A 72089-nucleotide genomic window follows, 5' to 3' on the forward strand; every position below is an offset into this window, starting at 1 on the left:
ACATGTCAACTTTCATGTGCCTTAATAACAAACTTGTATTCCATCCATAAACATGAATAAAAATGTTAAAATTACAAGCCTAGTTGGTTTAGCCATGGAAAAAGGCAGGAACCTTCCCACTAGCCATGATTGGCTGAGATAATGTATGGGCTGGACATGCCGGGAGATGAGTTGTAGCGCGCTTCTGTAGCGCCATGTAGCGCGCTTCTGTCTATAATGTGATCTGTTCAATATGTGTTGACAGTCCTTTCTACAGCAATGTTTTTGAAAGATTTAACATTAGTCATCGAGAACTACAAAAGTTTTGCTACTTTTATGCGACTGGCCCGAATTTAGCAGGCACTATGGACAGACCAGTAAGAAAAAGTGATGGGCTACTTTCTGCACACACATTGTCAGTGTGAACCGGAGATACTTGAAACAAAGCTGGCCAAACAAGTAGCTACAAACAAAACTGAGTTAAATGGGGTAACCTAGGTAACCACAGGTTGTTTACCCCCACATGCGGGCGGGGCCGGGACGTTCTATTCTAATACCGACTGGGGCTATTGAGAAGGCTGATGAGGACCAGGATTGGGAAACACTGCTCTAAAGTGATTTTATCAGGCTCAGAACAGGTGGTGTTCACATGTTCCTGGCAACCTGCACACGTGGCTAAACAGGGTTACAGGATTGCAGCTATCTGATGGGAGTCATTACTTAGATGTTACTGTTAATCTATATTAGGCTACTGTATATCTATTCTGTCAATGAGACCTAACTGTCATGGTCAGTACAGACAATAGCAGTAGAAGCCTCCCACAGGTCTCAGAGCAGAACAGACAGGACAAAACACAGCCAGTAATGATAGTACTGCATGGTATTAATATACTAATAGTATTCCTCACCCCCATTACATGCTTGCAAACTGCAATACAAGCACACATCTAATTACTTATTAAATTCATGTTCCATCATCTCTATAAATATTTTGAAAGGCGAGGAAGCCAGCTTGGAGAGAGAAAATCAGGACCGGGTGATATAAGAAGTGATGCGGGGGGGGGGGGGGGGGGGGGGGGGGGGGGGGGGGGGGGGTGGATCTCTCTCCTTTAATGTTTAAATCAACATTGGAACCCAATTCCCCTTCCTATATAAAAAGCTAACATCGCAGCAAACAAGTTTTTCAACATCCTTTAGTTAAAATTAATTTAATTGACATTTGCTGTGATACTCAGCATGGGAGAACAGAGGAAAGTGATTCCCAGCTGGCATATGTGGGAGGCAGATAAGACGTCTTATCTAACCATTAATGACGCCCTAAAAGGAAAATCGTGTTTGTCATTTTGGAGAAATATGTAGCTATCGAACCACTGATATAATTGTTGTTACTGGGAGAAAAGCATTAAGAATCAGCATAGAGATGTTGCCAGTCTGAAAGGATGTCTATTACTTTGTTCTGTTCACACAAAAATGGCGGCATGTAGCCTAGCAGTTGAGAGTGTTGGGCCAGTAATCAAAAGCTTGCTGGTTCAAATCCCTGAGCCGACTAGGTGGAAAAAATATATTTATAAATAAATAAATAATTAAAATTGGACAATGTGTCCTTGAGCAAGGCACTTAACCTTAATTGCTCCTGTAAGCAGAGCGTCTGCTAAATTACTAAAATGTGACATCGAAGCATCTTTTAAGCATTGTACTGATAATGCACTTACAAAACACACACACACACAGGCGCATTAGGTTATTCTCCTGTCTCTCCAGCCGGCTGGCTAGCAGTCCCAGCAGGGACCTCTTATTAAATTCACATGAAGGTGCTTCACTACTGACATAATAATATAATATAGCATCTTTAATTACTTAATATAGCATCTGGTCCCTTATTGGACCTGGCAGGTATTCCCTTGGTGCTATATGCACTATGCATGCATATCCTGCAGAGGTGCACAGACTCGTCCTTTAGATCCTGCAAGTACACAGACTTCCTATAAAGGAACTCAATGTACATCTGTGCATTATTCTCAGGAATCCCTATACCTATAAGAGTTAGAGGCTGGGCTGACAATCAATGCAGTTGTACAATGTATTGATTTAGCATATTTCAATCTGTGGAGATGCAATGTTTTCTGGCTATTTGAATGAGAAAATATATGATCCTCATTCCCAGTAGCTTTACAGGAGTAGGATCTTAATTTGAGCCAGTTTGCTACAGCAGGAAAATAATCCTGTAGCAACAGGAAATTATTATATTTTATATATATATATATATATATATATATATATATATATTAATTAATTACATGGGTTGGTACATGTTTCATAAGGGAAAATCAAGCCTAAAATTTCTAAATGGAAATTACAAACTTCAGAAGCCTTTTTAAACCTCAAATACACTACAAGTTTAAAATGTCCTGCATTACAGGAAAGTTCTCCTGCAACAGGTTGATCAAATTAAGATCCTACATTTGTACTGTGCTCCATCTTCTTTTTAATCTGAAGATATAGGTGAGGGAAAATAGCATGGTCCCAGATCTGTTTGTGTACCATAACTCCTATCAATCTCACACAAATGATCAATGAACCTACCAGGTACAGCCCCAAATCCGTAAACACGCGCACAGGTATCATCCTAACCAACCTGCCCTCCAAATACACCTCTGCTATTTTCAACCAAGATCTCAGCGATCACTGCCTGCGTCCGTGATTGGTCTTCGGTCAAACGAACACCCCTCATCACTGCCAAACGCTCCCTAAAGCACTTCAGCGAGTAGGCCTTTCCAATCGACCTGGCCCGGGTATCCTGGAAGTTCCTAGGAAACTATGCAGTATTTTGTTTTTTTATGGTTTTATTTCTTACATTGTTACCCCTGGAAATCTTAGGTTTTATTACATACAGTCGGGAGGAACTATTGGATATAAGAGCAACGTCAACTCACCAACATTACGACCAGGAATACGACTTTCCCGAAGCGGATCCACTGTATTGTCCACCACCCAGGACAATGGATCGGATCCCAGCCGGCGACCCAAAACAACGGCGCTGCAGAAGCGGCAGACGGAGCGGTCTTCTGGTCAGTGGTGGTGTGATCATAACAACATACAGGAACTCAAGTCCTTTTGTTCACCTGAATTCCTAGAATTACTTACAACCTAGAATTCCTTACAATCAAATGCTGACTGCATTATCTACCAAGAGAATTCTCTTCGATCATAATTAGTTGTGTATATCCCCCCCAAGCAGACACATTAACGGCCCTGAAAGAACTTCATTTGACTCTGTGTAAACGGGAAACCACATATCCTGAGGCTGCATTTATTGTAGCTGGGGATTTTAACAAGGCTAATCTGAAAACAAGGCTCCCTAAATTTTATCAGCATATCGAATGTGCGACCCGGGCTGGCAAAACCCTGGATCATTGTTATTCTAACTTCCGCAACGCATATAAAGCCCTCCCCCGCCCTCCTTTCGGAAAATCTGACCACGACTCCATTTTGCTGCTCCCAGCCTATAGACAGACACTAAAACAGGAACCGCCCATGTTCAGGTCTGTTCAACGCTGGTTAGACCAATCGGATTCCACACTTCAAGATTGCTTCGATCACGTGGACTGGGATATTGATTAATACGCTGATTCGGTGAGCGAGTTTATTAGCAAGTGCATCGGTGATGTTGTACCCACAGCATCTATTAAAACATTCCCCAACCAGAAACCGTGGATTGATGGCAGCATTCGCGCAAAACTGAAAGTGCGAACCACTGCTTTTAACCAGGGCAAGGTGACCGGAAACATGACCGAATACAAACAGTGTAGCTATTCCCTCCGCAAGGCAATCAAACAAGCTAAGCATCAGTATAGAGACAAAGTAGAGTCGCAATTCAACGGCTCAGACACGAGAGGTATGTGGCAGGGTCTACAGTCAATCACAAACTACAAAAGGAAAACCAGCCCGGTCGCGGACCATGTCTTGCTCCTAGTCAAACTAAACAACTTCTTCAATGCTTTCAGGACACTACAGTGCCACTGACACAGCCCGCTAACAAAACCTGCGGGCTCTCCTTCACTGCAGCCAACATGAGTAAAACATTTAAACGTGTTAATCCTCACAAGGTTGCCGGCTCAGACTGCATCCCCAGCCGCGTCCTCAGAGCATGCACAGATCAGCTGGCTGGTGTGTTTACGGACATATTCAATCAATCCTTTTCCCAGTCTGCTGTTCCCACATGCTGCAAGAGGGCCACCATTGTTCCTGTTCCCAAGAAAGCGAAAGTAACTGAGATAAATGACTATCGCCCTGTAGCACTCACTTCCGTCATCATGAAGTGCTTTGAGAGACTAGTCAAGGACCATATCACCTCCACCCTACCTGACACCCATGACCCACTCCAATTTGCTTACCGCCCCAATAGGTCCACAGACGACGCAATCACACTGCACACTGCCCTAACCCATCTGGACAAGAGGAATACCTATGTAAGAATGCTGTTCAACAACTACAGCTCAGCATTTAACACCATAGTACCGTCCAAACTCCAAACTCCAGACCCTGGGTGTCGACCCCGCCCTGTGCAACTGGGTACTGGACTTCCTGACAGGCCGCCCCCAGGTGGTGAGGGTAGGTAACAACAACATCTCCACCCCGCTGATCCTCAACACTGGGGCCCCATAAGGGTGCGTTCTCAGCCCTCTCCTGTACTCCCTGTTCACCCATGACTGCGTGGCCATGCACGCCTCCAACTCAATCATCAAGTTTGCAGATGACACTTCAGTGGTAGACTTGATTACCAACAACGACGAGATGGCCTACAGGGAGGAGGTGAGGGCCCTCGGTGTGTGGTGTCAGGAAAATAACCTCACACTCAAAGTCAACAAAACAAAGGAGATGATTGTGTACTTCAGGAAACAGCAGAGGGAGCAGCCCCCTATCCACATCGACGGGACAGTAATGGAGCAGGTGGAACATTTTAAGTTCCTCGGCGTACACATCACGGATAAATTGAAATGGTTCACCCACACAGACAGCGTGGTGAAGAAGGCGCAGCAGCGCCTTCTTTGTGTCTGTGTTTTTGGCTTGTCACCAAAAACACACACAAACTTTTACAGGTGCACAATCGAGAGCATCCTGTCGGGCTGTATCACCACCTGGTACGGCAACTGCTCCGCCAACAATTTGCAAGGCTCTCCAGAGGGTAGCGAGGTCTGCACAACGCATCACCGGGGGCAAACTACCTGCCCTCCAGGACACTGACACCACCCGATGTCATAGGAAGGCCAAAAAGATAATCAAGGACAACAACCACCCTAGCCACTGCCTGTTCAACCCGCTATCATCCAGGAGGCGAGGTCAGGACAGGTGCATCAAAGCAGGGACTGAGAGACTGAAAAACAACTTCTATCTCAAGGCCATCAGACTGTTAAACAGCCATCACTAGTTTTGAGTGGCTGCTGCCAACATACTGACTCATCTCTAGCCACTTTAATAATGAAAAATGTATGTAATAAATGTATCACTAGCCACTTTAAACAATGCCACTTTATATAATGTTTACATACCCTGCATTACTCATCTCATATGTACCGTATATACTCCTCCCATTTGCCCACTGCACTGAGGCTAGGAAACACTGTCACCACCGATAAATCCGTGATTATTGAGAATTTCAATAAGCATTTTTCTACGGCTGGTCTAGCTTTCCACCTTGCTACCCCTACCCCGGTCAACAGCCCTGCACCCCCCACTGCAACTTGCCCAAGCCTCCCCCATTTCTCATTCACCCAAATCCAGATAGCGGATGTTCTGAAAGAGCTGCAAAATTTGGACCCCTACAAATCAGCCAAGCTAGACAATCTGGACCCTCTCTTTCTAAAATTATCCGCCAAAATTGTTGTATCCCCCATTACTAGCCTGTTCAACCTCTATTTCGTATCGTCTGAGATCCCCAAAGATTGGAAAGCTGCCACGGTCATCCCCCTCTTCAAAGGGGGAGACACTCTAGACCCAAACTGCGACAAACTTATATCTATCCTACCCTGCCCTTCTAAGGTCTTCGAAAGCCAAGTTAACTTCTTATGTGCAGGTGGGACGGTAGCGAAATTCAAACTACAGTATTATAAATATTTAACTTTCATAGAATCACAAGTGTAATTCATCAAAATAAAGCGTAACTTCTTGTTAATCCAGCCGCTGTGGCAGATTTCAAAAAGGCTTTACGGTGAAAGCAAACCATGCGATTATCTGAGGACAGCGCACCGCATACAAACACACAAAAAACATATTTCAACCAGGCAGGTGTGACACGAAAGTCAGAAATAGCGATATAAAAACGCCTTACCTTTGATGATCTTCTGCTGGCACTCCTAACGGTCCCAGTTACATCACAAATGGTCCTTTTGTTCGATAATGTCCTTCTTTATATCCATAAAAACTCAGTTTAGCTGGCGAGCTTCAGTCAATAATCCACCCAGTTTCCCTCCATCAAAATGCATACAAAATGAATCCCAAACGTTACTAAAAAACCTTTCCAAACAAGTCAAACAACGTTTATAATCAAACCATAGGTACCCTAATACCTAAATGAACGATCATATTTAAGACGGAGAATCGTTATTGTCTTTACCGGAGAAAAATATCAAAGAGCGCGCTCTCGGAAACACTACAGCCAAAATGGGAGCCACCTAGAAAAACTACAATTTCTGGCTCATTTTCCCAAAAAGCAGCCTGGAACTCTTTCTAAAAACTGTTGTCATCTAGTGGAAACCCTAGGAACTGCATTCTGGGAGGACTTGGCCTTATAATAAAAGTGATAGCCATTGAAAATAGGGGTAGGCCAAAACATTTTTGGGGTGGGTTGTCCTCGGGGTTTTGCCTGCCTTATCAGTTCTATTATACTCACAGACATAATTTAGACAGTTTCTATCTAAATATATCAATTATATGCATATCCTAGCTTCTGGGCCTCAGTAACAGGCAGTTTACTTTGGGCATGCTTTTCATCCGGACGTCAAAATACTGCCCCCTACCCAAGAGAGGTTAACAAACAGATTACCGACCATTTCGAATCCCACCGTACCTTCTCCGCTAAGCAATCTGGTTTCCGAGCTGGTCATGGGTGCAACTCAGCCACGCTCAAGGTCATAAACGATGTCATAACTGCCATCGATAAGAGACAATACTGTGCAGCTGTATTCATTGACCTGGCCAAGGCTTTCGACTCTGTCAATCACCACATTCCTATCGGCAGACTGAATAGCCTTGGTTTCTCAAATGACTGCCTCGCCTGGTTCACCAACTACTTTCAGATAGAGTTCAGTGTGTCAAATTGGAGTGCCTGTTGTCCGGCCTCTGGAAGTCTCTATGGGGGTGCCACAGGGTTCAATTCTCGGGCAGACTCTTTTCTCTGTATACATCAATGATGTCGCTCTTGCTGCTGGTGATTCTCTGATCCACCTCTACGCAGACGACACCATTCTATATACATCTGGCCCTTCTTTGGACACTGTGTTAACTAACCTCCAGACGAGCTTCAATGCCATACAACTCTCCTTCCATAGCCTCCAACTGCTCTTAAATTAAGTAAAACTACATGCATGCTCTTCAACCGATCGCTGCCCACACCTGCCCGCCCGTCCAGCATCACTACTCTGGACGGTTCTGACTTCGAATACGTGGACAACTACAAATACCTAGGTGTCTGGTTAGACTGTAAACTCTCCTTCCAGACACACATTAAGCATCTCCAATCCAAAATTAAATCTAGAATCGGCTTCCTATTTCGCAACAAAGCATCCTTCACTCATGTTGCCAAACATACCCTCGTAAAACTGACTATCCTACCGATTCTAGACTTCGGCGATGTCATTTATAAAATAGCCTCCAACACTCTACTCAGCTAATTGGATGTTGTCTATCACAGTGCCAAAGCCCCATATACTACCCACCACTGCGACCTGTATGCTCTCGTTGGCTGGCCCTCGCTTCATATTCGTCGCCAAACCCACTGGCTCCAGGTCATCTATAAGTCTTTGCTAGGTAAAGCCTGCCTTATCTCAGCTCACTGGTCACCATTGCTGCACCCACCCATAGCACGCGCTCCAACAGGTATATTTCACTGGTCACCCTCAAAGCCAATTCCTCTTTTGGCCACCTTTCCTTACAGTTCTCTGCTGCCAATGACTGGAACGAACTGCAGAAATCACTGAAGCTGGAGACTCATATCTCCCTCACTAACTTTAAGCACCAGCTGTCAGAGCAGCTGACAGATCACTGCACCTGTAAAAAAATATATGGTCAGATGGCAAAGACAACACAAGCAGATCTGGGATCAGGCTAAAAGGGAACCTCCTGAGAGAGAACAACTCTCTTCCTCTCTAGAACAATGCAATGAGAGAGGCCGTTTTCTATAAAAGCTTGTTTTTCATGCTGTACATGGTTCCCGCTGTGAGGAATGAGATCTGTTAAGGGGGGCTCTGTTCAGTAAGCCGCAGTGACAACTTCATCTGTCCCACCATCAGTATGGGCCTATTACATTGTCATTCATCTTTGCTAAGCAGTTACATTACAGCTCATCAGGACAGTGTACATTCCACATCGTAGACCAACAGTGACACTCCATGCTCCATCCTACACTGTCACAGTCAACCACAGGTGCCATTGCAGTAAGCACTGTTGCTCTATGTCCCTGACCTATAGAGGAAAGGAGAGTAAGAGAGGAAACGAAGAGAGGATGAGGAGAGGAGAGGGCTGATGACTTGTGGGATCCAAAAGTTTTACTGTGACAGACATGACACACCTGAGGGTTAGTTAGGACAGAGACAACAAGCTACTGTGTTATGTGGTTGGGATTAGGAGGAACTCATGGCACAGCATGATGCAATGCACCAAAGTAGCTGTGACACTATGTGCAAATGGGGTCAAAGACGATGCTCTCAAATGAAATGATTACAAAAAGGATGAAGCGAAAACAACATCATTAACCTGTCTCTCCTTTCTGGGGAGGTTCCCATCACTAGTGTAACCGGTGCTGTACTGCACCGCTGTAACTCTACGTTGTGTGTGGGGTTGATTGAGACTATAGACGTGGGCTTTGGAGATCAGGTAGTTTTAATTAAGCAGCATTCACTCTGCATCCTGCATCCAAAAGGAAATAAAACATTTGTAGAGCACATATGTTCTGTGAATCGTCGCCTCTTTCTCTCATAGTGCATCAAAATGATTTTAGAATACAAAAATTTGTACAACCTCTCCTTATTATGCATCAACACATAACATATATTTTATATAGATAAAACCACATACCTGCATCCAAAAGGAAATAAAACATTTGTAGAGCACATATGTTCTGAGAATCGTCGCCTCTTTCTACAACAGATGCACAATAGGAGGGACTGAGATCATTCGAGGAGCAAGCCATGTTCACACATACAATAGCCTGCTAATACCTTAGCTAGCTATTAACCACATGTTGAATTCAGAATGTTGATATCATCCCAAAGAGTACAGTTACAAGTGCATCTTAACAATACCATCCACTTATGAGTAACCTCTAAATATACATAATTATTCATGAACAAAACACTGTGTGTATGACTTTGTACTTAAAATAATCAAACTTTTCTGAAGACAGAAAAAGCGTGCCTACCTCTCTCAGTGCATCAAAATGATTTGAGCACGAGCACGCAGGGCAAAACGTAAGTTCACACTCCCCTTCTCCCAGGATGCAGGCATGCATAATAACAAATCAACATGACATATTAATATATGAACCTGGTGAAATTTACACAGTACTTTAACAACTGTTACACTTGGAAGGTAGCCACAGTTTGTCCTCTGTTTCTATTTTGCCCTGTTTACCAAAAGTGTTGGAAAAACTTGTCAATAATCAACTGACTGGATTTCTTGATGTCTATAGTATTCTCTCAGGTATGCAATCTGGTTTCCACTTCTTTTATGGATGTGTCACTGCAACCTTAAAGGTCCTCAATGATGTCACCATTGCCCTTGATTCTAAGCAATATTGTGCTGCTATTTTTATTGACTTGGCCAAAGCTTTTGATACAGTAGACCATTCCATTCTTGTGGGCTGGCTAAGGAGTATTGGTGTCTCTGAGGGGTCTTTGGCCTGGTTTGCTAACCACCTCTCTAAAAGAGTGCAGTGTATAAAGTCAGAAAATCTGCTGTCTCAGCCACTGCTTGTCACCAAGGGAGTACCCCAAGGTCAATCGTAGGCCCCACGCTCTTCTCAATTTACATCAACAACATAGCTCAGGCAGTACGAAGCTCACTCATCCATTTACAGTTGAAGTCGGAAGTTTACATACACCTTAGCCAAATACATTTAAACTCAGTTTTTCACAATTCCTGACATTTAATCACGGTAACAATTCCCTGTTTTAGGTCAGTTAGGATCACCACTTAATTGTAAGAATGTGAAATGTCAGAATAATAGTAGAGAGAATGATTTATTTCAGCTTTTATTTCTTTCTTCACATTCCCAGTGGGTGAGAAGTTTACATACACTCAATTAGTATTTGGTAGCATTGCCTTTAAATGGTTTAAATTGGGTGAAACGTTTTGGGTAGCCTTCCACAAGCTTCCCATAATAAGTTGGGTGAATTTTGGCCTATTACTCCTGACAAAGCTGGTGTAACTGAGTCAGGTTTGTAGGCCTCCTTGCTCACACACGCTTTTTCAGTTCTGATCCCAAATTTTCTATGGGATTGAGGTCAGGGCTTTAGGATGGCCACTCCAATACCTTGACTTAGCTGTCCTGAAGTCATTTTGCCACAACTTTGGAAGTATGCTTGGGGTCATTGTCCATTTGGAAGACCCATTTGCGACTAAGCTTTAACTTTCTGACTCATGTCTTGAGATGTTGCTTCAATATATCCACATCATTTTCCTGCCTCATGATGCCATCTATTTTGTGAAGTGCACCAGTCCTTCCTGCAGCAAAGCATCCCCACAACATGATGCTGGCACCCCCGTGCTTCACGGTTGGGATGGGGTTCTTCGGCAAGCCTCCCCCTTTTTCCTCAAAACATAACGATTGTCATTATGGCCAAACAGTTCTATATTTGTTTCATCAGACCAAAGAACATTCCTCCAAAAAGTATGATATTTGTCCCCATGTGCAGTTACAAACTGTAGTCTGGCTTTTTTTTATGGCGGTTTTGGAGCAGGGGCTTCTTCCTTGCTGAGCGTCCTTTCAGGTTATGCCAATATAGGACTCGTTTTACTGTGGATATTGATACTTTTGTACCTGGTTCCTCCAGCATCTTCACAAGGTCCTTTGCTGTTGTTCTGGGATTGATTTGCACTTTTCGCACCAAAGTACATTCATCTCTAGGAGACAGAGCGCGTCTCCTTCCTGAATGGTATGACGGCTGCGTGGTTCCATGGTGTATATACTTGGTACTATTGTTTGTACAGATGAACGTGGTACCTTCAGGCGTTGGAAATTGCTCCCACAGTCAGCTTAGTTGTATGTAAACTTCTGACCCACTGGAATTGTGATACAGTGAATTATGAGTGAAATAACCTGTCTGTAAACAATTGTTGAAAAAATGACTTGTGTCATGCACAAAGTAGATGTCCTAACCGACTTACCTAACCGACTTAACTATAGTTTGTTAACGAGAAATTTGTGGAGTGGTTGAAAAACGAGTTTTAATGACTCCAAACTAAGTGTATGTAAACTTCCAACTTCAACTGTATATGTAGATGATACAGTCTTGTACTCAGCTGGCCCCTCCCTGGATTTTGTGTTAAATGCTCTACAACAAAGCTTTCTTAGTGTCCAACAAGCTTTCTCTACGCTTAACCTTGATCCGAACACCTACAAATCAAAAGGTCATGTGGTTTGGTAAGAAGAATGCCCCTCTTCCCACAGGTGTTATTACAACCTCCAAGTGTCACCTTATACAAGTACTTGGGAGTATGGCTAGACGGTGCACTGTCCTTCTCTCAGCACATATCAAAGCTGCAGGCTAAAGTTAAATCTAGACATGGTTTCCTCTATTGTAATCTCTCCTCTTTCACCCCAGCTACCAAACTAACCCTGATTCAGATGACCATCCTACCCATGCTAGATTACAGAGACATAATTAATAGATCGGCAGGTAAGGGTGCTCTCTAACGGCTAGATGTTCTTTACCATTCGGCCATCCGATTTCCCACCAATGCTCCTTATAGGACACATCAATGCTCCTCTGTAAACTGGTAATCTCTGTATACCCATCGAAAGACCCACTGGTTGATGCTTATTTATAAAACCCTCTTAGGCCTCACTCCCACCTATCTCAGATAGAGGGGAGTGACTTGCCGAGATAAATAAAGGTTAAATAAAAAATAATTAACTGGCTGTTAGACCACATTATCAACCTAGAGCATTTTCAACTGTATTTTTCGTAGCCCTCATCCTCCACCCGTTCTGCCAATCACATTCTGTTAAAGGTCCCCAAACATACACATCCCTGGGTCGCTCCTCTTTTCAGTTCGCTGCAACTAGCGACTGGAACGAGCAGCAACAAACACTCAAACTGGACATTTCTCAATCTCAATCTCTTCATTCAATAACTCAATCATGTACACTCTTACTGACAGTTGTGGCTGCTTTGTGTGATGTATTGTTGTCTCTACCTTCTTGACCTTTGTGCTGTTGAATAATGTTTGTAACATGCCGTCATTGTAAATAAGAATGTATTCTTAACTGACTTGCCTAGTTAAATAGAGGTTAAATAGAAAATAATTCACTGGCTGTTAGTGCCTAGGTAGATAGTGTCGTCTAAGACCTCACTTGATGAGCTGTATACCCCCATAAGCAAACAGCATGGTGGTCATAATTCAAGCAGACCACCATAGTCTCTGTGCCCAAGAACACAAAGGCAACCTACCTAAATGACTACAGACCCGTAGCACTCACGCCCGTAGCCATGAAGTGCTTTGAAAGGTTGGTAATGGCTCACATCAACACCATTATCCCAGAAACCCTAGACCCACTCCAATTTGCATACCGCCCAAACAGATCCACAGATGACGCAATCTCTATTGCACTCCACACTGCCCTTTCCCACCTGGACAAAAGGAACACCTATGTGAGAATGCTGTTCATTGACTACAGCTCAGCGTTCAACACTATAGTACCCTCAAAGCTCATCACCAAGCTAAGGATCCTGGGACTAAACACCTCCCTCGAACTGGATCCTGGACTTCCTGACAGGCTGCCCCCAGGTGGTGAGGGTAGGTAAAAACACATCTGCCACACTGATCCTCAACACTGGAGCTCCACAGGGGTGCGTGCTCAGTCCCCTCCTGTTCACCCACGACTGCATGGCCAGGCACGACTCCAACACCATCATTAAGTTTGCTGACGACACAACAGTAGTAGGCCTGATCACCGACAATGACGAGACAGCCTATAGGGAGAGAGACCTGGCCGGGTGGTGCCAGAATAACAACCTATCTCTCAATGTAACCAAGACTAAGGAGATGATTGTGGACTACAGGAAAAGGAGCACCGAGCACGTCCCCATTCTCATCGACGGGGCTGTAGTGGAGCAGGTTGAGAACTTCAAATTCCTTGGTGTCCACATCAACAACAAACTAGATTGGTCCAAACACACCAAGACAGTCGTGAAGAGGGCACGACAATAGCATCCTGACCGGTTGCATCACTGCCTGGTACGGCAATTGCTCGGCCTCCGACCGCAAGGCACTTCAGAGGGTAGTGCGTACGGCCCAGTACATCACTGGGGCAAAGCTACCTGCCATCCAGGACCTCTACACTAGGCGGTGTCAGAGGAAGGCCCTACAAATTGTCAAAGACCCCAGCCACCCTCATAGACTGTTCTCTCTACTACAGCATGGCAAGCGATACCGGAGTGCCAAGTCTAGTACAAAAAGGCTTCTCAACAGTTTTTACCCCCAAAAGACTCCTGAACAGGTAATCAAATGGCTACCCGGACTATCTGCATTGTGTGCCTCCCCCAACCCCTCATTTACGCTGCTGCTACTCTCTGTTTATCTTATATGCTTAGTCACTTTAACTATACATTCATGTACATACTACCTAAATTGGCCCGACCAACCAGTGCTCACGCACATTGGCTAACCGGGCTATCTGCATTGTGTCCCACTACCCACCAACCCCTCTTTTTACGCTTCTGCTACTCTCTGTTCATCATATATGCAGTCACTTTAACGATACCCACATGTACATACTACCTCAATTGTACATACTACCTCAATAAGCCTGACTAACAGGTGTCTGTATATAGCCTTGCTACTCTTTTTTCAAATGTCTTTCTACTGTTGTTTTATTTCTTTACTTACCTACACACACACACCTTTTTTGGCACCATTGGTTAGAGCCTGTAAGTAAGTATTTCACTGTAAGGTTTACACCTGTTGTATTCGGCGCACGTGGCAAATAAAACTTTTATTTGATTTGATTTGAAAACGCTCATCCTGAGGCAGCGCTCCTAGTGGCCGGGGACTTTAATGCAGGGAAACTTAAATCGGCTTTTACCAAATGTCTACCAGCATGTTAGAAATTTGCTAATAAATGAATGTTTTTGGACAGAAAACCTGCGGCTACAGTAGAATTCTAGGCTAACCTGAGCTAGCTCCTCTGTTCCAAGATCTCCAGGAACAGTCGGAGGTGGATAGGGCCGTGGAGCCATTATACTGGTGGTGCTTGTGGGAGGGTGGGTAGGCTCTGCATGCGGAGCTAGCTGGAGCCCGGCGGCATCATCGCTCTGCGCTTGGTGGCGGCCTCGGTGGTTTGACACTGCTGCTGCTCATAGCTCTCCTTTTCCTTTGGCTTTGTTTGTATACTTTGGAAAAGCAGTGGCAGATTAGCTGGTTTGAGCTAGCTAAATAGGCTAAGGCTTATAACACTAACACTTTTTAGAGCTAGCCAAGAAGCTAACTAAACTCTGCAGTGGTGGAGCGTGATGCAGAATTGAGTGAAGCAGTTCCAACGGTAAACTTGACCCGCCCATATAAATCAATATAAAATATTACTGTTAGAGCAAATCACGTTAATTACCTAGCCTACCACAGATGAGAAGACTATTCCCCTGCTTTCTATGGAAACCCAAAGGAGTCATACATACCCCAGTGGATTTCCATAGCCCCAATACACACCGCAGCGCTCTCTGCCCATTGTGCGGATTTTGCGCCAACTTGTCACAATCATTTGAACTTTTTTGTTATTTAATATATATATATATATATATAGGGGCATAAAGCTAAAACTGAGGTGGCCCAAGTTTGAACTGAGGGCTAGGTTCACTTTTTCCCCCTCGAGGAGCCGGGGCTACTACAGTAGATCTATGTACAAAGTCATCAACATGGGCCTTCATTACATCCTCCAACACCTCAACAACCCAAGGACATACACAAGGATATTGTTTGTGGACTTTAGCTCAGCCTTCAACATAATCATTCCGGACCTGCTACAGCACAAACTCACCGAGCTGAATGTACCCCATCTTCCGGTGGATCACCAACTTCCTCACGAACAGGACAGAGCACGTTAAGATGGGAAAACATCTTTCAGACTCCCCATCTATCAGCACGGGGGCACTGCAGGGTTGTGTGCTCTTCCCCATCCTCTACTAACTCTACACCAATGACTGCACCTCCAACAACGCATCAGTCAAACTACTCAAGTTTGCTGATGAACCACCCTGGTTGGTCTCATCTCCGACTGTGACGAGTCCAAGCACAGAGGTTGACCGCTTGGTGCAGACGCAACAACCTGGAAATCAACACAGTCAAAACTGTGGAGTTGGTGGTTGACTACAGTAAATGCACCCCACTCTCTCAACCCCTCAAGATTGTTAGCTCAACCATCAGCATGGCCAAGTCATTCAAATTCCTGGGTACCATCATCTCCCACAACCTCGAGTGGGAGGACATCACAGTGGTGACTAAGAAGGCTCAACAGAGGATTACTATCTATTGACCTGAGGAAACTCAAACTCTCTTTGACATTTCTGGTTCTGTTCTACATGTCCATCATTGAGTCCATCCTCACCTCTTCTATCACAGTCTGGTTTGGGTCTGCGTCTGCCTGTTGCAAGGGTAAACTGCAGCGCATCGTCTGGTCCTCCATTAAGGAAGTGTGCAGGTAAGATCGTCGCCGACCTTGCCCACTCCGGACACCCCATATTTAAAAAACTCCGCTCTGAAAGAAGGTTTAGGGCAATCATGACCAAAACCACCCGCCACTTGAACAATATCGTCACCCATGCTGTGGCCCTCATCAACCGGACATCGGGCTCATAGGGATTGATTGACTTTGCATTGGGCCAATTACTGCAGCTTGTCATCAATGACATCAATGACTGCACAACACTGTATATGCACTTTATATATTTAACATGGCTTACATAGATATATCCACTCTGTAAATTGTATATCCCCACTGTAATCAGCCTATACTCCAAAGATTTATGTTTACTGTTCTGATATTGTATGTTCTGTATGATGTCTATGTGGACTTGTCTGTATTCTGTTTGTATATTGTCTATTGCTAAGGCAAATTCTAGGTATGTGTAAACGTACTTGGCGAAGATACACAATATTTGTTTTAGCTGAGGTTGAAGTGTTATTCATATACAACATTCAGAGAAATTAATCTATGAAATGTTATACATTGAGTTGAAAGAGAAAGGAAAACTGCAATACTGGGATCAGCATGTTCTAGTTTGAGTTAGATGAGAATTGAGAATTCTGGGATCCCATTGGTGAGGAAACCAGCCTATTCACCAGGAAGTAATACCAAATGGCACCCTATACGCCAGAGCTCTGCTCAAAAGTAGTGCACTCTATAGGGAATAGGGTGCCATTTGGGAGGCAACTGAAATGTGTAGATCTATAGCCATTGGCTGTGACATTTAGCTCGGTCTCAGCAGCTCCTGCCTTATAATGATATAGATGTCTCAGCCACAGTGTTAAACCAGAGCAATTTCCCTAATGGATGGTTCCTGATGAATTATTTTCATTTTTTTCTCCTCTCCACTGAAATTAAAAACTTGGCTCCAGCTGCAGTAGCCTACAGAGTGGTTGCAGTACAGAGACATGAGGATTTATATGTTAATTAATCATTCAAACTGTTGGAGGTAATGCCCCATCTGTGATTGGTAGGGTAGTGTTGGAGGATAAATACCTGTCTGTAATCATGTTTCCATCCAATCATTTCATGTAGATGAATTACCTAAAGCATGAAAAAAGTAATAAACTGTGCTGATTAGCCTGATCTCATAGACGTAACATACAGTAGTAAATTAGTATTATAGGTTACGTTTGGTATGGTCTAGCAACCCAAAGGTTGTGTGTTTGAATCTCATCAGAGACAACTTTAGCATTTTAGCTACTTTGCAACTACTTATGTTTCCATCCAATCATTTCATGCAGATGAATTACCTAATGTTAGCTAACACTTCCCCTAACCTTAGCTAAGGTTAGCCACAACAAATTGGAATTCGTAATATATTATACATATGGCAAATTTGTAACATTGTACCTTTTGCAAATTTGTAACATATCATATGAATTGTAATTCGTAACAAAATGCATTTATAAAGACCTTTATACATCAGCAGATGTCACAAAGTGCTTATACAGAAACCCAGCCCAAAACCCCAAAGACCAAGCAATGTAGAACATATCATAGGACATGGATGATGACATTTACAAATGAATACATACATACAAAATCGATAACGACACAGGGCGAGACCCAGATGCAGACACAGGAGGCAGATGCTTCGAGTCTCTGATATTTATTGAACAACAAGGGGGAGGCAAGAGGCAGGTGGAGGTCAGGCAAATGTTCATAAACCAGGTCAGAGTACAAACGGTACAGGGCGGCAGACCGGCTCGAGATCAGGGTAGGCTGAATGGTCAGGCAGCTGGTCTTAGTGTCAGGGCAGGCAAGAGGTCAAAACCGGGAGGACTAGAAAAGAGACTAGGAAAGACAGGGACTCGGAAAACACGCTGGTAAGCTTGACAAGACGAACTGGCAACAGACAAACAGAGAACACAGGAATAGATACCCTGGGAATAATGCTGAAGACAGGTGACACCTGGAGGTGGGTGGAGACAAAGACAGGTGAAACAGACTAAATTTAACATATCATACTAAATTGAGTGTCTCGAATTTACGTAAATAATAATATGAAATGCTCTGAGACCAGGTTGGGATGACAGAAGCATGGAATGCTGGTACAATTGTATAAATGCTGACAATTGGTTTGTTTGATATGGTGGGATCTTTTTGTGTCTGTAAAATGTATGATGTGAGAAATCATACATTTTATGATAACCATCATTTCGAAGTATGCAAAACTTGGCGTCACGCGATGACACAGTGTGTTGTGTGGTCCTCTCACTACAACTCGGGAAAGCATTCAGTTTATTAAGCTACAGATTAAATAATTTATGATGATCTTCACAAGGTGGTAAACGTGAAAGGTGATAAGCTTGCTGCTGCTTTCCAATAAATATTGAGGGTCTTATTCTGGTGACATTATGATTGATGCTTGGCTGCTGTTTGACAAATACAAATAATATCACTATTATCCATAATAATCTCATAATGTTGGTAGCCTACCTGCACTGTATCGCCAGCTGTTGGCTGGAGCACACGTGCCAAGACCAGAGTGGGCACATTTGGTATTTAACTCAACAGTTTTTGTGACTAAACCATCAGTAGATTTGAAAATGCGATAGAAACCCATTAAAACTTGTATTTTAAATTTCGGTACATGGGAATTAACCGCAAAAGTCAATTTTATATGCACTATACTTTGCACACATACTTTTTTCCCCATCAAGTCTGTCATTACATTTTTTATCCAACATCATAAAAAGGTTGGATGGAAACCTGGTTTGTGATTGGTATAGAGCAAAGTGTTGGAGGATAAATACCCTCTTCGATTGACAATGTCACAGAACAGCACAGTTTAATTTCTGGTTAAATTAAAGTGTTTCTCAGTGTGTTCCAGAGGCAGTGTTTAGGCCTACACAGTCTTTTGACCAATCAGATCAGCTCTGAAAAAGATACATTCTTGGAAAAAATATCAGAATTGTGCTGCCTATGTTAACGAACGCACCCAAAGTATATCAGACTGCACCATGGCAGGGAGCTGGAAAATGATTACATCATTTTTTTAGCTCCATGCCATGGTGAAGTCTGAGATAAAAAATGTCAAATTTGTTTAATTTTTGTATTTTTTTTACAATTTTATTTATGAATACAAACTTCCTCCTGAATAGACAGAACAGAAATATAAAATGCAACATTTAAAGTGTAGGTCCCATGTTTCATGAGCTGAAATAAAAGATCCAAGAAATACGCACACAAATATTATTTCTCTCAAATTTCGTGAACAAATTTGTTTACATCTCTGTTAGTGAGCAAGATAATCCATCCACCTGACAGGTGTGGCATATCAAGAAGCTAATTAAACAGCATGATCATTACACAGGTGCACCATGTGCTGGGGACAATAAAAGGCCACTCTAAAATGTGCAGTTTTGTCACACAACACAATGCACAGCTGTCTCAAGTTGAAGGCACTATTTCGCTAAGGACAGGTTATAGCTAAGCCTTAATCAACATTTTGTTTTGTCTCATTTATTGATATAGCCTTTGCGTGATAGGGTCCAGGGGTATCCAGGGGTATCGTCGTATGGGGCCACGGCGTCTCCTGACCCCTCCTGCCTCAGCCTCCAGTATTTATGCTGCAGTAGTTTGTGTCGGGGGGCTAGGGTCAGTCTGTTATATCTGGAGTATTTATCCTGTCTTATCCGGTGTCCTGTGTGAATTTAAGCATGCTCTCTCTAATTCTTTCGTTCTCTCTCTCGGAGGACCTGAGCCCTAGGACCATGCCTCAGGACTACCTGGCATGATGACTCCTTGCTGTCCCCACTCCACCTGGCCGTGCTGCTGCTCCAGTTTCAACTGTTCTGCCTGTGGCTATGGAACCCTGACCTGTTCACCGGATGTTCTACCTGTTCCAGACCTGCTGTTTTCAACTCTCTAGAGACAGCAGGAGCAGTAGAGATACACTGAATGATCAGCTATGAAAAGCCAACTGACATTTACTCCTGAGGTGCTGACCTGTTGCACCCTCAATGACCACTGTGATTATTACCACCCTGCATACCACTGCTGGCTTGCTTCTGAAGCTAAGCAGGGTTGGTCCTGGTCAGTCCCTGGATGGGAGACCAGATGCTGTTGGAAGTGGTGTTGGAGGGCCAGTAGGAGGCACTCTTTCCTCTGGTCTAATAAATATCCCAATGCCCTAGGGCAGACACTGCCCTGTGTAGGGTGCAGTCTTTCGGATGGGACGTTAAACGGGTGTCCTGACTCTCTGAGGTCATTAAAGATCCCATGGCACTTATCTTAAGAGTAGGGGTGTTAACCCTGGTGTCCTGGCTAAATTCCCAATATGGCCCTCAAACTGTCACAGTCACCTAATAATCCCCAGTTTACAATTGGATCATTCATCCCCCTCCTCTCCCCTGTAACTATTCCCCAGGTCGTTGCTGCAAATGAGAATGTGTTCTCAGTCAACTTACCTGGTAAAATAATGATTTGACCCTGCTGGTCATATTTGAACATCTTGGCCAAGTTCTGTTATAATCTCCACCCGGCACAGCCAGAAGAGGACTGGCCACCCCTCAGAGCCTGGTTTCTTCCTAGGTTCTGGCCTTTCTAGGGAGTTTTTCATAGCCACCGTATTTCTACACCTGCATTGTTTGGGGTTTTAGGCTGGTTTCTGAACAGCACTTTGAGATATCAGCTGAGATTGAGATTTGATTTGATTTAGAGTTGGACAAAGCAAATGGCTATAATAAGCCTACATACAGAGTGTAATTTGCAAATACAACAGTCAAAATGCCTAATATAAGGCCTACAGTCCGTGCTCCCAAACACTGAAAAGTGCAATTTATTAGGTTACATGATCACCACAGTAGCCCCACACAGCTAAACAAATACATTATGCAATTATATGGCCATTAAATAACACACAACAGCATGGCATATTTAGATAGTATTTACTTTCTATTTTGCAGTTCAGGCGGTCATTTGCTGAAAGGCTAAGCCTATACAATGGCATCTACTGGAATAATGTCATTATCGAATGCCATTCTAAAACAAGTTTTAGACTTTTATTTTGGAAATTAAACCGGAATCTGCAAAGCATCTCTAACATCTGAGCTAGAGTTGCTTGATTGACTAGCTAAGTTGCGACTAGCTACATTCGGTTCATGTCCTTTGCAGATGCCACATTCCTGACAAAAGTTTGTACGTTTAAAAAAGATCTGTAACCGAGTAAAGGGAGACGTAAAAGTAAGAATTGAACGTGTAAATGTTCATTCATAGTAGTAACGTAGGGTTTACAGATCTAACTGAACAGTTACGTTCCATGTTTAACACATGGCTTTTCCTACGATCCTAACAATTTACGTATGGATTTGATTACGATCCTAACAAGACGTATGTTCAACCTTTTGGCAGATATCTGGCTCCATATATCTGGTCCAAAGGAGTATGACATTGTTGCCGCCCATAACATTGAAGGGAAGCCAGCAAGCGTCAGGCCTCCCTTGACAACAAAAAAAAGTTTAAAAAACATGTACCAATCAGCGTTGCGCTAAACTGAGCGAGCTCAACTGTGAATGGCCCTGGCACACCAAAAGAAAATTGTCAAGGGAAGCCAGCTTGAATTTTGGAGTCACTCCTATCAAATCCCATTGACAGCATATGTCATTGACAGATAGGGATTTGGACTTCTGGTTTTACTTAATTCTTCATACTGGCCAATGATTTTTATGATTTATTCATACATTGTTGTAGAAGGCTAATGTTAACTAGCTAATGTTGCCCATGAATGTAAGTTAGGCTTCCAAGCAAGCATTTTAACCAGTTAGGCTAGGACAACCGAAAATAAACGCTTGTACTGTATGAAAGAGTGACAGACCGTTTCATGAAAGAGAGGAGGATGGAATTGGCGTTTCTCTACAAGTAGGGTGACGCCTCGATCACACCGACAGCATTGTTGTATTTTGGTACACCAAAAGTACATTCATTTCCAATCGTACGCAGCATTTGCCTTGCAGCATTGTGTTGCAGAAGCAGTTGCAGTGCATTCTGGGTGGTGCATGCATTGGATTTATCGAACGTATGCATCAGACGGCTTAACATAAATGGTAGCAGAAGGTGAATGTTGAACTTTTGTTGCACACATATCCAGATGATGCTGCTTACCATTTTGTGTAATGATGCCGTCGGTGTGATCAAGGCGTGACACGTGATACAGACTACCTCGCCAGACTGGTGCAACGGGTGGGTTGAGTTGCACTTGGTTTAGGACTAAGTGGAATGGTCCCAAACAACTAAACTGCACTCACCTGTCAAACAACTAAATTGTAATCACCCGGCATGCTATAAATCCTGAATGAAGTGCAGCCTACACCTCCAGCCCACGGATAAAATCACTGCACCCTGTGCACACCCATCATTTGAATTTGTAGGAAGCAGCATGAGAGAAGATACCTCTCAAAGTGAATCTGATTTTGTGGAAGATAAAACAAGGAGCAAGTTTAAGGTAAGAATAATTAAAAAGCCTACTGATTTATTGCAGACAAATGATGATGAATTTTCCCCCACGTTTGCCCCTCCTTGGATTTGGCAAAAGATATCAGAACTCAAGTAGACATTTTCCTGGATTAAAATGTTATCTTTGAATAATTGTATTAAGCCTATAGGCATAGGGCTATATATTTCAACAGCAGACCAGTGGGTATTCGATGGTCATGAAATCACCTTTGTTGACTAAACCAGAACAAAGCCTTCATTAGGCTATTGTGCAGCATTGTGTAATTACAATGCAAGGCGTCAGGAAAAATGTACTTGTACTTAAGGTTGTACTGATTATAATGAGCTAATGCTATAATGCCTATAGATTTACAGCTGTTTTATTAAGACCTATTCTACATGGCACGCTATTATTAGTTTATTATTGATCTCTTCACAGGTGTTGAGGATTCTGTGACACCCAACAGATACCCCTGCTACCCCCAAAATGATTATCTTCAGGCATAGAAAAGGCTGTCTTATCACCGTTCTACTCTGCCTCACTATCTTTGTGTTACATACTGGACACACTGGGCAGCTATTCTCCAAGTCACTTGTTGATTTGGCAAAAATTGCCCTTCGGCTGCTGGGCGGGAAAATCTTTCCAAGTCATTGTGCATGTATCAAATGTATGACTCAGCCGGATGATGACCTCTGGTTTCAGAAGCGCTTCATCAGGTCTATCAAACCATTTCTGACCAGAGAGAACAAGAAACTTAATGAAGATACCAGAGCATGGTGGCAGGTAATTATTATATATATTTTGTTAGATCAACTGTTCTTTAAAATGATACCTTACCAAAATGGCAGAATAAACAGAATTGGACAAATAAAAGCATTGTCACTGCACGTCCATAGAAGGGTACCTTTGGGGGGAAACAACCCCTTTAACCTTTTCCCCTGTGAGTTCCAAATGTCTCTAATGGTCAGCACAGTGTGAGTTGTTTTATGCATGTGATGTCAGAATGCACTCACTGTTCCAAAATGTGACTGTTACGTGACAGGACTGTCAACACGCACTGCCTGCTAATTATCTATAGGCTGTTTCAAGTAAAATACTTGTACTAAAGGTTGTACCGATTATAATGAGCTAATGCTATAATGCTATGGCTCCATGCATTCTGTCAGATCAAAGATGCTATAATGAGGTGAAGGAATGATTCACTCATCTTTTGAGTAAACTTCCAGAAGAGAATGAAGGGAAGTGAATGATAGTAGATGACACACCCCCTTCAACATGCATATTGCAAACATAACAAACTCATCTAGTCTCCTCTTATTATCTTTGGTTGATGTGAAAAAACAAACATGGCGGCACGCATTAACTACACATCGTAGAAAGTGTTTTACTCAATTATTTTGATCAATGGTGAGCTTGCCCATGATGTGACGAATTATAAATAGTAATTGCTATTAGCTAATTCATATAGTGGTTTCTGTGTTCCAGCAATCTCTCCTCAGTTAGTGCTAGAACTAATGTAGCATACAATTTCCGGTTTGGAAGATTGTGCGGGAACTTGCTTTCATTCAGCCACAACAGCATTAGTGAGGTCAGGAACCGGTGTTAGGCAATTAGGCCTGGCTCGCAGTCAGCGTTCCAATTCATCCCAAAGGTGTTCGATGGGGTTGAGGTCAGGGCTATGTGCAGGCAGTCAAGTTCTTCCACATCGATCTTGACAAACCATTTCTGTATGGACCTCACTTTGTGCATGTGGGCATTGTCATGCTGAAACAGGAAAGGGCCTTACCCAAACTGTTGCCACAAACTTGGAAGCACAGAATTGTCTAGAATGTCATTGTATGCTGTAGTGTTAAGATTTCCCTTCACTGGAAGTAAGAGGTCTGAACCATGACCCAGACCATTATTCCTCCGCCACCAAACTTTACAGTTGGCACTATGAAGTCGCGCAGGTAGCATTCTGGCATCCGCCAAACCCAGATTCGTCAGTTGGACTGCCAGATGGTGATCCATGATTCCTCACTCCAGAGAACGCATTTCCACTACTCCAGAGTCCAATGACGGCAAGCTTTACACTAATCCAACCGACGCTTGGCATTGTGCATAGGGATCTTAGGCTCGTGTTCAGCTGCTCGGCCAAGGAAACGCAATTCATGAAGCTCCCGACGTACAGTTCTTGCGCTGACGTTTCTTCCAAAGAAAGTTTGTAGTGAGTGTTGCAACCAAGGACAGAATAAGTCCCATTCTGTGAGCTTGGCCTATCACTTTGCGGCTGAGCTGTTGTTGCTCCTAGACATTTCCACTTCAAAATAACAGCACTTACAGTTGACCGAGGTAATTCTAGCAGGGCAGATATTTGACAAACTGATTTGACGAATTTGACGAACTGACCCTACGACAGGGCCACGTTGAAAGTCACTGAAATCTTCAGTAAGGCCATTCTACTGCCACTGTTTGTCTATGGATATTGCATGGCTGTGTACTTGACTTTATACACCTGTCAGCAACGGGTGGGGCGAAATAGCCAAATCCACTAATTTGAAGGGGTGTCCACACATACAGTGCATTCGGGGAAAAATATTCAGACCCCTTGACTTTTTACACATTTTGTTACGTTACAGCCTTAATCTAAAATGGATTAAATACAACATATTCCTCATCAATGTACACACAATACCTCATAATGACAAAGCGAAAACAGGTGCATCCTGTTTCCATTAATCATCCTTGAGATGTTTCTATAACTTGATTGGAGTCCACCTGTGGAAAATGCAATTGATTGGACATGATTTGGAAAGGCACACACCTGTCTATATAAGGTACCACAGTTTACAGTGCATGTCAGAAGCAAAACCAAGCCATGAGGTCGAAGGAATTGTTCGTAGAGCTCAGAGACAGGATTGTGTTAATGCACAGATCTGGGGAAGGGAACCACAACATTTCTTCAGCATTGAAGGTCCCCAAGAACACAGTGGCCCCCATCATTCTTAAATGGAAGAAGTTCAGAACCACCCAGACTCTTCCCAGAGCTGGCCGCCTGGCAAAATTGAGCAATCTGGGGAGAAGGGCCTTGGTCAGGGAGGTGACCAAAAACCAGATGGTCACTAAGACAGAGCTCTAGAGCTCCTCTGTGGAGATGGGAGAACCTTCCAGAAGGACAACCATCTCTGTAGCACACAACCAATCAAGCCTTTATGGTAGAGTAGCCAGACGGAAGCCACTCATCAGTAAAAGGCACCTGACAGCCTGCTTTGAGTTTGCCAATTAGCACCTAAAGGACTCTCAAACCATGAGAAACAAGATTATCTGGTCTGATGAAACCAAGATTAAACTCTGTTGCCTGAATGCCAGTCGTCACGTCTGGAGGAAACCTGGCACCATCCCTACGGTGAAGCATGGTGTTGGCAGCATCATGCTGTGGGGATGGTTTTCAGTGGCAGGGACTGGGAGACTAGTCAAGATCGAGGGAAAGCTGAACAGAGCAAAGTACAGGAGAGATCCTTGATGAAAACCTGCTCCAGAGCATTAAGGACCTCAGACTGGGGTGAAGGTTCACCTTCCAACAGGACAACGGCCATAAGCACACAGCCAAGACAACGCAGGAGTGGCTTTGCACACTCTTGGAATTCTCTCAAACAGCTTCATGAGGTAGTCACCTGGAATAATTTAAATTAACAGGTGTGCCTTGTTAAAAGTTAATTTGTGGAATTTCTTTCCTTCTTAATGGGTTTGAGCCAATCAGTTGTGTTGTGACAAGGTAGGGGGGGGGGGGGTATACAGAAGATAGCCCTATTTGGTAAAAGACCAAGTCCATATTATGGCAAGACATGACATACTTTAAGACATGAAGGTCAGTCAATCTGGAAAAATTCAAGAACTTTGAAGTTTCTTCAAGTGCAGTTGCAAAAACCATCAAGAGCTATGATTAAACTGGCTCTCATGAGGACCGCCACAGGAATGGAAGACCCAGAGTTACCTCTGCTGCAGAGGATAAGTTCATTAGAGTTACGAGCCTCATATTGCAGCCCAAATAAATGCTTCAGAGTTCAAGTAACAGACACACCTCAACATCAACTGTTCAGAGGAGACCGTGTGAATGAGGCAAATTGCTGCAAAGAAACCACTACTTAAGGACACCAATAAGAAGAGACTTGCTTGGGCCAAGAAACATGAGCAATGGACATGAGACCGGTAAAAATGTGTCCTTTGGTCTAGAGTCCAAATCTGAGATTTTTGGTTCCAACCACCATGTCTTTGTGAGACGCGGTGTGGGTGAACGGATGATCTCTGCATGTGTATTTCCCACCTTAAAGCATGGAGGAGGAGGTGTTATGGTGTGGGTGTGCTTTGCTGGTGACACTGATTTATTTAGAATTCAAAGCACACTTATCCAGCATGGCTACCACAGGATTCTGCAGTGATACGCCATCCCATCTGGTTTTGGCTTAGTGGGACTATAATTTGTTTTTCAACAGGACAATGATTCAACACACCTCCAGGCTGTGTAAGGGCTATTTGACCAAGAAGGAGAGTAATGGAGTCATGCATCAGATGACCTGGCCTCCACAACCTCCCCAACCTCAACCAAATTGAGATGGTTTGGGATGAGTTGGACGGCAGAGTGAAGGAACAGCAGCCAACAAGAGCTCAGCATATATGGGAACTCCTTCAAGACTGTTGGAAAAGCATTACAGGTGAAGCTGGTTGAGAGAATGCCAAGAGTGTGCAATGCTGTCATTAAGGCAAAGGGTAGCTATTTGAAGAATCTCAAATATAAAAACATATTTTGATTTGTTTAACACTTTTTTGGTTACTGCATGATTCCATATATGTTATTTCATAGTTTTGACATCGTCACTATTATTCTACAATTTAGAAAAAAGCAAAAATAAATTAAAACCCTTGAATGAGTAGGTGTTCTAAAAACTTTTGACCGGTAGTGTACATATACATACACATACACGTGTGTGTGTGTGTGTGTGTGTGTGTTATAGCAAGACTAGTGGCATCCAGGGAAAGTGTACATTTTTGGGGGGTGACAGAGTGGTTTCTGTGAAAATTACTGGAGGGGGTTGTTTAACCCCAAGACACCCTAACCTAGATACACAGACCTACAAAGCAACAATATATACTATCCCATGTCATAAAATAAAACAAAAACAAATTGGAAAAGTGACCTGTGGTGGGTAATTTATTATTCAAAACTTCATTACAGTATCCTACCCCATTTCTAAAGATCAACTGGTCAACTGTGCAGAAACAGTAGTGTCCTTTGTAGATTAGCCTATTAACGTTCCTGTTGGTCAATGAATGCGCCAAACTACCACTTTAATGTCGTGAATGGCGGGGCAGGGAAGCGAACCCAGGTCGCTGATGTGAAAGACAAACACACATATACTCATCGCAACAATTGGGTTAACCCAGTTGTAACGTAGCTCATATAGTGTGGATCACTACAATACATTCAAATGTCAAAACATGCCTATTTTTTTCTAAAGTTAAGAACCTCCAATAGCTTAATGTAGTCGCATGTTTTTATTTGTATTTTCATATTGAGGTGTTCATATGTGGGAGTTTTTTTCAGAATGAACTCTTATTGGATGTTTTAGGCTGCAGTTTAAAAGCACGGTCACGGACAACTGTTTGCTATTGTCATCAACAATAACTTCAGTGTAAAGAGCAGGTGGCTGGATTCAATACTTATGTATTTTATTGACGTATTACGTTAATTTGGACAGAGACAATGTTGAACAAAAACAGTCTCATTATCCTGATCCGTTGCACCAGATTTAGCCAACAGCTCATTTCCATTTGCAGTCCCTGGGCAGTTGAAAACGTAAACATGAAACCATGAAATACAATCACTTCAGTGTGAGGGTTTTCTCTGATGCTATGGTGTGTGATTTGCATTGTGCAGTGTATGGTGTCTGTTGTGTTTTATGTAGGCTATTGGCTGGTGGAATCAAATAAAGTACAATAATAAAGTAATAAAGTAATAAAGTAAAGTATCTTACCTTATCACCAGAAATTGCAGGATGACCGTAGCACAGCCACCTTCAGAGAGGTGGTGGAACACTTGTTCCAGGTCATCCCTGATGACGACCTCTACATGGACGCAGGCCCTGAGCGCTGTAGGACCTGTGCTGTGGTGGGGAACTCTGGGAACCTCAAGGGCTCCCACTACGGAGCCCTCATAGACTCCAATGATGTCATCATACGGTATAGGCCAACAAAGGGCGGGGTGTTGATAGACCTTCCACAAAGCCTGTTTCAGCATGGGCAGTGCCATTGAGGACTCAGCAGGAGGGGTTAGCTATCCCTCCTACCTCCAAATGTGTACTTGTTCACTTCCCTTTAATGATTTGAAAGGAAATGACTAGATAGGATATATGGTGGAAATTCCCACTAGCCCATGCCTCCACCAATCCAATGCTTTTGGATTTGTGAGAAGTAGTGAACAAGTGCACACTCCAGGAAAAAGGAGCAAACATTCTTTAGCTGGGGGTGGCAATAAACCACCAACCTTGGCTTTATGCCTGTTCAGACCGCACACTCCAGGTAGCAGTAAGCACCATTTCAGTTTGTTTACTGACTGCCAATAAACCATTAGGAAGTAGAATAAGAAGAAATCAACTACTTTAAAATAGAGATAGCCCTCAAAGGCGCTACCAATGCTGTCACTATGTGTTTTGAATTCAAGTGCTTTGAAATATTGTTGCCATGATATGGGTCACTGCTTTATTTTTTTTACTGCGTTATCCAGAATGAACATGGCTCCTACCTTTAGCTATGAGGAGGATGTAGGAAGCCGGACCACACATCAAGTCATGTACCCAGAGAGTGCTATAGATCTGGACAACACCACCAGGTTCCTGCTGATCCCTTTCAAGACTCTGGACCTTCAGTGGCTACCCGGCGCCATCACCAATGGATCTAACATCACTTAGTGAGTAACCACTTATTATAGATTCAATTTTGATTAGTCTAGCAGTTTGTTACACCATGCATTTTAATAAGATTACGTAGCACCTCTGGATGAAATCAGTCTTATTTTATTCAACAGCTCATATTTACCTCTTAGACCAAAGATAAAGGCCAACAAAGACTTGGTGAGTACCTTGTTGATCATGATGTATTTACTATTATTATTATCATCTAGTGGCCTTGTGGTTAGTGTCCGCCCTGAGATTGGAAGGTTGGAAGTTCAAACCTCGGCAGAGTCATACCGAAGACAAAAAAAATGGGACCCAGTGCGTCTCTGCTTGGCACTCAGCTTTAAGGAGATAGATTGAGGATAAGGCCCTGCAATAGACTAGCATCATGTCAAGGGGTCTCGCCTTACAGAAACAGGATATAGGCTCCTGCTCCTATAGCCATTCCAGTGTCAGCCTACTTACTTTACTACAAAACATCTACAGAGTCAATGATATCTAATAAATTATATTTTTATATTTTGGACACTATGATACACTTGCAATGCTTGTAATTGAGGATCTGTGTTAGGTATGGGCAGAGCCATCTACTACGATAAATAACTCTACATATATACATACATTTAAATAAATTAAATATGGTTCTTGGTATGGGTGGTTTCCTAACAAAAGAGGCAGTGAGGTCAGAAATGATTTGGATTGGTATTTGCCTGAAGGCAAATGTGTCATTAAGAGTCATGACCTTTGCTCATAGTTTGAGACTGCATCAGAATGTACGAACAGTGCATCATGCCATCTATTATCCGACAATAGCAAATCTGACAGCGTAAGTTCTCAAATTTGATGTATCACAAGTCATCATTCCTCTTTTTTTAATTGAATCACATTGATATATACATGCTATGTATATTATATTCTACACAGGTCTTGGTTCTTAATCCTGCATTTATGAAATATGTTCATCAAGTCTGGCTTGACTATCAAGGCAAATACCCCTCTACTGGATTCATGGCTTTAATATTAGCCATACACATTTGTGACGAGGTAAGACTTCTTATTCATATTCAAATACATGCACTGCTAGGACACTACTTTGCAGATATGAAACAAACAGTCAAATATACAATTCCCAGTTTATACTAGAAAAACAACTTTGTAAGAGGTTTAAAAATAGGTCATATTTAACTAAAAATCCCATGATGCAGAGTAAGGCATTCTTGGCAGTTCAATGCATGACTAATATAATTCACCAATAAATGTTTTACTAGTCCAACAAATATATATGGTTGTAAATTACAGCTGGCCAGGTACATTGTTTGCTGCTTCCATTCGGGATGCACTGTTTCAGTTTTAATGACTCAATATTTTGGACAAAAACGGACGAATGTCGCTAAGGCTTGGAATGTCAATAGAATCAAACTAGATAGGGCAATGATCACAAGTCAGTCATAACGTGTCAGATACTGTATGCTAGTTTATCTATTTATTTAACAAGCTAAAAACACTGAGTATAACGTTAGCTAGCTTCTGGGAAGATGTTGTCATTAGAAGAGTTGGTGAAAGGCCGACTTTTTCCCCCATATCGTTTTTCTGTGGTTACAGCTAGAGATGCAGGTGTTATTTGGAAATGTAAATCACTTCGCTTGCTATACTGAACTTGAACGACTGTTACAGTTAACCAAATGTATTTGGCATTGATCGAATGGGCAGGCAGGCAAATTTCCATTCAGTTGTCAAAACGTGGGTTGGGACACGCATGCATTGGGCGAGCAGGCGCCTATTCTCCATTGTTTATCAACGCAATTTTGACCGCCAACTACAAGCTGAAAAAGTTTCAGTTTGTCTACCGTTTCCACGTTAGATTTGAGCTCATCTCGCTCTGGCTAACAGTTGTTGATCTTGATGATGTGCATAGGCAACTGAGAGAGAGCCTACCTTTTCATGGTTGCTTGATCAATAGGACTGTACATTTCCCAAATGTAAGACGACTCCCGTGGTATTTACATATTTGCACAAATCCATTCAGGTGTATTTTGTGGCTTTTGGTGAATGCTTTCTATTGCGCTAAAGTCCTGCTGTTGCTACTGCATGTAAACACATTCCAGTTCAAAGTAAATAATGGCAGGCCCATGTGGCACATGGCTTATTTGCATATAGGCCTACTGTAGCTCTGATTGGCTATAGCGTATTGGTCTGTGTAAGATTCCAGTGTTGTACAATATATGTTTTTATTAAAGGTTTTATTTGCTGAAGTGTGTATTAATTGTCCAAACGCATGGCCGCTTTCCCACTCTAATTGCTAAAGAATTTTCACAAATGCCTTACTCTACCTCATTCCCAAACATTCTATGAATGTATGAAATGTAAAAATGGGCATATCGAAGTAGTCGCTTGTCAGAAAATGTCAAACAAAAAGGCATCATATTCCTCCTGGGGGTGTATATTAGCAGACTTAAATAATATTTCATGTTGCTCAAACGCTGTCAGTTCCACTTTAATGTCTAGCCAACGTGGATCTGTTTGCTAGCTAACAAGGTATACTGAACAAAAATATAAATGCAAAATGTTGGTTTGATGAGCTGAAAGAAAAGATCCCAGAAATTGTTAATCTGCACAAAAAGCTTATTTCTCTCAAATTGTGTACACAAATGTGTTTACATCCCTGTTAGTGACCATTTCTAATTTGCCAAGATAATCCATCCACCTGACAGGTGTGGCATATCAAGAAGCTGATTAAACAGCATGATCATTACACAGATTCACCTTGTGCTGGGAACAATAAAAGGCCACCAACATGTGCAGTTATTGCACACAACACAATGCCAGAGATGTCTCACGTTTTGAGGGAGCATGCAATTGGCATGCTGACTGCAGGATTGTCCACCAGGGCTGTTGCCAGAGAATTTGAAGTTAATTTCTCTACCATAAGCCGCCTCCGACATTGTTTTAGAAAATGTGATGTTTAAGTCCAACCGGACTCACAACCACAGACCACGTGTAACCACACCAGCCCATGACCTCCACATCAGGCTAACTCACCTGCAGGATCGTCTAAGACCAGCCACCCAAACAGCCGATGAAACTGTGGATCTGCACAACTGAAGAATTTCTGCACAAAATGTCAGAAAACGTCTCAGGGAAGCTCATCTGCGTGCTCGTCGTCCTCACCGGGGTCTTGACCTGACTACAGTTCTGCGCCGTTTACAACTTCAGTGGGCAAATACTCACCTTCGATGGCCACTGGCATGCTGAAGAAGTGTGCTCTTTATGGAGGAATCCCGGTTTCAACTCTACCAGGCAGATGGCAGACAGTGTGTATGGCATCGTGTGAGGGCAGGCGGTTTGAGATATCAATGTTGTGAACAGAGTGCCTCATAGTAGTGGTTTGGTTATGGTATAAGCTACGGACAATGAACACAATTGCATGGTGAATGCACAGAGATGCCGTGACGAGATCCTGAGGCCCATTGTTGTGCCATTCATCCGTCACCATCACCTCATGCTTCAGCATGATAATGCACGCCCCAATGTCGCAAGGATCTGTACATAATTACTGGAAGCTGAAAATGTCCCAGTCCTTCCATGGCCTGCATACTCACCAAAAATGTCTCCCGATGAGCATTTATGGATGCTCTGGATCGACATATAGGACAGCGTGTTCCAGTTCCCATCAATATCCAGCAACTTCGCACAGCCATTTTTTAAATTTTATTTTATTTAACCAAGTAGGCCAGTTGAAAACAAGTTCTCATTTACAACTGCGACCTGGCCAAGATAAAGCAAAGCAGTGTGACAAAAAACAAGAGTTACACATGGGATAAACAAAAGTACAGTCAATAACATAATGGAAAAAAAGTCTATATATAGTGTGTGCAAATGGAGTAAGGAGGTAAGGCAATAAATGGGCCATAGTAGCGAAGTAATTACAGTTTAGTAAATTAACACTGGAGTGATAGATGTGCAGATGATGATGTGCAAGTAGAAATACTGGTGTGCAAAAAGTAAATAAAAACAATATGGGGATGAGGTAGGAAGTTGGACGGGCTATAAACAGATGGGCTGTGTACAGCTGCAAGCGATCGGTGAGCTGCTCAAACAGCTGATGCTTAAGGTTTGAGAGGGAGATATAAGTCTCCAACTTCAGCGGTTTTTGCAATTCGTTCCAGTCATTGGCAGCAGAGAACTGGAAGGAAAGTTGGCCAAAGGAGGTGCTGGCTTTGGGGATGACCAGTGAGATATACCTGCTGGAGCGCGTGCTACGGGTGGGTGTTGTTATGGTGATATAAGGTGGTGGATTTACCTAGCAAAGACTTAGATGACCTGGAGCCAGTGGGTCTGGCGGCGAATATGTAGCGAGGGCCAGCCGACGAGAGCATACAGGTCGCAGTGGTGGTTGGTATATGGGGCTTTGGTGACAAAGCGGATGGAACTGCGATAGACTGCATCCAGTTTGCTGAGTAAAGTATTGGAGGCTATTTTGTAAATGACATCCCCGAAGTCAAGGATCGGTAGGATAGTCAGTTTTACAAGGGTATGTTTGGCAGCATGAGTGAAGGAGGCTTTGTTTGCGAAATAGGAAGCCAATTCTAGATTTAATTTTGGATTGGAGATTCTTAATATGAGTCTGGAAGGGGAGTTTCCAGTCTAACCAGACACCTAGGTATTTGTAGTTGTCCACATATTCTGAGTCAGAACCGTCCAGAGTAGTGATGCTGGTTCGGCGGACGGGTGTGGGCATCGATCGTTTGAAGCATGCATTTAGTTTTACTAGCGTTTAAGAGCAGTTGGAGCCCATGGAAAGAGTGTTGTATGGCATTGAAGCTCGTTTGGAGGTTTGTTAACAGTGTTCAAAGACGGGCCAGAAGTATACAGAATGGTGTCGTCTGCGTAGAGAGCGACATCATTGATATATACAGAGAAAAGGGCCGGCCTGAGAATTGAACAATGGGGTACCCCCACAGAGACTGCCAGAGGTCCAGACCAGAGAAGAGTGTGCTAACTGTGCTTAAAGCATCAGACAAGCTCAGTAGCCTACATATAGTTGATTTTATTAAAACACATAGGGTGTGTCTATATGGGGAAAAGTACAAGTTAAAACATTTTGACCAATTGATTGGTCGAAAGAACAGACAACTGTAGGTGGACAAAGATTTTTTTTTTTTCGGGGACAGCCCTGGACTGACAACATTCCACAGGCCACAATCAACAGCATGCTCAACTCAATGTGAAGGAGATGTGTCGAGCATAAGGCAAATGGTTTTCTGATCCACGTACATACCTTTTTTTCTGTATTCCCAGTCATGTGAAACCCATAGATTAGAGCCTAATTAATTTATTTCAAGTGACTGATTTCCTTATATGAACTGTAACTCAGTAAAATCTTTGAAATTGTTGCATTTATATTTTTGTTTAGTGTAGAACAGTTGAATTGTCATGAACACACACTTCTTTCCATCTCCAACTGTTTGAACAGCATGCTAGTCTGTCCACTTTGTTCAGATGTTGAAATCAAGTGGCCACCTTATTTCTCAGAATGAGAACGAGTGGCCAATTACTTAGTTTTAATGCTCATTGCACATTTATAAAACACAGACTAGACAGCAAGTATAACAGTCTGTGGCTAAAATGCTGCTAGCAGTACCCGTGCATGACAGAATGAATGTTCATTGACAGGCTACTTTCATTTTAGTATTGTCTGCTCTTTGCGCAATTTGAGGGGTTGATACATAAAAAGAGCATCATTAGAAAGGTTAAGTTCTCCTCTATTACAGTCAAATAATGTCTCAATGTGTTTCGGTGCCCATATGACCCATTTTGTTGGACCAAACAAAAAATGCAAATTGCCTGTTAAAACCCACTTGTCAGAGAGGAAGAAGTGACATTTGATCTTTGTTGTGAATGGTAGGAGGGCAAGGAGCTGTGTGTGTTTGTGTAAATGTTAAAGTACACAGTCAGCAGAAGGAGAATTGACCAAAAATACATGAGAACAAGCGAACATAAATTATATTTAAATATACCACTTGATTCTTGTGATTCATTAGTTTGTTTTAGCACCAAATGCATGTATTGCTCAACCCTACCTAGAGGTTGCATAAACAAAATATCACATTGCCATAAATACAACCTTTCATAAACCTTATTATTAAACTAACTCTAAACATTTAATTCCAATGCAGGTGAATGTGTATGGATTTGGTAAAGACAAAGATGGCCACTGGCACCACTACTGGGAAGCATCAACCAATAAATGGCTCAAAACTGGAATACATGATGGAAACTATGAGTACAACGTTGTCATGAAGCTCTCGGAAAAATTCAAACTACATATATATTAAGTGATTTTGATGATTCATCAAGATTATTTAATTCACAGCTGTATGCTACAATAATCTTTTGAACAAAGTCATCATCAAATAGGTGTTAGCTTATTGTCTACATTGCACAGCATTTACATCTTATTTTAACAGTTTAACCTTAATCTTTTATCTACACTACCGATTTTGGTTTTGCATGAACTTGAACCGATTGTTTCCGTTTTAACTTAAATTAATCAGCAGTTATTAGCCATTAAATCAAATGGCTCCCTTGTAGTAAGATATTTAGAGTTGTACATGAGTGAGGGTGGTTGTTTTTGATGCCATGGACAACCAGTTTTATACTTTCTGAAACTCATTTGGTTACTTACTTACCTGAATGAAAGGACTGTTACTGTAAATGTTACTATTACTTACTTTGGAGGATTTTGTTTATACTTTTCCATTGACTGATTAAAATAATATACACCACCTGCATCAGTTAGGCTTTCATGCCCTTTGTATGGATTTATAACATCGATGTATGCCCATAAGTACAACACTGACATCTAGAGGCTAAACACTGGTATAACGTGTTACATTGTTAGACGTCACACCTCATTGCTATGAAAGATGACTTTATTAAAAATGATCACTTACATATTCATTTATACATTTAAATGTTTTATCATCCTCATAAAACACGACTGAGTGAATGAGAAGTGGAAAGGAGCTTATGGACAGGTTGTCAGTTAATCATAACAAATAATGTCATACAGCAACAACAGGACAAGTCACATACCAAGAAATACAAACTTCATACATTGTTGAACATACTATACTCTACAGACATATTAACGTCTCGGGTTGGATCCCTGCTAGTTTTAAAGTTACGGACAATTTTATACAGAGAAATTGGCATAGTAGGCAATGTAACCTATCACAGCTCTCCTTTACTTGTATCATTGCACATCCACCAACAGATGGCGGCCATGATTTTAAAATGTTATTTTAATCACTCACTCTGTAGGTAATGCTTACAAATTGGATCACAACTCAAAAAAAATCATTCAAAAAAGGTAGCAGACATCCTACTCTGGAACTTTGATAATCCTGCAGAGCAGGGCTCTCCAACCCTGTTCATGTAGCACTACCCACCTGTAGGTTTCACTCCAACCTCAGTTGTGACTAACCTGATTTCAGTTTATTAACCACCTAATTATTAGAATCAGGTGCACTAGATTAGGGTTGGAGTAAAAAACCTACAGGACAGTAGCTCTCCAGGAACCGGGTTAGAGAGCCATGTTGTAGAGTGTATTATGTTCAACAATAGAACATTTGCCCAAAATAAAAAAGTTCAATATTCATAAATGAATGAGACATAAAATAAAATACAACTCACCACAGAGCAAGAGGTACCGATTTTTGTAGCACCAACAGATTTAAAGGCCTGTGTAAGGCCAAAATGTCAAACATTTCAACTTCAATTAATTCTTTCTCAATTATGCTTTAAAATACAAACGTAAAATATATATCAACAATCTTTCCTCCAAAGGACCAGTCTATGGATTAAACTTCATTAAAATCCTGGTCTTTTTCTATCCTTGTTTCCTGAGATATCACCCTGTTATACAGTTGAGGTAGCTCGGTGCTGGCCATACCGGGCTGCACCAGGTAGACGACAATCCTCCATCCCTAGCATGGACCTGCTGTCTGTCTTCCTGCTTGGTTGGGCGTCTATCCAAGCCAGTTAAAGTAAACAGCCTTCTCCCAGCCTCTGCTGCCAACTCACAGCTGAGTGTAGGATGTTTACATTAACTGTAATCTTAGCACTGTATAGACTGTCTGTATGGTGTCCTCCAGAGTATGTTAGAGCTAAGGAGTGGATATTACAACTGAGATGCACAGATTAAGAGTTTATGTAGATCATAAAATTAATTGAAGCATTCCATTGAAATCAGTAGAGAAATGTTATTCAATGGAGACCCACAGGTATCACTGCCAGCTTCTGATTCAGCCCACAGAGCTGAGCACTGTGGACTTGTCCATTAGCCATCCCACATCCGGTTTATTAGTCGTGCTGGAGTGGCACAAAAGCGTCCACATCTTGTGGGTCCCCTTGACCAGGATTGAAGGACACTGAACTTCGGCATTGGTAAGGATTCAGACTATGGTAGTAAGTGTCTTTAGCAGGTCAAGCAATACATGGCACTGATCTGCTTCCCAGTAGGAGATGGAGGCAGCCAGCAGCAGCAAACACCTGACTGAAAGCTCTGATGATAGAGAACAGATTCCAGTCGGGGATGTTTACAGCCCCAAACAGCCCTCGTTTGGCACAAACCAGGTGGGATAACATCAGTGGTGGAAAAAGTACCCAATTGTCATACTTTGGTAAATGTAAAGATAACTTAATAGATAATGACAAGTAAAAGTCACCCAGTAAAATCCTACTTCAGTATAAGTCTAAAAGTATTTGGTTTTAAATATACTTAAGTATATTTTAACAATTACATTTCCTTTTAATACTTAATATAAGAAATTTGAAATGATTCATACTCAAGCAAACCAGACAGCACCATTTCTTGTATACTTTAAGGATAGCCAGGGGCACGCTCCAACACTTAGACGTCATTTACAAATGGAGCATGTGTTCAGTGAGTCTGCCAGATCAGAGGCAGTAGGGATGACCAGGATGTTTTCTTGATACAGTTGTGAAATAGACAATTTTTTCTGTCCTGCTAAGCATTCAAAATGTAATGAGTACTTTTGAGTGTCAGGGAAAATGTATGGAGTAAAAAGTACATAATTTTCTTTAGGAATGAGGTGAAGTAAAATATAAATAGTAAAGTACTGAATCAGATACCCCATAAAACTACTTAAGTAATACTTTAAAGTATTTTTACACCACTGGATAACATTCATGCATCTTATTTGACAGCTTGCACAATCAACAAAAAAATGCAGTTCACTTGCATCTTCAAAAAAGTACAAATTTAAAAAAGTATGCACTCAATACTTTAAGTCGCTCTGGACAAGAGCGTCTGCTAAATTACTCAAATGTAAAAAAATCCCAATGAACATTTACACGGCTCACAATGCAATATATTATAAAGTATAGCCTACACTTGGGGACACGCATAGCTATCCACACATGACAGAGCTCAATCTCATTTAACAAAAAGCTTTGTTCAGAAATGGGTGTGTTTGGGGAGAGTCATTGTGGAGATGTTTAGGGTCAGAGGGGTCACCAAAGCCATTCCTTCCCAGCTCCCAGGGTTGAATCCAAAATGGCACCTTATTCCCTATATAGTGCATTACTTTGGTCAAAAGTAGTTCACTATATAGGGAATATGGTGCCCTTTTGGAATGCACACCACTACCCCAGAGCAGATGGGGTAGAAATTATTCCCAGCCAAGAGGCCCAGGCCACTGGTTGACCCAACAATGGGCCTGGGTCAGGAGAGCAGTGACATTGTGCACCACCAAGAATCAACTCCTGATCCCTTGTTCTCCCAACCAAATCTAACACATTCTGGACAGCTGAGAAACAATGCTGGAAAACACTGACATGAGGCCAAGGAGGATGGTTGGAGGATGTTGCTCAGGTGATAGCCAAATGGCACCCTATTCCCTATATAGTGTACTACTTTTGACCAGGGTCCATTCTGAATTACTTGAGGAACATCCTCCCTTCATCTCCCAAGCCAATCACTAGTTCTCCCTTTTTACATTTTATGTTGATATACACATGACTAAGAGCACATAAACATGTAGATTGAACACAGTACATTGAATTAATACAATGGTATTATTGAGGACATGAAACAAATGTAATGAAGATATTCCAAATTACAAGCATTGTTTGACATTGGAGGGTTTGAACTTGGAGTGTTTACACTGCTAACATCATGAGACAACCCTCAATTATAGAAACAGAAAAGTGCATACATCTTTGAGATAAAGGAAAGCGATCATTGATACTAATTTGCACTAACTAACTAAGACATCAACATACAGCTGACACAGCTACAATAGCCAATAATTAGGTGTCCTTCCATAAACAAGTAAGGAGTCAAACGGCACAGGTACACATGCGTTCTATGCTTGCCGATGCCCGTTGTTACCTAAAGGTGGCTAACAAGCTCAAAATGAGCAAGAACATACTTTTCTTTTGTTGTTGTTTGACAAGGTTCTTGAACAGCAAGTGGTCTACTTTGTGCTAGTTATCTACTTTTCTAGCCTACGCTAGCTAGCTAAAATGGCAAATGTTAGCTAGCTATGCTATTCAGTGAATGAGGTGTCAATTAGCTATTCTCTCTTGCTACCCGAGTCTTCCTTCAACTGTATGTAAAAACACCAGCCAACAGAGTAGTTAGCTGTGTATATCACAGTGGCTGTAAAGTCAGCCTTTGAGGATTAGCTAGCTAACTTTGCTGGCTAGCTAACATTAGCTAGCTAACGGGTTTCAACTGACTTGACAACTCCTTACCACCAGCTTCTCCGCCTATTCCCAGACAATTAAAAGGCGGTATCCTTCACAACAAACCACTTCACTAAATGTTACTTTTGTTTCTGCAACAGTTTAAAACTATTTTCTTCAGTTTGTTTCCGTTTCACTAATTTCTATTTATTTTGACCTTTGGTTACCCGACACTGATACTGACGTCATTGTCATGGAAACAGAACTCCGCCTACTTCTTCGTCTTCTTCTTCGAAGAGGTTTAACGGCGGTTGGCATCCAATAAATGTTGCATTACCGCCACCTACTAGACTGGAGTACAACTCCCTTATTCTCCAAGTACCCTTGACTGCAGTTCGGCCCGGCTCAATGTGGGCGGAGTCAAACGTTTTACTCAGCCCACGTTTGACCATACCCACCGTTTTTTTTTCTTCCATCTGAGGTTTGACAGTCACACACTGAATACAAACACACACATTTGTGCAAGGCACACATTGAATACAAACACACACGTTTGTGCAAGTGTAACAGTATAACTTTAAACGGTCCCCTCGCCCATACCCGGGCGCGAACCAGGGACCCTCTGCACACATCAACAGTCACCCTCGAAGCATCGTTACCCATCGCTCCACAAAAGCCACGGCCCTTGCAGAGCAAGGGGAACAACTACTTCAAGGTCTCAGAGCAAGTGACATCACTGATTGAAACGCTATTTAGCGCACACCGCTAACTAAGCTAGCCGTTTCACATCCGTTACACTCACCCCCCTTTTGACCTCCTCCTTTTCCGCAGCAACCAGTGATCCGGGTCAACAGCATCAATGTAACAGTATAACTTTAGACCGTCCCCTTGCCCATACCCGGGCGCGAACCAGGGACCCTCTGCACACATCAACAACAGTCACCCACGAAGCATCATTACCCATCGCTCCACAAAAGCCGCGGCCCTTGCAGAGCAAGGGGAACAACTACTTCAAGGTCTGATTGATATTGAAATGGAAGGAGTATCAGACCACTGCAAATCTACCAAGACCTGGCCGTCCCTCTAAACTTTCAGCTCATACAAGGAGAAGACTGATCAGAGATGCAGCCAAGAGGCCCATGATCACTCTGGATGAACTGCAGAGATCTACAGCTGAGGTGGGAGACTCTGTCCATAGGACAACAATCAGTCGTATATTGCACAAATCTGGCCTTTATGGGAGAGTGCCAAGAAGAAAGCCATTTCTTAAACATATCCATAAAAAGTGTCGTTTAAAGTTTGCCACAAGCCACCTGGGAGACACACAAACATGTGGAAGAAGGTGCTCTGGTCAGATGAAACCAAAATTGAACTTTTTGGCAACAATGCAAAACGTTATGTTTGGCGTAAAAGCAACACAGCTGAACACACCATCCCCACTGTCAAACATGGTGGTGGCAGCATCATGGTTTGGGCCTGCTTTTCTTCAGCAGGGACAGGGAAGATGGTTAAAATTGATGGGAAGATGGATGGAGCCAAATACAGGACCATTCTGGAAGAAAACCTGATGGAGTCTGTAAAAGACCTGAGACTGGGACGGAGATTTGTCTTCCAACAAGACAATGATCCAAAACATAAAGCAAAATCTACAATGAAATGGTTCAAAAATAAACATATCCAGGTGTTAGAATGGCCAAGTCAAAGTCCAGACCTGAATCCAATCGAGAATCTGTGGAAAGAACTGAAAACTGCTGTTCACAAATGCTCTCCATCCAACCTCACTGAGCTCGAGCTGTTTTGCAAGGAGGAATGGGAAAACATTTCAGTCTCTCAATGTGCAAAACTGATAGAGACATACCCCAAGCGACTTACAGCTGTAATCGCAGCAAAAGGTGGCGCTACAAAGTATTAACTTAAGGGGGCTGAATAATTTTGCACACCCAATTTTTCAGTTTTTGATTTGTTAAAAAAGTTTGAAATATCCAATAAATGTCGTTCCACTTCATGATTGTGTCCCACTTGTTGTTGATTCTTCACAAAAAAATACAGTTTTATATCTTTATGTTTGAAGCCTGAAATGTGGCAAAAGGTCGCAAAGTTCAAGGGGGCTGAATACTTTTGCAAGGCACTGTATGGAAGAAGGTGGTACTCTGGTAAAATGAGACTAAAATTGAGCTTTTTGGCCATCAAGAAAAACGCTGTCTGGCACAAACCCAACACCTCTCATCACCCCGAGAACAGCATCCCCACAATGAAGCATGGTGGTGGCAGCATCATGTTGTGGGGATGTTTGTCATCCGCAGGGACTGGGAAACTGGTCAGAATTGAAGGGATGATGGAATGCGCTAAGTACAGGGACATTCTTGAGGAAAACCTGTTTCAGTCTTCCAGAGATTTGAGACTTGGATGGAGGTTCACCTTCCAGCAGGACAATGACCCTAAGCATACTGCTAAAGCAACACTCGAGTGGTTTAAAGGAAAACATTTAAATGTCTTGGAATGGCATAGTCAAAGACCAGACCTCAATCCATTTGAGAATCTGTGGTATGACTTAAAGATTGCTGTACACCAGCAGAACCCATCCAACTTGAAGGAGGTGGAGCAGTTTTGCCTTGAAGAATGGGCAAAAATCCCAGTGGCTAGATATGCCAAGCTTATAGAGACATACCCCAAGAGACTTGTAGCTGTAATTGCTGCAAAAGGTGGTTCTAAAAAGTATTGACTCTGAGCGGGTGAATAGTTTTGCACGCTCAAGTTCTGTTTTTTTTGTTATTTCTTGTTTGTTTCACAAAAATATATATTTTGCATCTTCAAAGTGGTAGGCATGTTGTGTAAATCAAATGATACATAGTAGTGTAGTGTAAAAACTGTAGGAAATAGGTCCCAAAAAGTGTCAAGAATAATAAACAAGAAAAAGTATGAGCAATAACAATAGTGTGCTTTGCAGGCTGCAAGCACAGAAATAATAATAACTTTTCATACGTTATAACAACAGAAAATACGACTAATATAATATACTGAATAGCCAGCATCTTACCATCACAACAAACACCCCACAGTTGTTTGCGAAACCTTGCTTTGGTAGGCCCTGTGGTGTGAACAAGGTACAATTTTCAATTGACGATCAAATGGCACAGTTCATTGGAATAATTGAAAGAAATATCTAACCTGCACATCATCCACTCCGAAAGTCCTCCAAGGTCCAGGGGACAAGATCTTGAGGGGCGAAGTTATTGAGGGGCCTCTGGAGACTGTTTAAGGGCCTCTGGGTGCTTCTGAGGGGTCACTGGTATGCTGATGGTATGTCAGGTGCTTCAGAAACTGTGCTCTGTTGATGATCGTTGCCGTGCAACAGCAACAATGAAAGTGTGTCGCATTTCTACAACTGAAGCCACACTTTATGATTGTGAACTCTGAAAGAGAAGGATGACAGTAACAAGTTATACAATTCAATTAAATACACTGATGTAACTGAAAAAATAGGGCAAATAAAAAAAAAAAAGTGAATGTCAAATATATTCAATAAAGAAATAAAAAGTACCTCTGTGCCTCACTGAAGCATGACCTTTGATGTGGTTGTTGACCTTTGATGTGGTTGTTGACCTTTGATGTGGTTGTTGACCTTTGATGTGGTTGTTGACCTTTGATGTGGTTGTTGACCTTTGATGTGGTTGTTGACCTTTGATGTGGTTGTTGACCTTTGATGTGGTTGTTGACCTTTGATGTGGTTGTTGACCTTTGATGTGGTTGTTGACCTTTGATGTGGTTGTTGACCATATATTGTTCAGCCTTATATGTGCAGAACGGGCAGTGATGAAGTTGACTGCAGCTGTGTTTTTTATTTATTTTGGTCCTCCAATAACACACTAACGTGTGAAAATAAGCATAGACATATCATAAATGAAGCAATAGGCATATTATTTCATTACTGTATATACACTATGTGTAGGCTGTGTAGACTCGCTATGTGTAACTTAGGGAATGGCCGTCCGCATCAACGATATACGTTTAGAGCCAGCCAAACACAACAAGGCAGACATTGAGGAAACACAGAAAATCAACGATCAAATCGATTACATAACTGTACATGTAAACCTAGGCTTACTGCTCATGTAGGCAAATTTGTCCAAATAAGATTCCCTCATTGTAATCAATTAGCTAGCTCACGTGCAAATACGGGTGCTAATTAACGCAATGCTTACATCGGTGCGGTAGTTGGTTATATAAAAATATACCACTGCACTACTATAACATTAATTTTACAAAAGAAAATGATGCATAATGACAGTCTCACTTACTTCCATGGTTTATATTTTTATCCATGTAGGTTAGGTTCGATTAAGATGAGCTTTCGTTGACGTTCATACCTTCGACGTGAACCTCAACTTGTGTGACCTTGAAGGAGACCGGAAGGGTTCGGGTTAAACACGTTTGACTCAGCCCACATTGAGCCTGGCCCCGAACTGCACACTGCGGTCAGGGGCTTCTCTTATACTTATATCCTACCATCTAACAAAACACTCACAAAATATAAATATATAATAATAATAATTTTTAAAAACACCACCCTACTCCACTATTTCAATCTATTTAGTCCTACCTCAACAGCCTGAACGGATGGGACACCACCACTTAAAACACCCTGTAACTCTTCTGATGTCAAGACTTGCACACCCAAATACCTCTCTTCGGCTGCCTCCACAACCTCAATTTTCTGCATCCCTGCAGTACAGGGGCTTCCAAGTGGCGCAGCGGTCTAAGGCACTGCGTCCAAGGCACTTCGATTCCAGACTGTATCAAATCTGGCTGTGCTTGGGGAGTCCCATATGGGGCGGCTCACAATAGGCCCAGTGCCATCCGGGTTAGAGTTTGGCTGGGGTAGACCGTCATTGTAAATAAGAGTTTGTTCTTAACTGATTTGCCTAGTAAAAAAAAAATATAAATAAAATACAGCTGATAACCATTGCTATAAATGCTAAAAATCCCATCTTACTGAAATGTATATGACTTGTTGGCCTATTCCTCCGTATGGGTCCAGATCTACTACTCACCCTACTCCTCTCCTCTACTCACCTATCTTTCTTCACAGCCTCAGCATATTTATTTATTTTATTGAAAAATATATGTTTTTTTAACCTTTATTTAACTAGGCAATATGGCAACTTCTGCAAACTCTAACCCTGGAAACCTCAACCTGCCTCTCTCGAATGGACATTTCTGATCCCCAGCCCCATGGTTACGCATAAAATTAACACATACCACTAATTTCCCCAATGCTACACATTCCTTTGTCTCGTGCCCTTCTGCACACTTCTCACACCCAGGAACCTCCCTCCTACACACTGCTGCCACATGCCCTTAAGCTTGACACCTGTAGCATCGTAATGTATTCGGCACAAAAGTTCATACAGAATAACTTATATATCCTAACATCACTTTGTCGGTCAAAGACTCAACATCAAAATAAAATAAAATAAATATAACAATGACTCTTCTGTTTCACCACTCACGCCACCCTGTCTGCGTCGCACCAAACAACGAGCATCACAAACACCCGGAATCTTCCCCTTCAGTTGGTCAACTTTTACATTTACTGCTACCCAAGTAATCACTCCTTTGAAAGGCACCGATTTATTGAGAGCAAAACAATTCACATTTCTTGCCCCTATTAATTTAACGCGGAGCGCCTTCTCCCTCTGACCAGCAGGAACACAAACCGAGATCAGAAGACCACTTATGGTTGTCTTCAGCGATTCCACAGCACCCAACTCTGTTTTCACCCACCCTGAAGCCACAAATGGATCAGCTAAAAGGCAAGGGTCCACTTTTCAAAAAACTTCACTCCTACTGTCACAGACTCATCTTTATCCTGAGCCTCAGTGCAAGCCTCGGGCTCCGAGAACTTCACCACACCTACCACCTCTGATACTCTCATTCACTTCCATTTCTCCTCCTGTATTTATCTCACTCTAATTACACTTTAACAAACCATCTCCCTTTTTTCTGCCATTTTTAACCGACTCAAGTTCACCCTCTTCCTCCCACTCTCTCTTAGACCTCATTTGGTGCTCTTTTCCCCTCCATTCCTCCTCCGTATTCCAAGTATACGTCTCCTTATGATAATACTGCACTTCTCCTGACATACAGTACCAATAAAAAGTTTGGACACACCCACTCATTCCAGGGTTTTTCTTTATTTGGACTATTTTTACATTGTAGAATAATAGTGAAGACATCAAAACTATGAAATAGCACATATCATGTCGTAACCAAAAAAGTGTTAAGCAAATCAAAATAAATGTTATATTTGAGATTCTTCAACGTAGCCACCCTTTGCCTTAATGACAGCGTTGCACAGTCTATGAGACCAGGCTGGGATTTCCACTCCATCAGTGCAGTACAGTTAATAACCATGGTAATAAACGCAAGTAATCCAACCTTACTCAAACTCAACTTCTCTCGATCTCTCTTCAGTCCTACTCACTGGGGGGCAACCAGCCGGAATCACTCAGCCTTAGGTTGTCCTCTACTCTCATCACTGCCTCAGCATAGAAAACCTTCTGCCCCACAAACACTGGCTCAACCTGTCTCTCGCACAGGGCACTTGGAATCCCCAGCTGCATGGGCACCCTCACAGTTAACACACAGGGCTTTCTCTACCCCAACTATACACTCTCTCTGACTATGGCCTCCCCCACACTTTTCATGTTGTCGGATCTCCCTTCTACACACTGCTGCAACATGTCCAAATCCTTGGCACCTAAAGCACCAATGAGGGTTTGGAACAAAAGCTCTCACGGAATAACTGACAACCTAAACTGACCTTGTCAGGTACAAACTCTGTATCAAAGTTGAACATTTTTTAGAGGTCCATGCACTGGGTAATGAGCAAAATGACGTCTTTTAGATGTCCATAGACGTTGGCATCGGACCGTGCTCACTGTGTATCCTCAGTCTCACCATTGCCACCGGGTCTACGTCTCACCAAACGGTGAGCATCTGATCCACCTCTACACTTAATGCCACCCCATTGATCACTCCTTTGAGCAGCACCCTACTCCTGAGAGCAAAGTAGGCTGAGATGTGTGACACGGAGAGCCCGTTGCCTCTGGGCGGAGGATACACAGAAAATCAAAATAATTCCACTTCTCAAAACTTTGACAGATGTAACAATTCCCAGATTGTTCGTTATCCAGGGATGCACTTTCTAAAAGAAATTCACACCTACCGGTCCAAAATCTTCTCTGATATGATAATCAGCATAAAGGCGAGATGTATCTTCCACACCTGTCGCTGCAGGTACTTCATCCTGGTCAGGCTCAATTTCATAGGAATCGTTACTGTCGACCGACTCCATCTTGATATTCTCAAGAATGATGGGATCCAAGCTCCTCAAGAGAGCAAGTAGATTTATGATTAAATTGAGTTGTCTTGTATTCAGGAGACGAAGGTTTGTACTTAGTGCCATTGTTTGTCTTTCGAGTCCAACTCCAACTTTCACCCTCAACTCCGCCTACTCTGTCTCTGCACTAGAAATAACCAGGGGGAGCCTACCAATAGTCTAATTTGGTTTCTTTTCTTTGTCTCCTCTCCTCTTTCTTCAAGGACTTGTAAGCACAGGATAAGTGGAAACACTTAGACAGCATTACTAATATTTTAATCATTAAAATGTTAAGAGAATGTGATACATTTACTGAGGCAATTTGTTTTGAGACAAGTACTTTACGAATGCTTTCAATAGGCCTACAATATATTAGCTACTATGAAAGTCAAGTGATTGGACCGGGTGGATGACGAACAGTTAAGTGTCATTTGAAACAACAGGATCACCTCTTCATCTCACAAGCCTTGCCAAGAGCCACTTCACTGTGTGACTGAGATAATAGAGTGCACTCCAGTTGGCAGGTGACGGAAATCAACCAGGCAAACCAGAAGAGGAGAAGCATCCATGTAGATCTGATTTCAGATCTGCCCATATGATAAAAGTATTGTCTGTCTTTTATTCAGTAAGGTTCTAGATCTGGTGTGTCACCTGCTCTCTGCCCCCAGACACATAATGGCCATGTCTGATGGTTGGGACGTGCCTTGTGTAAGAGGGTCTGCTAAAGGGGTTCCCAAACCTTTTCACTCAGGCCCCCATTCCAGCATTAGGGAGCATCATCCAATGACAAGGGAAGTTGTAACTTTTTTTTAGCCTACCATTAAAGGGGGGCTGAACTCACTGATTTCGTCTCAGTTTTCCATCATATTAAGACATTTGACTGCGGAGATGAAATTTGTGTCTTGGGGGTGTGATTTAATGTGGATGTGTTATGCTTGCTATAGCCTACCCTGACAGTGTTGTTGTTTATTCCTCTTCACTCACCGTAGTTGAGATATCCCTAACAGCAACAGAACCAAAGATACTTTGGTACTTTGGCTAAAGGAATGACAGTTGTGCTTGTGATGCTAACCTAAGCTCATGAATGTGAGAATGATTGAGTTGGAAATAAGCCAAGCCTTTAAATTACTTGCCTAGTTAATAAAGAACAAGTCTCGATGTTTCAACATAACATTGGCAATGTTATGTTTCTTATATGTGTCATTGTCTCATGTCACTCAAACAAGGCCGAGGCGCTGAGTGTGATGACTCAATTGGGTAGTTCTGCTGTTTGCATAGAAATGGGTGGGCAGCTGGCAGCTGTTTAGATAGCTGGCAGCTGTTTCACCTTTCAACTTTATTGCATGACAATTCTCCTTGTGTGTTTCGCTCGGATCATTTAGATGGGTGCTGCTAGCTGTCCCATGTTAGTGGGAAAGTGGGCATGATTGAAATCCAAACCCAACCCTAAAATATCCAAGGACATCGGATACGTCTTAAATTCCTTACTTCTCACAAATCTCTGTTTTAGTACATTTTGTGACTAGAATTGATGTTTATGACTGCTAACGAGGCCACATAGGCTGTTTTCAACCAGATACATATTTTTGGGGTTCTGTTCCTCTTTAATAACTCCCTTATTACACTCTTTGAGGAAGGAAAGGCTTTGTTTAATTTGCAGATCCCTTTGGAAACTTCCCAGGAATCAAAATCACTCTGCTATAAAATTATCGCATCACTTCCCAGTTTCTCTTTGACCGTCAGTTACAGACAAAGTCATTTCTGAAATCTATATAAAGACACACATGACAAACTAAACTACACATATGGAAATGATTTTCCTCAGAAAGTCACTCCTGGTAGATATTGGATTCTCATGTTGCTTGGCAACAGCGCTAGTTTATATTGAATGGTAAAATGCCTATTATATTAATTGATATGAGACTGATGAATGTTTCAGTGTATGCCAGCCTTACGGTAGCTACTTATTCACCTGAGACGTGTCTGCTCTGCCTCAACTGCCTTTCATGTATAAAAAATGAGAGATCAAAATTGAACACATTAATGTGCTACAAAAAGAGTACTTGTGCAATTGTTTTATTGTTACTTGGTTTTCAGGCAACATATGCAACTCCACTATTTCTGGCAATCATGCTGCGTTTCACCAACAAATTCCATCAACAAGATGAACACAGAAACTGACAGTGGAATTCATCGCTCAAAAGTGTAACAAGTGACAACCACCCCCCCCCCCAAATAAATAAATAAATAAATAAATACAACACGTCTACTGTACACGGGATGATAATGAAACAACTAGCGATGTTGTTGACTTTGGTAGAGGTCCTCCATTGTATCAAGCGTCCCCCCCATGGCCCTCAATCAATGGGAATAAAAAGGCTCTCATCCAAGAAGTGCTGCGTTCCAATACAACGTCACCCAGAAACCCTCAAAAATCAATGTGACATCAGTTTTGATGACCATATCGGAAAAAGAGTTCCATGTCATGACCTGATGTCTGCAGAACGCAATTTGAGGATTTCTCCAGTGGTGGTATCTGCATTATTGAAGAGGAACCAGTATAAGGCCAGAGGATCTTAGTGTCTCTTCACTTACAGTATGTTTACGATAGTATAATATAACCCATCTGTCCTCTCCCAGTGTAACACGATGAGTCTGTCTATCATAACACCATGGCTATCATGATGCCTGAGTTGGTAACCTCACTCCTCGGCTTGAAATGACTTCAAATTGATAGCTTTTCGGTGGTGCGGCTGCCTAAGACTTTGTCAAGAGACAGAGGTCCCGAGATCCAGTCTTGGTGTGAGCTGGTGAGGGGGGCGAAGAGATACTGTTAAAGAAAGCAGTGTGATGCATGTTACAGATGCATGTTACAGTGGTGACGTTAGACTCGGATCTGCAGTTGTAGTCAGCTCAACAGCTGGGGTCGCTGTGGAGTGAGGTTAGACGGAAGAGTGTAAACGGGGCTATTGGGTCATCATGATTGGATGATGTAAACCCCATGTTAATGCAAGGTGGAACCAGGGCTTTGTTGTCATGGCCTTTAACTGGCACTGAAAGATTCTACTAACAAAGCCGTGTTGTGGAACAAACATCAGTCACCGTTATTCCTGAGAGTCAATAGCTAACAGCCCTAAACCAAGCATAGAAGCAATCCCCCAACTGAGCCCCCTTTTCAATCGCATCAATTCAGGACTTCCTGGTATGGGATGCCCTGAAGACATAACTCACAGACACAGCCATTCCATAGTCTATTTGGTTCTCAAGTGTTTTTTTTCTGTCCTGTACCCTATCCATTTGTCACCCTGTAGAACCCGGCTCACAGCCCTTTCAGATTAATGGGAGAACTATGCCCCAACACACTAATGTCCTTAATTTATTTCAAGTTTACAGTGATTTGTCAGTGTAATTTCCTTGTCATTAAACTTAATGAAAATGGATATAATCCAAATAAATGTGACTTTTTACAGTTTGTTCAACAATAACAACACCTACTCCTCCGTTTAGAGACCATGGTTGCCTCCTTCTGCATGTTGTCAGTTCCCCTTGCCTATAAAGGAGGAGAGGAAAAATGTATCGGTCGTTAAATCCCTCAGTCTTGAGTTGATTCAATTGTTTGTCTGAAAAGGAGAACAGATGGGATGAGAATGACAGGAGAGAGGAATGAGGAGCAGAGGGGGATGAGAAGGAGAGGGGGATGTACTGTACTCAGGGTTGGGTAGGTTACTTTCTAAATGGCATCTGTTACAGTTACTAGTTACCTGTCCAAAATTGTAATCAGTAATGTAACTTTTGGATTACCCATACTCAGTAACGTAATCTGATTACATACATTTTAGATTACTTTCCAATTGAGATGGATTAGAAGAAGACAAAACTGTATGTGAACAATTGACCGACATCTATTGCAGGATAAATACATTTTAAAGTTTACATACCTGGCCATATATGGATGTTCAATTTTACTTTATGGGTTGGTTATGTAGGCTTCTTCTAACCCATCGCTTTCTACTACATATAATAATACGATTAAATGATATCTTTACATTAAAAACCAGTCTATCAGAATTCCAGTCATTCCAATAAATGTTATCCCCTTTGATCGTAAAATATAGATACCATTGTTTTACTTAAACATAACCCCAAAATGAAGGACTTACTAGCCAGCCCTACTCTGTTGTTTATGATTTTTTTGTCATGGAGTACAGATTGGGCACATTGATTCAAGCTGAAAAATAAATGCTGTGCTCATGGAATGGCATGCTTTGAGCACTACTGAAAAGTTCTATTTACATGTGAAAAATGAATGCCATATGCTGCATTTGCTATAGGCCTATTGTTTACCTTTTTGTTGGTGGCACTGATATCTTGATAATATGCAGCTGTTTAAAGGGCAAATCCACAGATGAAACAATTATTACTCACTTCACAGAACAGCGCAAACTGGCTCTAACCAGAATAGAAAGAGGAGTGGGAGGCCCCGATGCACAACTGAGCAAGAGGACAAGTACATTAGAGTGTCTAGATTGAGAAACAGACGCTTCACAAGTCTTCAACTGGCAGCTTCATTAAATAGTACCCCGCAAAACACCAGTCTCAACATCAACAGTGAAGAGGCGACTCCGGGATGATGAACTTCTAGTCAGAGTTGCAAAAAAAAGCCATATCTCAGACTGGCCAATTAAAATAAAATATTAAGATGTGCAAAAGAACACAGAAATTGGACAGATGTGTGTCGGGGGGCTAGGGTCAGTCTGTTATATCTGGAGTACTTCTCCTGTCTTATCCGGTGTCCTGTGTGAATTTAAGTATGCTCTCTCTAATTCTCTCTTTCTCTCATTCTTTTGTTCTCTCTCTCAGAGGACCTGAGCCCTAGGACCATGCCTCAGGACTAACTGGCCTGATGACTCCTTGCTGTCCCCAGTCCACCTGGCCGTGCTGCTGCTCCAGTTTCAACTGTTCTGCCTGCGGCTATGGAACCCTGACCTCTTCATTGGACGTGCTACCTGTCCCAGACCTGCTGTTTTCAACTCTCTAGAGACAGCAGGAGCGGTAGAGATACTCTGAATGACCGGCTATGAAAAGCCAACTGACATTTACTCCTGAGGTTCTGACTTGTTGCACCCACGACAACTACTGTGATTATTATTATTTGACCATGCTGGTCATTTATGAACATTTGAACATCTTGGTCATGTTCTGTTATAATCTCCACCAGGCACAGCCAGAAGAGGACTGGCCACCCCTCATAGCCTGGTTCCTCTCTAGGTTTCTTCCTAGGTTTTGGCCTTTCTAGGGAGTTTTTCCTAGCCACCGTGCTTCTACACCTGCATTGCTTGCTGTTTGGGGTTTTAGGCTGGGTTTCTGTACAGCACTTTGAGATATCAGCCGACGTAAGAAGGGCTATATAATTACATTTGATTTGATTTGATTTTGTAATACCAACATATTTCAAGCAGACCACCATAGTCCCTGTGCCCAAGAACACCAAGGTAACCTGCCTAAATGACTACCGACCCGTAGCACTCAAGTATGTAGCCATGAAGTGCTTTGAAAGACTGGTCATGGCTCACATCAACACCAGTCTCCCATAAACCCTAGACCCACTCCAATTTGCATACCTCCCCAACAGATCAACAGATGATGCAATCTCTATTGCACTCCACACTGCCCTTTCCCACCTGGACAAAAGGAACACCTAGGCAAGAATGCTATTCATTGACTACAGCTCAGTGTTCAACACTGAGAAAAACGAGCTTATATTTTGGGTTGTCATGGAGTATGACAGTTGAACTAAGCTCATGAGGCATTTATAAGTTACATTATTCAATAATCAATGGATATATCTACAGTATCAGTCAAACGTTTGGCCACACCTACTTATTACAATTAAATAAAAAAATAATTGCAACTTCTTTCGACATTGTAGAATAATAGTGAAGACATCAAAACTATGAAGTAACACATATGGAATCATGTAGTAACCAAAAAAGTGTTAAACAATTTAAAATATGTTTATATTTTAGATTCTTCAAAGTAGGCACCCTTTGCCTTGATGACAGCTTTGCACACTCTTGGCATTCTCTCAACCATCTTCACCTGGAATGCTTTTCCAACAGTTTTGAATGAGTTCCCATATATGCTGAGCATATGGCTGCCTTTTGGCTGCCTTTTCTTCACACGGTTGTCCAACTCATCCCAAACCATCTCAATTAGTTTGAGGTCAGGTGATTGTGAAGGCCAGGTCATCTGATGCAGCACTCCATCACTCTCCTTCTTGGTCAAATAGCCCTTACACAGCCTGTAGGTGTGTTGGGTCATTGTCCTGTTGATAAAAAAAGATAGTCCCACAAAGCACAAACCAGATAGGATGGCTTATCGCTGCAGAATGCTGTGGTGGCCATGCTGGTTAAGTGTTCCTTGAATTCGAAATAAATCAGTGACAGTGTCACCAGCAAATCACCCTCACACCATCATACCTCCTCCTCTGTGTTCACCTACTCTGCGTCTCACAAAGACATGGAGGTTGGAACCAAAAATCTAGAATTTAGACTCATCAGAGTTAAAGGACAGACTTCCACCAGTCTAAGTTCCTTTGCTGGTGTTTCTTGGCCCAAGCAAGTCTCTTCTTTCTTATTGGTGTCCTTTAGTAGTGGTTTCTTCGCAGCAATTCGACCATGAAGGCCTGATTCAAGCAGGTCTTCTCTGAACCGTTGATGTGATGTGTCTGTTACTTGAACTCTGTGAAGCATTTATTTGGGTTGCAATTTCTGAGGCTGGTAACTCTAATGAATTCTGGGTCTTCCTTTCTTGTGGTGGTCCTCATGAGAGTCAGTTTCATCATAGCGCTTTCAAAACAATGATTGATAGGCAGCTTAAACTTCTTGAATTCAACAATTATTGGATTCCAATACACATTTAGATTTGTGAACAGCCATCTACAACAACCACAATCCGTAAGGCGCAAACAGCTAAATGAGAGAGCAGCCGTGTGATTCACGTCAAAGCGCTAAATAGATATCAATAATAAGTGATATCTGTATCACCGTAGACTAAACCACTGCTGTCATCCTTATCTCCAAGCGTTTATTCAAATTGGATAATCTTTGGATGCCGACAGCAGTCGCACCATTGAAAGACATAGCTTGGACTGTAGCCTACAAAAGCTAATTGATGCACTTTTCCCGCGATACATCAAACACATTGGTGTGGCTTCATAGTGGTATCTGATTTGTGGTCAGACTCGCTCAGGTGGAACAAATTTACATTTGTACCTTGTTTTCAATGCTGATTTGAATGTCATTGAGGAAACAGAAAAGTGTCAATTTTTTTCCGCAAGCATCCTTCCTGAATTTAAAAGTAATTATCTAGTTTTTCAAAAGTATCTTTAATCTGATTACAATGTTTTTGCTGGTAACATAACGGATGACAGTTACCGTTTTTTGTAATCCCTTACATGTAATCCGTTACTCCCCAACCCTGGATGTACTGTAAATCATTAGTCCTTGAGTGGTACTCCGAGGCGTCATCGTCAATAAGCGTAGCTGTTGTGTGTGCGTGTGTGCATGCTTTATGTGTGATGCCATTGTCATTAGGCGTCAGTCGGTCCGCTGGGAGTAATTATTGCAGTATGAATCTGTCAAAGAGGAAATGTTATACCATCACCTACAGCCTCATTATTCTGGATGACAATGATGAGGAGAATTTCACACAGATAGAAGAAGCTACGAAGATGACAGGTGTTAGAGTGGCAGATATGATTTCAAACTATTGTATGTGTGGTGTTTTTGTCTTTTAGTGGTTTCGATCTTAAATCAAAGTTCACTGTGGTTGATATGGTAGCTACCTTCAGGAAACATGTGCCCCAAAAGCCTGAAACAACCCCCACTGCCCTGTCCTGCTCCATCCTGTCCCAAATATCCCCATCCTGCCCCACATTACCCCACCGTGTCCCAATCTTAGCTCAACCTGTCCCATCTTACGCCATCCTGTCCCACCCTACCACTTACAGCTACATCCTGTCCCAGGTTGCCCCATCCTACTTACCCTGCCCCCTACCCCATCCTATCACATACTACCCCACCCTACCTCACCTTCCCCATCCTACCCCATCATGACCCATCCTTCCCCATCCAGCCTCCCCTGCCACCTATACCGTGTCCTATTCATACCCAATGGCCCTTGAGAATTTGTTTTGTGTTAAGTAAGGCTGAAGCTACTCATGTTTTCTCACTCCATCAATAGCAAATACATTAACAATATCCAGTGTCTGCAAACACTCTATTCATTTACCACAACCTGTCCCTACAGGGGCAGAGTGATAGTCGGAGGCAACAAGGTGGATCCTCTTACCCCTCCCTGGGACACGGTGTCGACTCGCTGCTGGGGGATTGATGCCCACCAAGATGGGCTAGGGCAGAGGAAGAGGCTGGGCTGGATGGAGAGGGAGGCTGAGCTGGGGGAAGAGGGAGAGAAGCTGGGCTGGGGGAGAGGGGGCAGGGGGAGAAAGAGAGTTGGGGAGAGAGGGAGAAAATCTGTGCTTTGGGAAGAGCGATGGGAAGAGCGAGACTGGGATGGGGGAAGAGGGAGAGGGGCTTGGGGGAGAGAGATGCTGGGGGAAGAGGGGGAGAGGCTGGGCTGGGGGGAGAGGGAGGCTGGCTACCAGGGTGGAGGAAGCCCCCTGCCTCCATTTCAGAGTGCTCCTTGTTCTTCAGGACTCGAGTCACGCTGCACACCACCAACGAGCCCCTGCAGAGCAAACACAGTCGAGACGAATGGGATGTGCCGTCCGGGCAATACTGGAGCCATGTCTTCTCACTCCCCTACTCCAAAGTTGTAGAGAACAAGGGTATTATATACTGTGGGCCCTGGTCCATGAAAAAAGGCTAAGACCTCCATTGACAGTTAATTGACATTGAGACATTTATCACTTGGAGAAGAAGTAGCTCTCTGGCTTCCAATGGAATTCATCCTCTTAGGTTGACATGGGCTGAATCCCAAATGGCCTCATATTTTCTATATACTGCACTACCTTTGACCAGAGCCCTAGTAGTTAAGGGAATAGGGTGCCATTTGGAATGCACACAAGGAAACCTTTAGCTCGTGCTCAGGGAGAAGCACACAGGAAACTACCTCTCACTGACATACTGGGGAATGAAAGGGCAGTGGACATGTTATGGCAAATACAATGAATTCAACAAGCCACTCTGGCAGGAACAACATGCAAAATCCATTCAACACATTCCAAATATAGTGACATGATCCTGAATGTTCCCTTTATGCCTGAATGAATATATATTGTATCTGAAGCATCAGAGTTTGGAAAGTATTTTACATTTTTTGTGTTTTACTACCCGTATCTCCCCAATTTCGATCCTGTCTCATCGTTGCACCTCCCCAACAGGATCGGGAGGCAAAAGTCGAGTCCTCTTTCTAGAGCTGACCGCCCAGCCAAACTGAGCAATCAGGGGAGAGGGCCTTAGTCAGGGAGGTAACCAAGAACCTGACGGTGACTCTGACAGAGCTCCAGAATTCCTCTGTGGAGATGGGAGAACCTTCCAGAAGGACAACTATCTCTGCAGAACCCCACCAATTAGGAATTTATGGTAGTGGCAGATGTAAGCCACTTCTCAGTAAAAGGCACATGACATCCCGCTTGGAATTTGCCAAAAGGCACCTAAAGGAACCATGAGGAAGATTCTCTGGTCTGAGGAAACCAAGAATGAACTCTTTGGCCTAAATGCCGACCGTCACGTCTGGAGGAAACCTGGCACCATCCCTAATGTGAAGAACGGTGGTGGCGGATTCATGCTGTGGGGATGTGTTTCAGCAGCAGGGACTGGGTAACTCATCAGGATTGAGGGAAAGATGAACAGAGCAAATCCTTGATGAGGATTGTTGAAGATTCACCTTCCAACAGGACAACAACCCTAAGCACACTGACAAGACAACACAGGAGTGGCTTTGGGACAAGTCTCTGAATATCCTTGAGTGGCCCAGCCAGAGCCCGAACTGGAACCCGATCGAACTTCTCTGGAGAGACCTGAAAGTAGCTGGGCAGTGACACTCCCCATCCAACCTGACAGAGCTTGAGAGGATCTGCAGAGAAGAATGGGAGAAACTCCGCAAATACAGGTGTGCCAAGCTTGTAGCGTCATACCCAAGATGACTCAAGGCTGTAATCGCTGCCAATGGTGCTTCAACAAAGTACTAAGTACAGGGTCTCAATACTTATGTAAATGTGATATTTCAGTCTTTTATTTTTTTTAAATAAATTTGCAAAAAAATCTAAAAACCTGTTTTTGCTTTGTCATTATGGAGTATTGTGGGTATTTATTTATAAGGGGGAAAAACTATTTAATCAATCAAGCTCTAATGCAACAAAATGTAGAAAAAGTCAAGGAGTCTGAATACGTTCCCAATGCACTCTATACAGGTTTTGGAGAGGTGGAGGCGGCTGCCACACTGGGCGCCTGGGGAGCTGCTGTTGTAGGACAGACCTGGGCAGTTACAGTCCTCAGGGGCCTGATTGGTGTCAGACCTTTTCTCCATCCCTAGCAAACACACCTGATTTAAACTAATTGCATTATTAACTGAAGATCATGATTAGTTGATTATTGGAGTCAGGTGTGTTAGCTGGGGATGGGGCAAAAGTGTGACACCAATCAGGCCCCAGAGGACTGGAGTTACCCAGGCCTATTGTAGGGGGTTAAGTGCCTTGCTAAAGGGCACAACAGCAGGCAATGGCATCTAACTTGATGCTATCAACCCTCCAGTTGCTGGCTCGTCTCTCTAAACTAAATTTAGTGTATAAAATGTATAAAATAGTTCAAATAAAGAAAAACCCTTGAATGTGTCCAAACTTTTGACCGGTGCTGTATATGGTTTGTTTAAATCAAATCAAATCAAATGTATTTATATAGCCCTTCGTACATCAGCTGATATCTCAAAGTGCTGTACAGAAATCCAGCCTAAAACCCCAAACAGCAAGCAATGCAGGTATAGAAGCACGGTGGCTAGGAAAAACTCCCTAGAAAGGCCAAAACCTAGGAAGAAACCTAGAGAGGAACCAGGCTATGAGGGGTGGCCAGTCCTCTTCTGGCTGTGCCGGGTGGAGATCATAACAGAACATGGCCAAGATGTTCAAATGTTCATAAATGACCAGCATGGTCAAATAATAATAAGGCAGAACAGTTGAAACGGGAGCAGCAGCACGGCCAGGTGGACTGGGGACAGCAAGGAGTCATCATGTCAGGTAGTCCTGAGGCATGGTCCTAGGGCTCAGGTCCTCCGAGAGAGAGAAAGAGAGAATTAGAGAGAGCACACTTAAATTCACACAGGACACCGAATAGGACAGGAGAAGTACTCCAGATATAACAAACTGACCCTAACCCCCCGACACATAAACTACTGCAGCATAAATACTGGAGGCTGAGACACTTTAACTTTGAAGTCATTCCTTTTTTGTCTGATGCTTATGCCTGGAACCGGCCCTGGCTGCAGATAATGCCAGGAGTGTAATCATTAGTCCACACCGTAGCAAACAGTTGCAAAAAGGAAAGGTTTTGCAACGAAAACGGGAGTTTCTATTGGACAAATTCATTTAGGTTCCTCCCTATTTTGTTCTGTTTTCTTCCATTTGGTTCTGTTTGGTGCCTAATGATTACACCCCAGATGTTCCTAAACCTTAATTGCCCTGTGTTGGCTATTTATCTTTCCGTGACAGTATTCTAGTATGTGTGAATAGCACTGTGTTTGCATGTTATACTATTGCTTTCAATTGTATTCTTATATTATGCTAGTTTGCTCTTCTGCATGATGTACAGTATATTAATTAATCTCATGATTGTAAACATGAATCCTCATGATTGTATTTGTTATTCTTTTTATTGAGCCACGCTAAATACTTCAAGTGGTAGCTGGTTTCCAGTGTATGTGTGGTGACAATATACTAGAGTTTTGAGCCTGAGCATCTACCTTTTCTGACTGGACAACCCTGTAGTTGGTCACACCTTTAGCAGCCAATGTAAATTACTAGTGCATGAGGGCATTTACAGCCAACCGCTCTGATTGTCCCAGCTAGTCGTTTTTACAGAATGTCATAGATTTAAGCCCACAGCATATAGGCCTAACCAATGCAACATACTACTTAATGTGATACTCAATATTCTGACCATAGACATAGATAAACATTCCTTTTCTATGATTCTGGTGTCAGCAAGTTATAGCCAATGCTTTGTACCAACACACACACACACACACACACACACACACACACACACACACACACACACACACACACACACACACACACACACACACACACACACACACACACACACACACACACACACACACACACACACACACACACACTGTTGATGGTGCTCATTAGGATATATTGTGTTATAGACGCTGGGGGATGAAACATTCTGATGGCCCCTGTGATCAGAAATGAGAGGGGGCGGGGGGTTTGAAGGCTCTATGTTCTAGGATTACTACGGCTATTTGATTCAGTGGCTTTGAGTGTGTCATTTCCACACGAAGGACGATTAAGTTGAAGGTAATGATTTGGCCTTGTCTGAGGGATGGGGATGGAGAGGATGGAAGGACATGTCTGAAAAGTGTCCTACTCATAACTGTGGCATATTGTAAAACACAACTCTGCATCCGTAGATTCTCAGCTATTAAAACTCCTTAAAACTTAAGATGAAACTAGAGTTATCATAATCTACTGCGCTTTTCTGTTGCTGCATCTGGACAACAGCTTCAGTATTTATTATTTCACATTCTACATACTGTACGTGTCTTTACAGATACACTGGCCGGGATTCAGGCACACACGCACATGCATGCACGCAAGCATACGAAAACGCACACACACATTTTTATCCCCCTTTGACCTCGGCCCCACCTCAGATCAGATCACTACCACTTATCCTCCTTGCTATGGGACAGATTGCAGAGAGACTGTATCAGCAGCACAGCAGTTGATAATAACTCAGGAGAAACAGCCCCAGGAGGAAGGTTACCTATATGTCCCTAATGGCACCCTGTTCCCTATATAGTGCACTACTTTTGACCAAAGCATAGGGCTCCTGTCAAAAGTAGAGCACTATATAGCGAATAGGGTGCCATTTGGGATTCAACCTGTATCAGCAAGTTCCTCAGCGTCTGACTGGCTTGCTGGTGGCCCTGTGAGAGGTCAGAGGTTAGGAACAGAACGGTCGCAAGCAGAACAGGGCTTACTGTGTTGCAATGCTGAGAAATCACAGTGGGATGGTGTGTGTGTGGGTGTGTGGTGAAATGGAGGCACAAGATATTTTGGGAATCTAAGGAATAAGGATTTAGAGCATTGCTTGACTCACAGTGCTTGTGTTGACTCATAGTTCTTGTGTTGACTCATAGTGCTTGTGTTGACTCATAGTGCTAGCCATTTACAGTAGTCCTAATTACAGTAGCTGCACCTGTCAACTGATCTCCCAGTCACATGTAAAATGGCAAGTCTTTTCTAGACCACTGGAATGAAATAGCCTGTTATGGAGCAGCATCAGGCCTGGAGAGAATGGCATGTTCAACTTTATCTGAGATTTCCCTGTCTGTCTGTCTGTCTGTCTGTCTGTCTGTCTGTCTGTCTGTCTGTCTGTCTGTCACTGCTCCTCCTGTGTGATTACCTGCAGTCGTCTCTGTGCTGACAGGAATGTTCCCCCTGCAGCTGTAGAACCCAGCCACACAGCAAGAACCAGACACCGGCACCTCTGGGTTGGGAGCTAGCCGCCACCAATTACCTTATTTCCATCCCCTCCCTTATCTCCGTTTTCTTCTCTCTATTCTTACTTAGGATTGGTGGGAGACGAGAGTGGAATTCCCATTCTCTAATAGTGGCTCGTCTGCACGCAATAACTGTAGCTCAACCAACATCTTCAAGCTGTTCCATGATGTTTGTTGATTAGAATAAATAGGCCCTTATCTTTCCCAATTATCTCCTGAACAGCTCCGATTCGAGCAGTTGTCTTCATGTGGGAGTCATTTAGTATCTAATTCATTATCATATTAGCCTCACTTAACTGAGAAGTATTTTAACAAATCTAAGACACACTATATGAAAGTTTTTTATTTTATTTATAAAAAAAAAAAAATCACCTTTATTTAACCAGGTAGGCTAGTTGAGAACAAGTTCTCATTTACAACTGCGACCTGGACAAGATCAAGCAAAGCAGTGCGACACAAACAACAACACAGAGTTACACATGGAATAAACAAGCATACAGTCAATAACACGCAAATAACACGCAAATGGCGTGAGGAGGTAAGGCAAAAAATAGGCCATAGTAGCAAGTAATTACAATTTATCAAATGAACACGAGTGATAGATGTGCAGATGATGATGTGCAAGTAGAAATACTGATGTGCAAAAGAGCAGAAAAGTAAATAAAAACAATATGGGGATGAGGTAGGTAGATTGGATGGGCTATTTACAGATGGGCTATGTACAACTGCAGCGTTTTGAAGCAAAATCTCTCGCACAATACCCCATGAAAGTACTTTTTGTTCATAATTTCTTCAATTTGATTGATACAACATTTTGTATCATTACATTATTTATTTTCCCCTTTATGGTTGTTGTTAATGGTTCACTTTTTAGGATGAAAGAACAACTAACCCTTTGAATATATATGTCATTGTCAATTTATTCCTTCAACAGAGATAAGAGGAGAAGGGGTCTCTGTGCACCATGTGTGAAATCTCACCACATTCCTATGCCCTCGCCCTGGGGTCATGTCCCCCCGCCTCTCTTGTCTATATTTAGTTTCTCTAGGATACAGAGACCTGTAAGCAATTCTGATTTCATATGATTATTTATTATCTGTGGGAAAACCCAGTACCCCAATTCTGCATGGGGGAAAAGAGGGCGAGGAGGGTGTGTGTGTGTGCTGTAGCATGTCGACGACAGCGCTGGCTGTAACGAAGGTAAACTAACCATGGCTGTACTGAAGGTCTACTAACCAAGGCTGTAGGTCTACTAACCAAGGCTGAAGGTCTACTAACCAAGGCTGAAGGTCTGCTAACCATGGCTGTAAGTCTACTAACCATGTTTGGACTGTAGGTCTACTAACCATGTCTGTACTGAAGGTCTACTAACCATGTCTGTACTGTAGGTCTACTAACCATGTCTGTACTGTAGGTCTACTAACCATGTCTGTACTGTAGTTCTACTAACCATGTCTGTACTGTAGGTCTACTAACCATGTCTGTACTGTAGGTCTAATAACCATGTCTGTACTGTAGGTCTACTAACCATGTCTGTACTGTAGGTCTACTAACCATGTCTGTACTGTAGGTCTACTAACCATGTCTGTACTGTAGGTCTACTAGCCATGTCTGTACTGTAGGTCTACTAACCATGTCTGTACTGTAGGTCTAATAACCATATCTGTACTGTAGGTCTACTAACCATGTCTGTACTGTAGGTCTACTAACCATGTCTGTACTGAAGGTCTACTAACCATGTCTGTACTGTAGGTCTACTAACCATGTCTGTACTGTAGGTCTACTAACCATGTCTGTACTGTAGGTCTACTAACCATGTCTGTACTGTAGCTCTGCTAACCATGTCTGTTGGTCTACTAACCATGTCCATAGGTTTAATAACCATGTCTGTACTGTAGGTCTACTAACCATGTCTGTACTGTAGGTCTACTAACCATGTCTGTACGGTAGCTCTGCTAACCATGTCTGTAGGTCTACTAACCATGTCTATAGGTCTAATAACCATGTCTGTACTGTAGGTCTACTAACCATGTCTGTACTGTAGGTCTACTAACCATGTCTGTACTGAAGGTCTACTAACCATGTCTGTACTGTAGGCCTACTAACCATGTCTGTACTGTAGGTCTACTAACCATGTCTGTACTGAAGGTCTACTAACCATGTCTGTACTGTAGGTCTACTAACCATGTCTGTACTGTAGGTCTACTAACCATGTCTGTACTGTAGGTCTACTAACCATGTCTGTACTGTAGGTCTACTAACCATGTCTGTACTGTAGGTCTACTAACCATGTCTGTACTGTAGCTCTGCTAACCATGTCTGTTGGTCTACTAACCATGTCCATAGGTTTAATAACCATGTCTGTACTGTAGGTCTACTAACCATGTCTGTACTGTAGGTCTACTAACCATGTCTGTACGGTAGCTCTGCTAACCATGTCTGTAGGTCTACTAACCATGTCTATAGGTCTAATAACCATGTCTGTACTGTAGGTCTACTAACCATGTCTGTACTGTAGGTCTACTAACCATGTCTGTACTGAAGGTCTACTAACCATGTCTGTACTGTAGGCCTACTAACCATGTCTGTACTGTAGGTCTACTAACCATGTCTGTACTGAAGGTCTACTAACCATGTCTGTACTGTAGGTCTACTAACCATGTCTGTACTGTAGGTCTACTAACCATGTCTGTACTGTAGGTCTACTAACCATGTCTGTACTGTAGGTCTACTAACCATGTCTGTACTGTAGCTCTGCTAACCATGTCTGTTGGTCTACTAACCATGTCTATAGGTCTAATAACCATGTCTGTACTGTAGGTCTACTAACCATGTCTGTACTGTAGGTCTACTAACCATGTCTGTACGGTAGCTCTGCTAACCATGTCTGTTGGTCTACTAACCATGTCTATAGGTCTAATAACCATGTCTGTACTGTAGGTCTACTAACCATGTCTGTAGGTCTACTAACCATGTCTGTACTGTAGGTCTACTAACCATGTCTGTACGGTAGCTCTGCTAACCATGTCTGTAGGTCTACTAACCATGTCTGTACTGTAGGTCTACTAACCATGTCTGTAGGTCTACTAACCATGTCTGTACTGTAGTTCTACTAAGCATGTCTGTACTGTAGGTCTACTAACCATGTCTGTACTGAAGGTCTACTAACCATGTCTGTACTGTAGGTCTACTAGCCATGTCTGTAGGTATACTAACCATGTCTGTACTGTAGTTCTACTAACCATGTCTGTACTGAAGGTCTACTAACCATGTCTGTACTGTAGGTATACTAACCATGTCTGTACTGTAGGTCTACTAGCCATGTCTGTAGGTCTACTAACCATGTCTGTACTGTAGGTCTACTAACCATGTCTGTACTGTAGGCCTACTAACCATGTCTGTACTGAAGGTCTACTAACCATGTCTGTACTGTAGGCCTACTAACCATGTCTGTACTGTAGGTCTACTAACCATGTCTGTACTGTAGTTCTACTAACCATGTCTGTACTGTAGGTCTACTAACCATGTCTGTACTGAAGGTCTACTAACCATGTCTGTACTGTAGGTCTACTAACCATGTCTGTACTGTAGGTCTACTAACCATGTCTGTACTGAAGGTCTACTAACCATGTCTGTACTGTAGGTCTACTAACCATGTCTGTACTGTAGGTCTACTAACCATGTCTGTACTGAAGGTCTACTAACCATGTCTGTACTGTAGGTCTACTAACCATGTCTGTACTGTAGTTCTACTAACCATGTCTGTACTGCAGGTCTACTAACCATGTCTGTAGGTCTACTAACCATGTCTGTAGGTCTACTAACCATGTCTGTACTGTAGGTCTACTAACTACGTTGGGACGGTATGCCTATTAGCTCACTGACTGACTTGGCTGCTCTCAGTTGGCCTGTCTTGTACGATGGGAGACATTGTTTGCGTCCCATTTGGCACCTTATTCCCTATATAGTGCACCTGTTTCCCATAGGTTAGTGTCCTCTATAGGGAATCGACATAGCTGCGGGAAGTAGTTTGGGGGTGGGGGTGCAGAAAGAAAACAAAATGCCTTACCTGAAGATGTCTACATTGGTCTGCTAATACAGGACTAGCAAAGGCCCAGCGCACTACTGTTGTGAACATTTTGTGTGAGTGTTCACCAGCATTTGTAATTTGAGTGTGATAATTATCTGTACACAACCGTTAATCTGATAATACAATATACAAATACTTGCTTGATATTTGTTTTCCAGTTTCTTAAAATACTTTGCAAATGCAACAAATTTCTATGTGGAAACAGAAATGGTCTATTCTTTAATTTTACTAGGTTATCCTGAGCAACTTACAGTAGCATACGTTTTCCCCGTGAGAATCAAACCCACAACCCTAGTGCTGCAAGCGCCATGCTTTACCAACTGAGCTACGTCATTGCCTCATCACAAACAATTTGATGTCTCAATGTTCTCAATTACTGTATTGATCATTGTTTTTCTTCATGGTGATGGAAAGTCTACAGGTACAAACCTAGATGACCAGCCTATAAAGAGTAACGTACATTTACATTAAGTGGTTTGTAAGGATGGTAAATTAATACTGCACAAAAAGTGGTTGTTTCCCATATTATTTGACCAAGAAAAATATTTCAATTGATGTGGTTGTTTTGTGTCTTTGCCCATAACTTCGCACCTTTTGATGTATGTTTTTGAGGACAGGGTTTTGTTCTTTCTGGATCCCATTATAATGACAATCACACAGAAAGGGACAAGGCAACAACTCTTACAATTACAACTACTGAATCCTGCAAGATACTGTTCTTAATTATACAGCTACCTTTTTTGCCAAAGCAGAGAGGCTGAAAAAATGTTTTTGCCCACGCTGCAGACGTCTATATCTGTCCGCTAATACTAGCAAAGGCCCCTGCACAACCTTTTGAATTAATATATACATGTTAATCCAGATCTTTCAGGGGGTGCTGCAGCACCCTCAGCACCCCTACTTCCTGCTGCTATGGGATGCAGACACTGTTCTTCTGATGCTCCCAATAAACAGACATGCAGAGACATGCAGAGACATGTTAGTCAGCGAGTCAGTATAGACACAGCCAGTATCCTGTGTAGGAGAAATGTTATGCAGAACAACACCTACTGTAGGTGAGGCTTACAGAAATAGAAAGTACAACATGCGGAGGCAGGCATGTCTATCCTTCACAGATACAGGTTCATCTTTGCATGAACTTAATTAAAATGCATGCTGTCTGGACCTGTTGAAAGCAATATTGTGAGGCTGAGAATCCCCTGTGGACAGTAGGTGGTCGGGTTAAAGTACTGATGATAATTACAGCTGTTGACCAGGTGTCCACTGATTGAATAATACATTTGTTTTTCCTGGTAAATGTCTCGGTGGTAGCCACATGCCATGTACAAAAGTACACCCTGTTCCCTATACTGTGTGTGTGTGTGTCTGTGTGTGTGTGGGTGGGTCAACCTTGGGTTCTCTCCTGCCTGGTGCCATTGATTTGTTTACCTGTGTTGGGCTGACAGCCTCTCATTAGGCTTCTGTCACACACACACACACACACACACACACACACACACACACACACACACACGCACACACACACACACACACACACACACACACACACACACACACACACACACACTTCCAAAAGAGAACAGTCTCTTCATAGCCAGGGGACACAGAGCTCATCAATGCACCTGATTGATGCTTGCAGTATCATTGTATTGAAGACCTGTTTAGTGGATGTATGCACGCCATTGAGTGACTGCTCCAAGGTGTCCTTCACTTTGTGGTGTTTGAGACATCTAACAAAAATCTCTTTGAAGGAAGAGGTCAGAACAGACGTTGCACAGTCTAGGTGTGTCTGGGCCAATTGTGGGTAAAGCCCTATGGGTAAAGTAACTCTGATGCACAGCTTGAACTTTGAATAAAAGGTGTGGCGATACAGTGCTGGCTATAGCTGCCAGCAAACCAACATATGCTGAGGTTGCTTCCCAAATGGCACCCTATTCCCTATATACTGCACTACTTTTGACCAGGGTCCATGATCACAGCAGAAACAGAACACTTCTTAGCACAGAGATAGTGATTGTAAGCATCCGTGTAGTTCTTGGTTCTGAAATGAGAGTCTTATTTAGGGGCTATTACATGACGCCATGCTACTGTGAACATTTCTTGAGCTCTCTTGAGCATCTTAAAGTATTGAACAGGCTATTACGTTTGAATTTAATGATCATCAGAGATTCGTTTTTTCCATATTTTGGCTTGATGGAATTTAAATGAAATGTATGTCATTGAGTGTTGTGTCCTTATGATTCTGCCTGTTGGGCTGAGAGTAGAATACAGTAAACAGAGTACAGGGTTTTACTATTGTGCTGATACATATTTTCAATAGGAGGCAGTGTTGTCACTTTAAAAATAGCAGCTGATCACCACCAAACACACACATACGCACTAACGCTACCTCTGTAAATGTTGTGAAATTGCCAATCAATCAGGGAGATGATTGATGGCAGGGAAAACCTGTGGAAGAGAAAGAGAGAACTGATAGAGAATCACACTGCATATAACATCAGTGGAAGACATTAACACATTGCATATTAGGTCTGTGATGTGAGACGTTAGGCAGACTGCCCACCCATCAGCCCCAAGACACATCACGGCATAATCAGTCCAGAGGTGACAACACAGCTATTCCCTCTAGAAGCCGAGCAGGTGAGTTTAGTTTAGTATGGGGAAATTGAAAGCTGACATTTGGCAAAGTGTTTTTTTCGTGTGTTTTTTTTACAGTTGGGAAAGTGTCTTGTTTTTCTTCTTCATCTCGGTTTATCTGTTTGTCAAGCCCTATAAAGTTTATAAGAGGTACTTTTCTTTGAGTACCGAAGTGTGAGTTGGTTTTTGTGTCATTGTCTTTGTTCTTAATTATAACAGATGGTTGAGTTAACTCAACTGTATCTTTTGTTTTTCATGCAAAAAAAAAGCATCATTCTGTGACTATAATGAGAAGAAACACTGTCATGCAGAATTAAAAGTGTTTAGATATTTTTTTTATGTACTTTCTTTCACATACAGAAAGTATTCATACCCCTTGACTTATTCCACATTTTGTTGTTACAGCCTGAATTCAATATTTTTTTTCTTCACCCATCTACACACAATATTGTGCAAAGCTGATACAGATATACCCAAGACGACTGACTCAAAGGTGTTTCTACAAAGTATTGACTCAGGAGTGTGAGTACTTATGTCAATGAGGTATTTCTGTATTTCATTTTCAATAAATTTGCTAAAATTTCTAAAAACATGTTTTCACTTTGTCATAATGGGGTATTGTGTCTATATGGGTGAGTACTTATGTAAATTAGATATTTCTGTATTTAATTTTCAATAAATTTGCTAAAATTTCTAAAAACATGTTTTCACTTTGTCACTCTGTTAAATAACAACATTGCTGGAAGAGATGTTTGTCTCTGGTTCCAGCCAGGTCACCAGTGATACAAGTCAGTGTTCAACGTCCATCCAGGTCTGAGGACATCTGGAGATGACGTGGATACCGGCCTCTAGGGGCAACAGTGAGCGCTGTTACCTTCAACTAGGTTTTGGTTTTGCTAATATCTTGTGGATGGCGATGGTCGTAAGCATGTGATTCCAAAGGTTGCAAGTTCAAATCCAGCAATAGAAAGTTGATTTTGAGACATTTGCTTTTTAGCCTATCCCAAACCTTAACTCTTACCTTAACCATTCAGAGTTAATGCCTTCACATTAAGATTTCGGGGGTGAATGATTAAACTTAACCCTGACCTTAAAATTGTGGAGTTGATGTTTGAGAAACATGGATGAACGTCTAATTCTGACTTGAGACTGTGAGAGCTAGTTGCTGGTTCAGATGTAGAGCAGGAAGAACAATACTTTGTTTAGTTTAGAGACAACTCTTTTCAAAGATGACCAAGAGCAACAGATGGCTGCATATGTATGAATAAGTCCTCTTTTCAGAAAAGGAGATTACTCCATTTGAGCCTGTTTTTATGGCCCATGAAAGAGAGATTAAATTGTAAGCTGTTTCATAACATATTATTTTTTCTTCTTTACAGCTAAACATTCGTAAACAGGTGTCTGGACAATTACTGGGCAAGGTTTCAGTGAGGATTAATATCTGAGGTTGGAGATGAGAAGGGGAATTCAAAATATCACTATTAGCTGCATTGTTATGTCATATCACATGCTACTGTGTAGGACTGTGACTGTATCCAGCATTTGCATCAGCTTGATTAAATATAAATGAAATACCAAATAAAGTATGACATTTAAAAATACTTTCCTTTTCTATGTGGATCATTGTCAGGATGTGCAGTTAGCTGAACATGGCACTGACTGCAGAATACAACATTAGAATATGTTAAGCATGCTGTTACCTATAACTACTGTATATAAACCTATGATATACCGCCCGAGCAGTTCTTTCAGAGTAAGTAAACAAAGGCTCACATCAGAGTTTGTTGAGGACAAATACAAAAGCATTGAACCAGCCCTGCTTATAGCTTCTGGGTCGCATCTCAGCCAAGTTATTGAGAAGGAGGAGAGATACTTCTCTCAACCTTTGGTAATCTTCATTATATAATCTGTTCTTATCATCCTACGTGCTATATAACGCCCACCTTGGGCATACCTCTGCATCCTCCACACATATCGACAGGAGCCTCTATTTTGACCACATCTCCCACTGAAATAATGATTTTACTTGCGTTAGAAGCACCTGTTCATCCCTTCATAGTGTAAATTATGTAGACTATCCGTTCTGTAAAAACACTTCTCAACTTCTGGGCTGATATGCTGCTGTGGGTTCCCTGTGTGTTCAAGTCAAACTCGTACCTCATTTTATACAATCAGTCAATTATAGATGAGGGTTTCTGTGATATGAGCAAATATTCACGAGACATTCCATACGTTTCTACACAGTGACTCGCGTGATACTTGAACTAATTCTGTGATGAAACGTCTGATTCAATCCAGGCCTAAATCTGATCCTGCATTATCAACACAACTGTAGTGATATGGGCAATACACATTGAGCAGAACATAGAAAACACGTAGGCCTAGTTGAATAAAATATAGATCATGTTGATACATTTTTGGTTGTTTGTGTTTGGTTGTTTTGTAGAGAAAATGCAACTAATGGCATAATAAATGCACGGACTTTCTTAAAGAGTCAGCGTGACCTATATAGTAAGGTGGATGGACTTCCTCTGATCTATTGAATGGTTGTCTGAAGTGAAAGGAACCGGAGGAGTCTTGTATCAAAACAATCCATTCATAAAGGTAATCAGAGAAGAAAAGCCCATTTAGTTTCAAGTAGTTGTGGTTCAATCTTCTCTGATTCAAATCAGATTGAAACACCCTACAGAAGCGATGCATTGTGTTATAATCTCTTCATGGCCAAAAGGCATGGCAGTCATCCCCTCCCCTGTTAAAGTCGTGTTTGTCATTTTAAACCATGGTAAAAAAAAAAATATTCCACAGGTGGTTGGTGGCACCTTAAATGGGGAGGACGGGCTCGTAGTAATGGTTGATGCGGAATTAGTGGAATGGTTTCCATATGTTTGATGCCATTCCATTGACTCCGTTCCAGCCATTATTATGAGCTATTCTCCCCTCAGCAGCCTCCTGAATCGCCCACATGTTGCAACAGAGAACCGAGGCATACAGAAAAGTTGACATCGTCGGCTACCTGTCAAGCCATGGTCAGCCATTAGAGATGATCGCTCACATTGTTTTGACAGTTGGGAGAATTTGTAAGTGGATGACCGAATCTGCTGTCAGGACAAAACGCTAAACCAATTCGTTAAGACCAGCAGTTAAGAGTTGTTTTTTAAAGAGCCCACAGCTTGAATGTGACATATGACAACCTGGTCTCAGATCGTTTCATATTGTTCTGTAACTAAATCCAAGCCACTCCAGTTAGTATGAAATGTTACGTTTCGTATGGTATGTATACATTTGTGCATGTCCATCACCCATTATGTAAGATATGTTATGAATTACAATTCATATTATAATTTATGTATGAATTTGCGAAAAGTATAATATGTTACAAATTTGCAAAACGTACTATATTTTACGAATTAGCAAAACGTATGATATTTCACAAATTCTAGGAGTTATTAAGGAGTTAGTTTAAAGGGTTAAGGTTAGGGTTAGGGAAAGGGTTAGCTAAAGGGGTTAGGGTTAGGGGAAGGGTTAGCTAAAGGGGTTAGGGGAAGGGTTAGCTAACATGCTAAGTAGTTGCTAGCAGTTGAAAGGTTGGTAATTATCTCAAATGCAAAGTTGTCCCTGATGAGACGTGAATTTTTTTATTGATTTATTTATTTTATTTCACATTTATTTAACCAGGTAGGCCAGTTGAGAACATGTTCTCATTTACAACTGCGACCTGGCCAAGATAAAGCGAAGCAGTGCGACACAAACAACAACACAGAGTTACACATGGAATAAACAAACATACAGTCAATAACACAATAGAAAAGTCTATATACTGTACAGTGTGTGCAAATGAGGCAAGATAAGGGAGGTAAGACAATAAACTTGCATCCTTTGGGTTGCTAGACATAAGATATGCTTAGAATTCCAGCTAAGTGGCTAAGTGGCTAACGTTAGCTAGCTGGCTAATTTTAGCTAGGCTAGGGGTTAAGGTT

The 72089-nt window shown here is 42.3% G+C and overlaps 1 protein-coding gene across 1 annotated transcript; it reads left to right on the forward strand.

The window, feature by feature from the left end:
• The first annotated feature begins 23078 nt into the window (after positions 1–23078).
• LOC139372661 (CMP-N-acetylneuraminate-beta-galactosamide-alpha-2,3-sialyltransferase 1-like) lies at positions 23079–35856 on the forward strand. The gene is made up of 6 exons (XM_071112440.1): positions 23079–23375; positions 28615–28808; positions 29353–29535; positions 29653–29698; positions 30446–30565; positions 35698–35856. Exons 1-6 carry the CDS (start codon positions 23079–23081, stop codon positions 35854–35856), a joined length of 999 nt encoding a protein of 332 aa, XP_070968541.1.
• Positions 35857–72089: the final 36233 nt, after the last annotated feature.

Source organism: Oncorhynchus clarkii, chromosome 18 (genome assembly GCF_045791955.1).
Source record: "Oncorhynchus clarkii lewisi isolate Uvic-CL-2024 chromosome 18, UVic_Ocla_1.0, whole genome shotgun sequence".
Taxonomy (NCBI): Eukaryota; Metazoa; Chordata; class Actinopteri; order Salmoniformes; family Salmonidae; genus Oncorhynchus; species Oncorhynchus clarkii.

Excerpts from the sequence above, each read along its gene's own strand:
- LOC139372661 (XM_071112440.1), top strand. The coding sequence starts at position 23,079 with ATGATTATCTTCAGGCATAGAAAAGGCTGTCTTATCACCGTTCTACTC. Across the intron at positions 28,809-29,352 it reads TCCAATGATGTCATCATACG|AATGAACATGGCTCCTACCT; the intron begins GTATAGGCCAAC and ends TGCGTTATCCAG. Across the intron at positions 29,536-29,652 it reads AATGGATCTAACATCACTTA|CTCATATTTACCTCTTAGAC; the intron begins GTGAGTAACCAC and ends TTTATTCAACAG.